Source organism: Microtus pennsylvanicus, chromosome 7, assembly GCF_037038515.1.
Source record: "Microtus pennsylvanicus isolate mMicPen1 chromosome 7, mMicPen1.hap1, whole genome shotgun sequence".
Classification (NCBI taxonomy): domain Eukaryota; kingdom Metazoa; phylum Chordata; class Mammalia; order Rodentia; family Cricetidae; genus Microtus; species Microtus pennsylvanicus.
The window spans coordinates 2701395-2770179 of NC_134585.1; the positions used below are offsets into that span (position 1 = coordinate 2701395).

At 49.1% G+C, this 68785-nt stretch overlaps 5 protein-coding genes across 8 annotated transcripts in view; 2 read left to right on the plus strand and 3 right to left on the minus strand.

Annotated features, from left to right (window-relative positions):
• Positions 1–1709: 1709 nt before the first annotated feature.
• Positions 1710–13795, plus strand: LOC142854244 (H-2 class II histocompatibility antigen, E-S beta chain-like). 2 transcript variants are annotated; one of them, XM_075979544.1, is made up of 6 exons: positions 1710–1861; positions 4460–4729; positions 11804–12085; positions 12647–12757; positions 13137–13160; positions 13470–13795. In XM_075979544.1, the coding sequence occupies exons 1-6, from the start codon at positions 1762–1764 to the stop codon at positions 13481–13483; spliced, it is 801 nt and encodes a 266-aa protein (XP_075835659.1). In that variant the 5' UTR covers positions 1710–1761; the 3' UTR covers positions 13484–13795. The 2 variants fall into 2 exon arrangements, 1 of the variants encoding a protein (XP_075835659.1); XR_012911308.1 differs by lacking the exon at positions 13470–13795 and having other exon boundaries at positions 11804–12042; positions 13137–13159.
• Positions 13796–21356: 7561 nt separating this feature from the next.
• Positions 21357–30111, minus strand: LOC142853612 (butyrophilin-like protein 1). Its single transcript, XM_075978776.1, has 10 exons — positions 29634–30111; positions 29041–29152; positions 26567–26920; positions 25284–25565; positions 24964–25164; positions 24518–24538; positions 24408–24434; positions 24200–24226; positions 22859–22885; positions 21357–22153 (listed from the first exon to the last, which is right to left on the minus strand). Exons 2-10 carry the CDS (start codon positions 29117–29119, stop codon positions 21630–21632), a joined length of 1542 nt encoding a protein of 513 aa, XP_075834891.1. The 5' UTR covers positions 29120–29152; positions 29634–30111; the 3' UTR covers positions 21357–21629.
• A 5110-nt stretch (positions 30112–35221) lies between these two features.
• Btnl2 (butyrophilin like 2) lies at positions 35222–53947 on the minus strand. 3 transcript variants are annotated; one of them, XM_075979545.1, is made up of 9 exons: positions 53651–53945; positions 52207–52290; positions 49422–49769; positions 46378–46659; positions 44542–44562; positions 43498–43845; positions 40978–41256; positions 40109–40204; positions 35222–37909 (listed from the first exon to the last, which is right to left on the minus strand). In XM_075979545.1, exons 2-9 carry the CDS (start codon positions 52283–52285, stop codon positions 37842–37844), a joined length of 1521 nt encoding a protein of 506 aa, XP_075835660.1. In that variant the 5' UTR covers positions 52286–52290; positions 53651–53945; the 3' UTR covers positions 35222–37841. The 3 variants fall into 3 exon arrangements, with proteins under 3 accessions (XP_075835660.1, XP_075835662.1, XP_075835663.1); XM_075979547.1 differs by lacking the exon at positions 53651–53945 and adding an exon at positions 53082–53232; XM_075979548.1 differs by lacking the exon at positions 44542–44562 and having other exon boundaries at positions 53651–53947.
• Positions 53948–60816: 6869 nt separating this feature from the next.
• On the plus strand, positions 60817–65675 carry LOC142853613 (H-2 class II histocompatibility antigen, E-U alpha chain-like). The gene is made up of 5 exons (XM_075978777.1): positions 60817–60951; positions 63153–63398; positions 63825–64106; positions 64597–64765; positions 65327–65675. The coding sequence occupies exons 1-4, from the start codon at positions 60870–60872 to the stop codon at positions 64752–64754; spliced, it is 768 nt and encodes a 255-aa protein (XP_075834892.1). The 5' UTR covers positions 60817–60869; the 3' UTR covers positions 64755–64765; positions 65327–65675.
• Positions 65676–66951: 1276 nt separating this feature from the next.
• LOC142854249 (H-2 class II histocompatibility antigen, I-A beta chain-like) overlaps positions 66952–68785 on the minus strand; it is a 16647-nt gene continuing 14813 nt past the window's right edge. Inside the window, exons 4-5 of the mRNA XM_075979553.1 lie at positions 68396–68506; positions 66952–67936 (exon numbers count right to left, since the gene is read on the minus strand). Of these exons, the coding sequence (XP_075835668.1) occupies positions 67923–67936; positions 68396–68506 (125 nt within the window). The 3' untranslated portion in view covers positions 66952–67922. The remainder of the gene's footprint in view (positions 67937–68395; positions 68507–68785) is intronic.

The window sequence follows — 68785 nt, forward strand, 5'->3', positions numbered from 1 at the left end:
AAAGAGAAGAGAAGAGAGAAAAGAACAAGGGACAAAGAGAGGGACATGCCTGGACCCAGAAGTCAGGCAGCTGACGGACAGACAGACAGACAGACAGACAGACACGAGAAGCACGAAAGTAGGACACACAGAAAGAAAGGAAGAAAGAAAGATGAAAGGTTAAAAAACCCAAGGCAAAATGTAGATAAGAGAAACAGATTAAAATAAGAGCTAAGTTAAGGCTGCGCATTCATAACTAATAGTAAGTTTCCATGTCGTGACATGGGAGCTGGTTGGTGACCCAAAAGAAAGCCTACTAAACTCTTCCCTGTATGATATTAATCTTCGCAGCTGTGAGAATCCCAGCTCCCTCCCTGAGCATCCACAGGAATTCTGGATCTGACCTCAGTGTGTTGTGCTAAAGAATATAAAACCAGGTAAGTTGAGTCAATGACATCAGGATGAGGAGCATCACCTCCAGCTTACACCCACAGAGATGAACACATCTCCCAGGGCTGATCCAGCTCTGCCGCACACCCCACACTCCCCAGACCCTTGCTCTCAGGACTTCAACTGAACCCTGACAGGACCCCACCCTCATCCCCCAGGACGCTCAGCTGTTATGGAAATGTCTTTTTGTGCACGGTGAAGAAGTGTTGCTCTCATTGGCTTAATAAAGAGCTAGTGGCCAATAGCTAGGCAGGAAGAGGTTGGGCGGGGCTTGTGGACAGGGAAAAAGAGAGCATGGGGATGAAGAAGGGCAGAGTCACCAGGAGACGCAGAGAGAAGCAAGATGGACTTGCCATGCTGAAAAAGGGTACCGCAACACTTGGTAGTTCACAGAGAAGAAATATGGCTTAATTTAAGTTGTAAGAGCTAGTTAATAACAAGCCTAAGCTATCGGCTGAGCATTTAGAATTTATTATAAGTCTCTGCTTTGATTATTGGGGAACTGGTGACCCCAACAAAAAACTCCACATACACTCAGGCTCTGCTTTGAATGTCTCCCTTGAGGACTGGACTGTGAATAACCATGGGGACCCTCACCTGCGCTTCTGGAGGCTCCACTGAAATCAGCAACAGTTCAGGAGCTGAGCTGGAGAAGCCCCTCATGTCAGGACTACACCATGACTCACCTTCAGTGTCCATTAGCTTCTCAGAGATTCCCCTAACTGAAGAAGCGCAGTCCAATCAGGAGCCTGAGTTCTGCCACATCATCGGTTACCAGGGAAGACTGGAAACTGCTCCTGGAGATGACCACAGCACCACAGCCTACTCCAGCTCTAGGAAATGTGAGAGACAGTGGTGACATCATCTGACATGGACATCGTCAAGCTGCGTGCAGTGAGCCCCAGGTTAAAGGTGACTGACTCATAGCCGTCTTCCTTCATCTCCTTGGCTCCCACAAGCTTCAAACACACAGTAGTCCCAGCAGCCCTGTGTAGGGGAGGTGACTGCTCGTCCAGTGCTCAGACTGGCGAATGAGTGACACCATCGCAGAGCCGGCCCAGCACTGTGGCTGGATGGAAGCATTTCAGCTGCGACTGGATCAAGCATTAAAAATACCAAATTAAAAGAGAAATTGCTGGTTTCATAGAGGGCCCTCATAGTGAATTTCTAACTAGTAACTGATGATGATGTTCACATCTGATGCTGATTGGCTCCTCAGCATCGACCTTACTCAGCACAGCACCAAAGCAGTGAATCCCCTGGGTCTTCTGACCTGGGTGTGGATGGAGAGAGGAGACAGTTTTCAGGGTGTGAGACCACCTCTCCTCCAGCATGGTGTGTCTGTGGCTCCCCAGAGGCCCCTGGGTGGCAGCTGTGGTCCTGACACTGATGGTGCTGAGCTCTTCCGTGGCTTTGGTCAGGGACCCCCGACGTAAGTGTGCACCTCAGGTGCTGAGCTGCTGGGGGCGGGGGAGGAAGGGGCCGATTTCTCACTGTCCAGGTCAAGCCCCTTGAATCTACTGATATTTTCTGTGACCACCCACAGTCCTCACATGAAATCCAAACTGTTTCCCCAAAGAGGAGTGTGGATGCCTGTGCTCTCAGATCTGTGTGAGAGGCCCCACGTATCAGCCATTGCTTTCCAGTCTCTTCCTGGAGCATCTCCAGCCTGTGTCACAGTCCTCAGGTCACAGTCCTCAGGGCCGGGAGAGGACTGATAGTCATGGTGTTAAATCAACCCCTGCACAGGGCTTGTCCTCATTGTGTTGAGCTATGCCAGACAAAGAGGTTTCTCTTTAAAAATAGGACTTCATATGTGTGTTTGTATTCTATGTTGTATATATGTTTCTGTTTTGAGTAAAAAGCTGAGCTTCCTGTGTGGAAGCTCAGCTGGGTGGTGGGTTAGTTCGCTTTCTCCTTGGGAGCTAAGGCAACCTTAGAGCCGTGGGCTCCGTGAGCGGTCCTTCTGAGAGCCTGGGGCGGATTGGAGCCCGGTTTGGTTTTGTTTTCACGTTTTTTTGTGGCCTGGAACCGTGAAAGAGGATTGAATCTCATCAGCTTCCTCCTCTGATCAGATTTGACAAGTAAATTTGGCATTGCATTGTAAAAAGATCTGGCTTGTGAATTCTCTGGATCTGTCATTCAGATCAGAGACTGTGAGTCAGTGTTGGGATGATGGTTTAAATTTCTGGAAACTTCTCCAGCAGTTTCCTATTACTTAGGAAAAGCCCAGAGGCCTGCGTCAACGCCCGGTTTTTAAGTGCTTAGCTCCCCACGATCCCTCCAGCTCCTCTCTCGCCTGCGCCCTTACATTCTGAGATTCATTGTCCTCTGCTTTCTTGGCTAAGTTCATGAACTCTCAAGTTTTTATGCATGGTTTCACCTCACCTCACGTGTGCACCCGTCCGTAAAAACTTGTAGCCACCACCCTTCCTGTCTGAGACCGATGTAACCATCCTTGACGCTAACCGTCGTTCGGTTCCCCAGAGCGCGTCGTCTCTGGTTCCGTTTCCCTGCCGTTTCCGTTTCCGTCTACAGAGCCGCACCCTTCTCTCCTGACTTGTCTCGTTCTGGGATCGCGTCTTGACCGTTTCCCTTTGGTTTCTCACTTCATAATTTTAAGCTGAAGAGTGAGAAGAGGTCGTTGCTTTCTCCTCTTTAGATTCCCAGAGGCAGCACAGGCCTGCGTCACGGTCAGACGCAGAATATTCTAGAAAGGGTGAAGAGGCTTGAGAGTGAAGGTGGGAGGCAGCTGTCAGGCTGAGGCTCAGCCCTGAGCAGTTACTGTGTGTGGTCTTCATTAGGACATTATGGGCTCGGGATCAGAAGGTGTCCCCTGCTCCAGGGCCCCCTCTGGGTGCTGATCTTTGAGGAGGTGACCTGACCGCAGCGGTCACTACCAGTCCCTTCTGGCTGGCCATAGCAGGGTTGTGCTGTTTTGTTTTAACCCATCTGGACTGTTCGTTTCTAGACTGTGGGTCAGTAGTAACACTTCCACCCTTTCTGAGCAGCGGAGATGTTTGTATGTGGGAGACATCCCTGCCATTCCTCCAGGGTTTTTGTTCTATTTGGGGACATGCTCTTTGACGGGTCTGGAGCTAGGCTAGGCTAGTGGCCCATGAGACTACTGGATCCCTCTGTCTCCCCTCACAGGGTTAATGGTGTGAGCTCTGGAAATCAAAAGGCAAGTGCTTTACCCTTGAACCATCTCGACAGCCTCGGCAGAGGATGTATTCTTGGCCAAGACTGGGAGAAGCGGGAGATGAAATGGCCCATCAACTTCTCCACCCGTTTGGGGTCTGGAGGTCATAGACAAGGACTAAAGAAATGAGGGGAGGCACGGGCTAGTGAAAGGGTGGGGTGTTTGTGCTTTCTCTGGCAGTCGAGGTAGGTTTTCCCAGAATCTGGGTCCTTCTCTTTTATGGATTTTGTTAAGATTGTAGTGGGATATTCATATTTTAATAAATAAACCTTGCCTGAAGACCAGAGGCGAAGTTAAAGCCACTAGAGGTCAGATAATACTAACACACACCTTTAACCCCAGAATTTGGGAGGCAGAGGCAGATGGATCTGTGAGCTCAAGGCTACCTTGGGCTACACAAGACCAATACAGAAACAAATTCAGGTGGTGGTGGCTCACACCTTTAATCTCAGTACTAGGAAGTCACATGCATTCAATGCCAGCACTAGAGGGGATATAAAATGGGAGGAGAGAGAGGTTTAGTTTGCTTAGTCTATAGTTGCCCAGCCTTGGTAGAGGTAAGACCTCTGTAGTGGCTTGGCTGCCTTGCTTTTCTGGTATTTAGGTTGAACCCCAATATCTGTCTCTGGGTTTTTATTATTTATGCTACAGAGAGAGAGAGAGAGAGAGAGAGAGAGAGAGAGAGAGAGAGAGAGCGCAGTGTAGGCAGAGGTGGTTCAAGGCATTCATGCCCACTTGGTTTGGGTATCTGAAGAGGGACATATGGCTTTGAGGTGTCGGGTCCCTGAGAGAGAGTCACTTGGGCAGGTGACACTTCTGTCTCCACAGCTCGTTTCTTGCAACAAGTTAAAAGCGAATGCCATTACTCCAATGGGATGGAGCGGGTGCGGTACTTGCAGCGACACATCTATAACCAGGAGGAACACTTGCGATTTGACAGCGAAGTGGGCAAGTACCAAGCAGTAACTAAGCTGGGACAGATCCAGGCAGAGTACTGGAACAGCCAGAAGGGTTTCCTGGAGCAGAAGCGGGCCAAGGTGCACACGTTCTGCAGATTCAACTACGCCATTGTGGAGATTCTAACAGTGCAGCAGAGAGGTGAGGAAATGGGGAGGGAAAGGCCAGAGAGAGAAGGGGAGGGGGAGAGAGAAGGAGAGGACACAGAGAGAAGAGGGGAGTGGGGGGAGAGAGGACACAGAGAGAAGAGGGGAGTGGGGGGAGGGGGAGGAGAGGACACAGAGAGAAGAGGGGAGTGGGAGAGAGGAGGAGAGGACACAGAGAGAAGAGGGGAGTGGGGGGAGAGAGGAGGAGAGGACACAGAGAGAAGAGGGGAGTGGGGGGAGGGGGAGGAGAGGACACAGAGAGAAGAGGGGAGGGGGAGAGAGGAGAGGACACAGAGAGAAGAGGGGAGTGGGGGGAGAGAGGACACAGAGAGAAGAGGGGAGTGGGGGGAGAGAGGAGGAGAGGACACAGAGAAAAGAGGGGAGTGGGGGAGAGAGGAGAGGACACAGAGAAAAGAGGGGAGTGAGGGGGAGAGAGGAGGGGAATACAGAGAGAAACGGGGGGGGGTGTCACACACATGTGAGGAGCACCCAGAAGGAGTGTGTGGCTGTTGATTGACAGGGGTGCTTACCTGGACCCGGTCTGATCTGTCACAGGTGGATCCAAGCTGTGACTCCCTGAAGTTTGCATTAAATCCTTAAGTTTACAAAAAGAGATAAAAGTTATAGACATATTAGCATTGCCACTGTTTTAAATTTGCACCTGTAGAAAAAGCAGCTAACAGGTGTCTGTAGACAGCTGGAGTAGACTCATGTCTGCGAGCCACGGCAGAAGCAGCTAACAGGTGTCTGTAGACAGCTGGAGTAGACTCATGTCTGCGAGCCACGGCAGAAGCAGCTAACAGGTATCTGTAGACAGCTGGAGTAGACTCATGTCTGCGAGCCATGGCAGAAGCTGTGGCTGTGGGTTAAAAGTGTGAGCATGCTCTCCTCTGTCCGGAGGACTGGACGTGTGCATGTGTGTGTGTGTGTGTGTGTGCATGTGTGTGTGCACGTGTGTGCATGTGTGTGTGTGTCTGTGTGTGTGTGCATGTGTGTGTGCACGTGTGTGCATGTGTGTGTGTGTCTGTGTGTGTGTGCATGTGTGTGTGTGCATGCGTGTGCATGTGCATGTGTGTGTGTGTGCATGTGTGTGTGCACATGTGTGCATGTGTGTGTCTGTGTGTGTGTGTGCATGTGTGTGTGTGCATGTGTGTGTGTCTGTGTGTGTGTGTGAGTGTGTGTGTGTGCACGCGTGTGCATGTGTGTGTGTGTCTGTGTGTGTGTGTGCACGCGTGTGCATGTGCATGTGTGTGTGTGCATGTGTGTGTGTGTGCACGCGTGTGCATGTGCATGTGTGTGTGTCTGTGTGTGTGTGCTTGTGTGTGTACATGTATAAGTATATGTTTATGTCTACATATAGACAGACATACAGATAGATAGATATGACAGAGATGTTTTCAGTATGATGAGAAGCACTTTTAAATCTATACTTAGAAAATAACCAAAGAAATGTAAAATCGTGAGCTTCTGACTATGATGACATTAGCAAAACTTAAGTAACTCTAGATTAATAGCTTATCAGAACTCCATTGGTTAATGTTAAAATTCTGAACTATTTTTGTTTTTGGTTTTTTGAGACATGGTTTCTCTACATAGCCTGGCTGTACTGGAACTCACTCTGTAGACCAGGCTGGCCTCAAACACAGAGAGATCCGCCTGCCTCTGTTTCCAGAGATTAAAGATGTGCACCACCATTGCCAAGACCTCTGAACTTGTGAAGTCTTAATAGCAATAGCATAGATGGAAGGAAATGTGCGAAATCTCTTGTTTTCACCTCAGATCCCTTCCTTAGACCATCACCACGCGCATTGGCACGCCTCAGATCCCTTTCTTAGACCGTCACCACGCAGTGGCATGCCTTAAGTTACTTTCTTAGATCCTCACAACTCACTTAACTTCAAATCTTTTATTTCCATACCATGAGAGACAGATGGTTGGTCCCTGAGATCAGTCATCACAAAGCAAACTCTTTAAAATAAAGGAATAGTAAAACACTGAAACCCATTCTGTGGTTTATCTTTCAGTGTGAAGTCAGTCAGCAAGGTAAAGCGTTCTGTGTCTGCCTTTCCTGTTGGGAGACCTAATGGCTCTGGAAAAGTGAGGCCTGATTTTACACACGAAATGAACTAACCGGGCAGCAGCAGCCTCGCGGGGAGGGGCTGGGTGCTTGCTGCTGCCAAACTGATAAAGCTACAGTTAGTTGTCAACACCATCAGCTCTCTTTGCTCAGTGGTTAGTGTTGCCACAACCCAGGAGGAGTTGCCTATGCCATGGAGTTCTTTGGAGAACTTAGGGTTGCCTCTAGGAGCTGTCGCTTCTGTCTGTCATGGGAAGCTGTGTGTGTGTATTAATTAATTAGTGAATTAATTAATTAAAAATATTTTCTCATTTTACATACCAATCCCAATTTCTACTCCCTCCCCTCCTCCCACTCCCTCTCCCTTACCCCCACTCCAGAGGGTAAGGCTTCCCACGGGGAGTCAAGCAAGTCTATCACCTCGCTTTGAGGCAGGACCAAGGCCCTCCCCACTATGAGCAAGGTATTCCTCCAGAGAGAATGAGTTCCAAAAAGTTCAATCACAGGATAAATCCTGGCCCCACTGCCAGTGGCCCCACAGATGCTCCAGCCACACAACTGTCACCCACACTCAGAGGGCCTAATTTGGTCCTATGTAGGTCCCCAGCTGTCAGTCCAGAGTCAGTGAGCTCCCCTTAGCTCAGGTAGACTGTTTCAGTGGGGGTCCCCATCATGGTCTTGACCTCTTTGCTCATATTCTCACCCCTCCTCTTCAACTGGATTTTGGGAGCTCAGCCCAGTGCTTGGTTGTGAATCTCTGCATCTGCTTCCATCGATTGCTGGATAAAGGTTCTCACGGGAAGCTAAAAATTAAACATTTAGCATGTCATATTTAGCAGATCTCTGAGGAGTTTGAACACCATATATCAAGTATACCTGATTTTAAACAGACTGATGTTTTTAGCTACTTGCTTTAGGGTTAACCTTGAAAACATCTACAGGAGGCTGATAAAGCTCGTCCCTGCAAGTGGATTGCATTTGCACTCGGCATGACTGACACAGTTCTGAGCTCATTAAAGAATCTGATCATTGGGGCTGGAGAGATGGCTCAGTGGTTAAGAGCACTGACTACTCTCCCAAAGGTCCTGAGTTCAATTCCCAGCAACCACATGGTGGCTCACAACCACCTGTAATGAGATCTGGCGCCCTCTTCTGGCCTGCAGGGGCACATGTAGGCAGAGCACTATATACATAATAAATAAATAAATCTTAAAAAAAAGGATCTGATCATTTATAAAGTTACTGACCGTTAATTCGCATGTCTTAATTACCTTCAGCAGTTGACAAGTTAATAGCTTTGGTAAGATTAGGTCTTTATAATTTTAGCCCTGTTAAGTCTGGGCCTTAAAAATTTGTCTTGAAGCTGGGCAGTGGTGGCACACACTCTTCTTCCCAGTACTCAGGAGGCAAAGGCAGATGAATCTCTGAGTTCGAGGCCAGCCTGGGTTACAGAGTGAATTCCAGGATGGCCAGGGCTACACAGAGAAACTCTGTCTTGAAAAACAAACAAATACCAAAAATTTAATTGAAGATCCTTTATTATCAAAATAAAACTTCAAATTATAATTAGAGAAACTGGGAGCTTTCCAAGACCATAAATACAGCTCTCATAGAGACCCGAAACCTTACTGTCCTGATCCTGTCGTAGCCCACCATGATAGAATGAAAGGAAAAATATCGGCTCTCGATGCCCAAGACCAAGTTCTCGGAGGGACAGAGGACCAGGAACAAGAGACAAACCCAGGAGATAGAGGACAAGGGAGAAGGAGAAGGGGACGGGGGAAGGGGGCAGGGCTATTTGTCCCAGATAAGGACAATGGCCTGCTCTGGGCAGAGAAGAAACTGATGTGGCCCATAGGAAAATGGCAGTTTATCAAGGCAAAAAAGGGAAACTCCATGTTAGGATGAGGTGTTTAATTTTAATTGGGCAGGTTCATTAGCCGAGCCAAAGGGGGCATTTGAGTTCTATACTTTGATACTTTGATAGCTGGACCTTGGTGGTCTCAGGAGGAGGAAGTGGTCACACAAGGAAATGGACCTTGGTGGCTGGCTAGCTTTAGGAAAATAATCAAATGGCTTTTGGCAAGGCAGAGGGAATGGGGGAGAAGAGCAAGGCCCGCCAGAGCCATGTGCACCACACTTGAGCTGGCCAGAGTCCTCTCCCAGAATACCAGTTTCTTGTGCGTCTTAGGCTTTCTGTCACTGTGAAGAGACACCATGACCACGGCAACTCTTATTAGGAAAACCTTTCATTGGGCAGACTCATAGTTTCAGAGGTTTAGCCCGTTATCTTCATGGTGGAATGTGGTGGCTGGGAATACGGCAGCGTGCTGGAGAAGTAGCAGAGAGTCCTATATCTTGCCTTGCAGGCAACAGGAAGTGGTCTATGACACTGGGTGGTATCTTGAGCATAGGAGACCTCAAAGCCCGCCTCCACAGTGACACTTTCTCCAACAAGACCACACCTCCTAATAGTACCACTCTCTTCAGGGGCCATTTTCCTTCAACCCCTCCATGGTATGTCTCACCTTCAACCCCTCCATGGTATGTCTCACCTTCAACCCCTCCATGGTATGTCTCACCTTCAACCCCTCCATGGTATGTCTCACCTTCAACCCCTCCATGGTATGTCTCACCTTCAACCCCTCCATGGTATGTCTCACCTTCAAACCCTCCATGGTATGTCTCACCTTCAACCCCTCCATGGTATGTCTCAGTTTATCCAAACAGCTAAAGGTTGACAAAATTAGCAAAGACAAACAGGCCAGACATATATCTCCAAGTCAGTTTCTGCTAACCCGAAGAGACCTTAGGAATTTATAAATCTTATTTATCAAACATATTTTGTTTCTTTAAAAAATTTTCCAGAAGCCTGGTGTTGAACACAATTAGCAAAGACATAATGGTTAGACACGCATTTCCAAGACAGTTTCTGTTAACCTGAATAGACCTGTATAATCTTAAGAATTTATCATCATATAAAAATACACTCTAGCCAGGCGGTGGTGGCACACGCCTTTAATCCCAGCACTCAGGCAGAGGCAGGCGGATCTCTGTGAGTCCGAGACCAGCCTGGTCTACAAGAGCTAGTTAGTTCCGGGACAGGCTCCAAAGCTACAGAGAAACCCTGTCTTAAAAAAACCAAAACAAAAATCCACTATAATCCAAAATATTTTAGAGACCCATTGTTGCCTCCTTGGTGTAAAAGGAAGATACGATGATAAGCAGAGGATTCGTTCAGTAGACTAAGAAGTTTTATGAATGTCGCCTTAGTTGGTTTATAGCACGTGGTCATCTTAATCAAGATGGTGGTGAGGTCCATGGCATGGACTCTTTTTTAGCCTTAGAACAGTTTGCCGCTAGCCACAATGTTGTTTCCATCCTGAAGAGGCCATCAGCCAAGATGGAGGTGAGTCTCAGGGCTGCGATTTCAAAACATCCACCTTCCTAAACAAGAGTTGAATCCCAGTCACACATAGCGAATTATGATTGCACATGTATAGATTTTTAAAAGCATCAACCCTTTGTTACAAGTTTTAAGCTTTTTGTTCCATATTTTGCAGAATTTTAACCACACCCCAAAACTCATAAATCCTAGAATTTACACAATAGGTTTTAGAGATTTTTCTTTTGTTTTGTTTTTGAGCAGAAGTTAATCATGACGATAAAAGATTTTCAGGAGTGGAAAGTGGAACAGTCTTAGGGTTAGACTTTTGGAAGTGAGAGCAGAGAAAGTTCAGACATAAGAGACTCTTTGGGATCATTTGTTGGTGCAGTGGCAATTGTTAGCATCTGCGGGAATTTAGAGGTCGAGTGTAGTAGCACCGGCCACTGAGCTACACCGAGTCGACAGTGGGAGGGTTGTGAATTGTCCGCCGGCTCAAGCAGGAGCCAAGGCAGAATTACCCTCAGAAGAGCATCATTAGGGGAGCGCCTGTGACCGCGGGTGTCAGGAAAAACAGTGGCCATGAGTGATGGGAGCCTGAAGGAGAAGCGTCCCTGCCCCTAAAGGGAATGTCTGACTTTTAAAGATTTCCAGGGAGAAGCAGTTTCCTAGTCTGGGTGACTATGGCTGTGATGGCTTATACATCATCCATGTTCTTCATGGAAGAGGGCAGGACAGGATCTCACACAGGGCAGGAGCCTGGAGGCAGGAGCTGACGCAGAGGCCAGGGAGGGGAGCTGCTTACTGGCTTGCTCCTCATGGCTTGCTCAGCCTGCTTTCTTACAGAACCCGGGACCAGCAGCCCAGAGGTGGTACCACCCACAGTGGGCTGCGTTCCCATACCCCATTGATCACTAATTAAGAAAATGCCCTACAGCCCTATCTTGTGGAGACATTTTCTCAACCGAGGCTCCCTCCTCTCAGATACCGCTTGTTGAGTTGATGTGAGCTAGCCAGCACAGGTGGCCAGTTCCACAGTGTGTGATACAGCCTGGCTTGGCTTCCATGACTCCTGCAGTGGGTGGTCTAGACAGAACTATAAACAGTGCCATGGAGCTGCAAGGGAGAAGGGCTGGGCTTGCTCCTGCCCACCAGCTCTGACATCACCAGCAGGGGCCTGCAGCTCTGGGGCCTGATCTCTGGAGAAACTGGAGTATAAACTGGAAGTGTGTTAATATTCTGCTGTTCTGAGGACTGTTTTCCAGACCAGGATGGCAGTGCAGAAATTTTTTTTCCTGGCCTGTTAGCTATGGCCTTCAGTCTACAGGAACCACACAACGGAGGAGGAATACTTTTCTTCCCTTTATTAATACAATGTATTGTAGAAATTGAAAATATTTTAACTCAATAATGAAAAGTTGTCTGAGGTATAAAATAAAACCTTAGGGTTCTTCAGATCTAATGGCCCTGTGATCAGGATTAATGTCACGGGAAGGTTTTGGAGGCCTGTCTGGACTTCAGCCTGGGTTGATGGAGGCAGACAGGTCCCCAGCCAGAGAGGACAGCTCTGCCCTCATGACCTATTCTCACCTCCCTTTCTCCTCTAGCTGAGCCTCAGGTGACTGTGTACCCAACAAAGACACAGCCCCTGGAGCACCACAACCTCCTGGTCTGCTCTGTGAGAGGCTTCTACCCAGGCCAGATTGAAGTCAGATGGTTCCGGAATGGCCAGGAGGAGAAGACTGTGGTCGTGACCACGGGCCTGATCTGGAATGGAGACTGGACCTTCCAGATCCTGGTGATGCTGGAGACGGTTCCTCAGAGTGGAGAGGTTTACACCTGCCAGGTGGAGCATCCCAGCCTGACCAGCCCTGTCACAGTGGAGTGGAGTGAGTGGGAAGGAAGCTCCTGACCCAGAGAATCCCCGCCCACCAGGGAGGGGCGTGGCTTACCCCTGCCTGTCAGTTTTCCTGACCTTGCTAATCCTCACCCACAGGGAAGGGAGCCTGGCTTACTGTTTGTCAGCTCTCTCTGACCACACACTATTTCCACTGGTTCTGCACTGTCCTCCCCTGGCTGCAGCCTCTGCCTCTGGCTGGGTTGTGTTTCTGCTGCTGCTCATGCAGATGATGGACAAGAAGCAGCGCAGGTCATGGCTGACCTCAGGGACGTCCAGTCTCAGCTCTGCCTTTGCTTAGCTCTGTCACCCTCAGGACTGTGCATCCTCAGAGCTCAGAGGCTTCCTGTCAGCTCCCCTCAGGGTGGCCATATTAAATCTCTTCATGCTGTGAACCTCTTGTTGTTTGACTGCTTCCAAACATCACCAGGAGTGTTCAAGTCCAGATCCCCTAGAACAGGCTTCTTTTTCGGTCTCAAAGCTCTGAATCTCAAAGGTCTCAAGTGGATGCAAGATTTGGGATGAAAACCTCTAAACCTGGCTTCCTTTTCAGGGGCTCAGTCCTCATCTGCACAGAACAAGATGCTGAGTGGAGTTGGGGGCTTCGTGCTGGGTCTGCTCTTCCTCGGGCTGGGGCTGTTCACCTACTTCAGGAACCAGGAAGGTAAGGAACCTGGTGGTGGTCAAGACTCCATAGCATTTCAGAGAAGAGACATGACTTTGTTCTTAGAATGTCATTGGTGCTGTGGTCTCAGGTGTCAATGGACCCTGAACCCAACAGTCTGAAGTTACTAGAGTGAACCCTCAGGGTTGATGAAAGATGGAGATGGGAAAGTTAAGATGGTTCTAACTTGAGAACTGGGAACAGAGGAAGAGTGAAGGAAGAGCCACTGGGCTGGTGTGCCTGAGGCTTCCTGAGCCCCTTCTCTCTGTCCACACTCCCCTCAGCCCTGCCCTGTGATGGCAGCTCTGCCTATGGGAACAGGTGTCTGGGGACAGATCTTCCTCCATGCACTTAGTGTCTGTTTTATTCTCTTCTCTAGGACAGTCTGGACTCCAGCCGACAGGTAACACCCTTCAGTCTTCCCTCAGAGAGAGATCTGCTTCCCTACAGTGTGGAGTGGGGTGTGAGGGACACCAGGCAGAAACACAGGGGAAGATAGATACCCCAGGGCCTGACCAGGGAGTTTGCTCTGAGCCTTGTTCCTGCACAGGCCTGTTCCCTGTTCAGGACTGTGCTGTGAAGCAGCGCAGACTTGGAACTTGAGACATTCTCTCTGCTCACCACCATGCTGTCCGGGAGGCCTGAGGGGGTGAGAGAAGACAGACACTGCAGAGTTCGGTCTGGAAACTCCACTGTCCCCTGTGTTCTGCAGGACTCCTGAGCTGAGCTGAGGTGACAAGGCTGAAGGAAGGAGCTCTTTTGTCTCCACATCATGAAATCTTTTCCTTCTGGGCTCAAGTTCCCCCACTGACAGTGCTTCCCCAGGACCTGCCTCCTCCTGGCTCTGGACCCTACAGACGTGTGCTCCCTGTCCAGCCCCTGGCCTCAGCCTGGCATCCTCTGGGACAGAAGTAACCCCATTTCCACCTGCCCCTTACGTGGTGCATCTGAGCCCATCTGTGATGTGGGATTCCCCTCTGTATGCTGTTAATATGTTTTACTGTCATTGGTTAATAAAGAAGCTGCTTTTGGCCTATGGCAATGCAGAATAGGGCAAGGTGGGAATTCTAAGCAGAGATAGAGGAGAAAGAAAGGCGGAGTCAGGGAGATGCCATGGAGCTGCTGAAGGAGAAAGATGCCCACCAGATACTGCTGAAACCTTGCTGGTAGGCCATGACTTCGTGTTGATGCACAGATTAATAGCAATCAGTTAATTCAAGATGTAAGCTAGCTAGAAATATGCTTAAACTATTGGCCAAACAGTATTGTAGCTAATACAGTTTCTGTGTGATTGTTTCGGGTCTAGGCAGCCAATTACTGCCGCAATGCCTGCTGTCTTGGATAGTTTCATGTCGACTTGACATCAGCTAAATCATCAGAGAGGACAGAACCTCTACTGAGAAAATGCTTACGTAAGACTGAGCAATAGGCAAGCCTGCAGGACATTTCCTTAATTAGTGGTTGATGGTTGAGGATGGGAGGTGCCGTTCCTGGGCTGGTGGTCCTGGGGCTGTAAGAAAGGAGGTGGAGAAAGCCACGAGGAGTGAGCCAGTAAGCAGCTCGGCTCCTCCTTCTGCCAGGTCCCTACCCTGCTCAAGTTCCTGTCCTGACTTCATGAATGGACTGCGTGGTGGTTTGGATGTAATTGGCCCCCACAAGCTCACAGGGAGTGGCACTATTAGGAGTGGGTGTGGCCTTGTTGGAGAAAGTACATTAATGTGGAGGCAGGCTTTGAAATCTTATCTATGCGTAAGCCACACCCAGTGACTCAGTTTACTTCTTGCTGCTGTAGGTCAAGATTTAGTATTGTCAGCTCCTTCTCTAGCACCATGTCTGTCTGTGCATCATTATGTCCCACCATGGTGATAATGGACTAAGCCTCTGAAAATGTAGGCCGCCCCAATTAAATGTTTCCCTTATAGGAGTTGCGGTAGTAGTGGTGTCTCCTCACAGCAATAGAAGCCCTGACTAAGACAGAAGTTGGTACCAGGAGTGGGGTATTGCTGTGATGGGCCTGACCAGCTTTGGTTTGAAGGAGTATGGACTTGGGGCTGTGGATGCTTTGAGTGCTACTTATGGGTCACACTAGCAGGAGCATGGAAGACAGCGGCGCTGAGTGTGGTTTGATGAACTCTGGGGGCCTGGCCCAAGAGGAGAATATTAATATGTGACCTAGAGAGTGTTGTGATATTTTGAAGAATGTGGCTGCTTTTTGCCCTTGGCCAAAAAGTCTGACTGAGGCTTAAGTGAAAAGAGTTTTGCATTAATTCCCTTGGCAGAGGAAATCTCAAAACAGCCTAGTATAGACTGTCATGTGGTTATTAGCGTTAGCTCTAATGAAGATTTACAATGAAAAGTACCAAGTTTAGGCAGTGAAGGAAACCATCAAAAACAAACGCTGGTGAAGATGTAATTGAAGAGGGGCCATGTTCCAGCTCCAGTAAGCAGCAGAACCTGGCAACTTCAGCCGTGTGGTTCTGGCTTTAGAGTTAAGGAAAGAAGAAAGGGGCTACGGACTATTTCTCCATTACTAGGAAAAGCAGCAGAGGCTAGGCATGTGTCAGGGTTTTCCCTGCATGGAAGCTTAGAGATGTCGTTGCATAAAACTGTGAAGGAGAAACCTGGATCACCTTGGAGACCCCAAAATATTGGAGATGTCAAAGCCATGGGGTACCTGCAGAGGAAAGGGGGTGGAACCAACCCAAGAGAGAGAAGTGTGCTGTAGTCAACAAAGCTGAAAGGAGTTGGAGATCTGAAGAGCGTTTTGACATCAGACACGGAGACACAGGGTTTGGAGTTTGCCCAGATGTTTTTCAGTCTTCCTTAGTATGCTCACTTCCCCCATGTTTTGGAACAATAATGTATATCATGTATTATTAAATGTTGAAAGTATGTGATCTTCTTTTCATTTTGATTTTACAGGGAATTACAGTTATGAGATTGCATGAATCTCAGAAGAGACTTTGAACTTTGAAACATTGTTGAGCCTGTGATAGACTATGGGGACTTTTGAAGTTGGACTAAATGCATTTCGCATTATGATACTGTTACGTGCTTATGGGGCCAGGGAGTGGAATGTGGTAATTGGCTCCCATAAACTCACAAGGAATGGTGCTATTAGGAGGTGTGGCCTTGTTGGAGACACCGTGTCACTATGGAGGCAGGCTTTGAGGTCTCATGTATACTCAAGACACACCCAGTACTCAGTTCACTTCTTATTGCCTGTGGGTCAAGATGTAGGACTCTCAGCTCCTTCTCCAACACCATGTCTGCCTGCAGGCCACCAAGTTTCCCCACCGTGATGATAATGAACTGAGCCTTTGAAAATGTAAGCTACCGCAGTTAAATGTCCTTTATAAGATTGCTGTGATCATGGTGTCTCCTCACAGCAGTGCAAACCCCAAGACAGACTGTAATAGTGAAGGGTGAGTGAAAGAAACCCTTATTCTTCATGTTGCTTTGGTCTTGGTGTTCCACCAGAGTAATAGTAACGCTAAGATATCTGCTCACTGTTTCCTCACGTAAACCAGGAATGGAAATCCTGTTTCATAGAGTTGGCGAGGGAATAGGAAAGAAAGGAACGACTCAGACATGGTTTATGCCTAAAGCAGATAATGTGTAGGGAATAAATTAAGCTTATGTTTTACATTTCCTTGTCTGTTAGAATAATTCTATACAACCCAAATAGTTCCGACTCTTTTTAAAAGGACATATTGAGTAGCTTGGATCTGGCTCAGTCGATGGAACCGTTGCCTCGCAAGCACGGTGACAAAGTCAGGTCCCAGAACTCTTGTTCTGATGCTGGGTGTGGCACAGGTTAAACCCCAGTGCTGGGGAGGTCGAGACGGATCTCTGGAGCACCCTGGGCTCTCTGTCAGGCTGAGTCAGTGAGATTAGGGCAGTGAGAGACCCTGTCTTAAACTGGCTGAACGGTGTTCCTCAGGAGGACACTGAGGTTCCCTTCTGGCCTCCACATTTATGCTGGATCTAATTTCTCTTTATTTCATGCAGATTATTTTATAAAGGTCACATGAAGCCCACAGATAGAAATATCCAAAATGAATCCTTCTTACTATATTGTCCAATATTTAAACATCTGACACTTTTTCAGGATACTTAGCTCCTTGTATCATTTTATGGTAACAACTGTGTTATGTGTGATTAGATTGTGTGTATGTATTACACATATGTAATTTGTCTGTGTGTTACAAATGTGTAATTACCATGAGAAGCACCCCCCCCTTTTTTTTAAAAAAAGAAAGCAGCTCATTATATTTTGGGGGAAAAACTGTATGAAGGATACGAGATCAGAAGAAAAATGATAGAATGAGATAGAGGAGGTGATTTGTTTAGGTAGGAATACTTTCTCCAGAGCAGCGGCTTCAGGCGTCCCTGGCCTGCAGGGCACACGATCCCCCATGACTGAGGTGTTTTTTTTTTTTTTTTTAGTTTAGTGGCTGTACCTGAATCTACTGATATTTTAACTCCCATCTCCAACCCCCACCCCAGACCCTGCCATTAGCACCCAACTGCTCAGACCACAGCCTGATAAATCAGGTCTCAGAGACCCATCAAAGGAGCCTGGGCAAAGCTGTGAATCTGAGTTTTGTCCGTCATGCTGAATGAGACACGCCCATCCTTGTGCTTCAAGAAGACACACTCGGGCAGACTCACTCAGTTACCTTGAACAGACTCTCTGGAGAGGTGTCTGCCCAGTACGTGCCCTCAGAGAGCCATCCTGTAGTTTTACGCTAGTCTTCCCATTCCTGGTCACACGCACACACTCCCAGGACCGAGGCTTCGCAGCTCCTGACCACCACCTCCCAGTACCACTACCCTGAGGTAAAGGCCTGCTGACCCAGCTCTCAGGGCTGGGAGTAGAATTTCAGCCAATCTGAGGTTAGATCTGAGGTTCCCTGTGGTCACGTGTCCCTCTTTAGATAAGATGAGTTTAGGGTGTGCCTGGGCCCCGAGTTACAGTCACTGTGAAGAAACCATCGCTCTGATCTCTGAGACACTCTGCCAGATGGAGCACACAGGAGTCCTCTGCAGACTGAGATGGCTGGGGCTGGAAGGGGAGGGGACACTCGGATATGCATCTGTCCCAGCCCTCTACCCACTGTCCAAGGCTGAGCCCAAACACGGGGAGCAGGCGCTTTCTGAGATGGACAGAGGGTGACTCGCCGGCGCGGAAACGTTCTTTCCTCCAACTCTGAAAAGAACATAGATGTGTGTTAGCAGACCTAATATTTGACTTTTCTACCAGAGGAAACCATTCCTTTGAATTCTAATGTCCCAGATGCACTTTGCACATTTTGTTTGACCTAAAATTTCCATTCCTCTTCTCTTCAAATATTGACCCTTGAATTAATTACTCTAAAAACACCTTCCATTGTGTGGACTAGAGGGGTTCACGGTACAGCTATCGTCTTCTCCAACAGAGAGGTGCCATTCCACGGCCTCCCTCAGGCACTCCTGAGCACACACGGGTGGGACGCAGCTGTGAGGAGTGGCACGGAGCTCGTGTGAATGTCCCACTTAACTCTCTTTATAGCATGTTCCCACCCTCCCCAGGACGGTGTGCGCGCGCTGGGCCTCAGGGTGGTCCCCAGGACGGTGTGCACGCTGGGCCTCAGGGTGGTCCCCAGGACGGTGTGCGCGCTGGGCCTCAGGGTGGTCCCCAGGACGGTGTGCACGCTGGGCTTCAGGGTGGTCCCCAGGACGGTGTGCGCGCGCGCTGGGCCTCAGGGTGGTCCCCAGGACGGTCTGCGCGCTGGGCCTCAGGGTGGTCCCCAGGACGGTCTGTGCGCTGGGCCTCAGGGTGGTCCCCAGACTGGTCTGCACGCTGGGCCCCAGGCTGGTCTTCAGGATGGTCCCCCGAACTGTCTTGTCAGCATGCTGGTCCCCAGGAAGGTCTGCACACTGGTGCCCAGGCTGATCTTCAGGCTGGTACCCAGGACAGTGTGCACTCTGGTCCCAAGTTGGTCCCCAGGACTGTCCAGTCAGCATGCTGGTCCCCAGGACGGGTTGCACACTGGTCTTCAGGCTGGATCCCTAGGACTGTCTGGTCAGCATGCTGGTCCCCAGGCTGGTCCTCAGGATGCTTTACACTCTGGTTCCCAGGACGGTCTGCACACTGATTCCCAGGCTGGTCCCCAGGACAGTGTGCAGCTAAGATACTTTATCCAAAGTCTTTGGACCCAGTGTCTAAGGAATGGTCAAGGGTTTCTGGTCTAGTCGACAGCAGCAGAGCCCATTTGAGCCGAGGCACTGTCCCTTCCAGGTGTTTCTTACCCTTGTCGTCCATAGCTCTGATTGGAGAGGAAGAAAACAAGCCGTCCTCTCCTCTGCTGGAGTGAAAGCTTGCATTTTCTCTATTAATTTTTTGTTAGTGTGTGTGTGTGTGTGTCTGTGTGTGTGTGTGAGTGTGTGTGTGTGAGTGTGTGTGTGAGTGTGTGTGTGTGTGAGTGTGTGTGTGACTGTGTGTGTGTGAGTGTGTGTGTGACTGTGTGTGTGTGAGTGTGTGTGTGTGTGTGAGTGTGTGTGTCTGTGTGTGTGTGAGTGTGTGTGTTTGTGTGTGTGAGTGTGTGTGTGTGAGTGTGTGTGTCTGTGTGTGTGTGAGTGTGTGTGAGTGTGTGTGTGAGTGTGTGTGTGAGTATGTGTGTGTGAGTGTGAGTGTGTGTGTGTGTCTGTGTGTGTGTGAGTGTGTGTGTGTGAGTGTGTGTGTGAGTGTGTGTGAGTGTGTTTGTGTGTGTGAGTGTGAGTGTGTGTTTGTGTGTGTGAGTGTGTGTGTGTGTGAGTGTGAGTGTGTGAGTGTGTGTGAGTGTGAGTGTGTGTCTGTGTGTGTGTGAGTGTGTGTGTGTGTGAGTGTGTGTGTTTGTGTGTGTGAGTGTGTGTGTGTGAGTGTGTGTGTGTGTGTGCGTGTGTATGTGAATGCACATGTGAGCACAGTTGATGTGGAGGTCAGGAAAGGGCACTGAATCTCCTGGAATTGAAGTCACAGGCAGTTGTGAGCCTCCTGGGGCTGGGGGCTGGGAATTATCTCAGGTCCTCTGCAGGGGTGCGTGCCCTTGACCTCCAAGCCATTTCTCCAGCTCCTATTTCCCCTATTAACAGCTTAGGCAACATGATAAATTTCTCTTTCCACCTCCAACAAGAGAAATACCTCAACATTTCTCACCCATTCGGATTCCCCTAATGCTCATGGCACTGATGTCACCATGGTTTCGGAACTGGATTTTGATTGACAGCTATTCTCTATTAAACCACCCCAGCATTTAAGATGTAGCTCAGATTGCTATCAAGTTAGAGCTGGTTCCTCTACCAACATTTGAAAGATCATTCTTAATATTTTAATACAGTGCTGCTGTTTTCATTTTGGGAATCATGGGGTTGTTTAATTTTTAATCCCTTTGAAGGCTGTCTTAGCGCTGTGCTCAATGGCACCCGTACAGAAGTTGCCCATTGTCAGTTCTTTATGAAACATGCACAGATATAGAGTGTTAAAAACGTGTGGAGTAAGCCCATGGAATAATTCTACTTACATTAAATCTAATATTATAGTTGTTATAATTTTACAACGACAAGGTTTACCTTTGTTGGGTTATTTCGTAGTAACTCAGTTAAGAAAACTGGTTGTCCTGGTTTAGTCCTCCGTGGCTGTGGTAAAGACCGTGACTTTGGTAGTTAGAATAAGAACGGCCCTGTAGGCTCACCTGTTTGAACGCTTAGACACCAGGGACTGGCTCTGTTGGAAAGGATTAGAAGGATTAAGAGGTGTGGCCTTGTTGGAGGAACTGTGTCACTGGGGTGGCCTTTGAAGCTTCAAAAGCCTAAGTTCTGCCTCTGGAGGCCTGCAGATCAGGGTGTAGCCCTCAGCTGTTGCCTCAGCTGTTGCCACACTCTCTGCCATGGTATAATGGACTAAGCCTCTGAAACTGTAAGCAAGCCCCCAAATAAATGCTTTCTTTCCTAAGAGTCCCCTGCCATTGTGTCTCTTCACAGCAGTGGAACATGACTAAGACAATGACCAAGAGCCACTTGGAGAGGAAAGGGTTTCCTCTCACGACTCCTGGATCACACTCCATCACTGAGGGAAGTCAGGCTGGGACTCAGGACCAAAACCTGGAGGCAGGAGCCGCTACAGCGGCCACAAAGGAACCCTGCTTACCAGCTTCCTCTCCCCAAGGCTTGCTCAGTTTGTTTTCTTATTTACCCCAGGGCCACCTGCCCAGGGGTGGAACCATCTACAGTTGGGTCTTCCCACATCAACCACCAATCAGGAAGATGTCTTACAGACTTTCCTACAGGTCAATCTGAAGGAGGCCGTTTCTCAACTGAGGCTTCCTCTTCTCAAGTGACTCCAGCTGGAGTCAAATTGACAAAAGCCTGACCAGCACATTGCTGGTGTATGGTATGTTAGATATGAACAGAGAATAACACTGGGGGAATGTGCCCAGAGGGCATTAGACACTTTCACGAGAATGACTAATAATAATAATAATAATGATAATAATAATAATGCCACCGGTGTATAAGCAGGGAGCTAATGTGCTATCAGATTCAGGAAGCCATGGATTCAATCATCTTAGGAATGATTAAACAGATTTATATCAAAAAGGAAGCAATCATAACACCATGCAAAGCACAGCTGTCTTTTCTGCTGATAGTCTGAGAATCTTGATGTCCAGAAACTGGCCACAGCGGCTCATGGAGTCTCAGGATGATGTCCAGAAACTGGCCACAGCGGCTCATGGAGTCTCAGGAAAGGCGCCTCCCAGCCAGAGTTGCCTGTGCCTGCCCAGGAGGACCAGAGTCCTGGAGTCTGCAAACCACATGCTGCTGCAGCCGCCCACTGAGTTCTCCGTGTGCCTCACTTGGGACTGTGTGACGGAGAGAGGTCCCTGGCGTGACGCGTGAAGTAAGGATAGAGCGATCCCAAGAAACTGGCCTGGGCGAAGGAGAAGATGTGGGTCTCATCAGTCATGTTGTAGAAAGAAAGGTCATTGTCCTCTTGATCCAAGAAGACTGCGATCTTCAGTGGCCGCGTCTCCAGCAGCAGACGCTCTTCCAGAGAAACGTTTTGGGAACAGAAGGTAAGAGCCCTGTATTCATCTCCCTTCTTCTCCAAGACTCTGAATTTCTTCAGTGATTCTTTGGATGGCACATCCTGAGTGTACAGTTCATAAACTCCCAGTGTCCAATCCTCAGTGTCCCCGACATCCACCTCCCAGTAGTATCTCCCCAACATGAAGCCTTCCTGGTACAGTGTGATGACGTTGTGGTCTCCTGGTGGGTTGCTGAGGGATGGCTCTGTGGTCTCCTCTCTGCTGCTCTCCTCTGTCTCTGGACCAGATTTGTCCTGGTCAGGCACTTCATGATTTATCTTCACAGGAGCTGGGGAGGAAAGGGAGGAGGTGTGAAGAGGAGACGAAGCCACAACTGCAAAGTATGTATACCAATAACGCTGTGTTCAAAGTTAGCGCTGTGTGTTGGAGGCTGTCGGACCGGCAAAGTCTTAAAGAAACCGGGTCTGGAGGCTGGTGCAGCAATGCTCCTGAGGTGTTGAGCCATGGGCCCTCACAGCGCATTCTGAGCTCTGCATCTCGTTCTGTTCTGTCTATACTACTGTAGGGTCTTGGGAGAGCATGGAGTGAGGTAGGAGAGAGCCTTGTTCATCTATTGTGGAAGGGCGGTCACAAGCTGACCTCACAAAAGGAAGCTGAGTGTTCTCGCCCCTCGGAGCAGTGTTTCCTTAGTTAGGCGTCTCCTCAGTAAGGGGCCATGGTTCTGTTGTTCAACCCAGTGGATCCCACAGACAAGAACGCTGGGCCAGTGTGTGGAGAAGGGGACAGAACCAGCGAGACCGAGCCTGGCAGTGGCTTGCAGCACAGGGTCACAAGGCAGGGCTCCTTCTTCCCCTCCCCACTCTCAACCCGAACAACATGTCTGTCTGTTAGGAAGATCACACGAGACGCCAGAGGGCAAACCGGAGGCCGGAGTGCTCAGCGGTTTGTCTGGCACGTGCACGGCTTGATACCCATCTCCAAAACGAGAAATGAAATCACAGAGGTCGAGGCGAGCCAGCGCAAACCGACTCACCCAGCTGGAACAGTTCCTTCCTCCAGTCTGAAAGAGAGCAGAGAGGCGGGTGGATGGTAGAGCTACCCTCAAGGAACGGAAAGGAGACCCAGGGCTTTCTCCTCCCACGGCTGCCTCACTAAGTCCCTCGGACTTTCTAGTGTCCAGAAACTCCCGCAGGCAGGTGGCTCTCTGTGCTGTCTCAGGGACTCAATGCTGGGGGTGGAGTGAGGGTGGGGATGCAGGTAAGGGTGTTGGGGTGGGGTGGGGATGGTGGTGGTGGTGGGGAATGAGGATTGTTGCGAACCGCCATATATAAACCATGGGAACTGAACTTGAGTTGTTTGCAAGGGTAACCATTGCTACTGAGGTGTCTCCTCAGCCCCTGAGGCTTCTCCTCAGCCCCTGAAGCATCTCCTCGGCCCCTGAAGCATCTCCCCATCCTCTGAAGCTTCTCCTTATACCTGAAGCATCTCCCCAGCCCCTGAGGCTTCTCCCCAGCCCCTGAGGTGTCTCTGCAGCACTGCTGGAACATCTTAGAACAAATCTTTAAAGTCTCAGCAGAAGCTGCTTATAAACTGTCTGTCACCCTGGAGGGCCCACCTGTCTGTCACCTCCTCCAAGCACTCAGGCTGCCTGTAACTGCCTGATTCCTAACTTATGTTTCCTGGGGACTTTCAACTTCCACAGGGTCAGAGATGACAGCTGTGCCCCCTGCGTGTGTCACAATGTCTGATGTATGGAAATTGCACAGATGAGATCAAGGATTAACCTAGTGTGTTTGTGAACCCCACACTGCACACACACACACACTCACTCACACACTCACACATACTCAGATACATGACATATATACTCACATCATACATACACTCAGTCACACACACATCATACACATTCAGGCACACATCACACACATATATGCACACACACATCACATGCACATACATATGCACACACATCATGTGTACACATACACACTTATGCACACATCACATAAACATACGTACACAATAAGTAAATCGTTATCTCTTCTTTTTTCTTAGCTACAGACAATAACTGATTGTTTGAATCCCCGACATAAATGATCACAACTTGCTGGGCATGGTGATGCACACCTGCAATCCTAGCATTTGGGAGGTGGAGGCAGGAGGCCTAGGCGCTCACACCCAGCCTTAACCACACAGCATGTAATCCAGGCTTGGTTGTGCGAGGCTCTGTCTCAAAAGGGTTGTTGTTGTTTTTCAGTCTGCAAGTCGGCAGCCATGAAAGTGTGCATGTGTGAGGTGTGTGTTTCTTTCCAGATAGGATGCCCATTGTTTTAGAGCTGCTGGCAAGACTCAATTCCCACGGGGCACTTACCAGGGTACAGAAGGGCTTTCTTCCAATCTGCAACAGAACAGATCCGAGACAGCTGAGTGCTGACCTGTGGTCTCACACTTCCCCCTTCCCCCTCAGCTTTCCACACCAGTCATCCTTAAACCCTTCAGTTCCCTCCTCCCCACCTCACGAGGGTACCGAGGGGGAGTTGACATCAGGGCATCTGGGTGCAGGACGCCTGGTCTCTTACCTTCTCTGTACAGAGCCTTCCGCCGATCTGAAAGAAATAACATTCGGTGAACGTCCCGAGTGGCGCGAGAGAAGCAAATGCTACAGAGAGGGAGGAGAAGTCACACTCACCCAAGTCAGCCTTGAGGTCATCTGAAAGAAAGGGAAGGTTTGTGAGAAATCCCCCGAATCTGAAGAGTGGCTAAATGAGGTACGGTTGACTTCCCTTAGGGGCCGCACAGTTAGGGAGATGAGCGTGGCCATATGGCCACTGTAAACCCATAAGGTGCCCTGGGAGTTTAAGGTGTCTTAGGGCTCTTTCTGAAGCAGGTTCTTGACCAATTCATAGGAAGAGAAGCAGGTGCCAGAGAAGCAGCCGCACCCTCTGGAAGAAGGGTGTGGAGAAGCATGGGATCGTGATGAGCAGGGTGGGAAGGCGTGGGCTGTGGTTTGAGGCTGCCCTTCAGAGCCTGAGGTCCGCTCTGTGCAGCCCCCGCACCCCATACCTCCCTAGCTGCCTCGACCCCCTCCCAGCCTCTCTATGAACCCCTGACTTATTCTATTGTCCCCGTTTATACCTCTGATTTTCACTGCAATTTTCATTTCCTTCCTCATCTGTTGCGTTTCCTGAAATTCTTCTGACTTTTTCTTTATCTCTTGCTTTTTGGCTTGGTGCACTTTCCAGGTAGCAAGGCTGATGGCACTGAACAGGATAAATAGCACGGGGAGGCAGGCAGCCAGAGCGCTTCTCCATGGAGAAGTCCTGGGGAAGAAGGGCTCTGACAGGGCATGAGCAGAGTCAGAAACCTGCCTGAAGCAGCTCCTGCCTGAAGCAGCTCCTTTCAGCCCCGCCCCTCCCCCTCCCATTCCCCTGCCTGGGAGTTTGGCCCTCACTGACCTGGGAGGAAGATGGCCTTTGCTTTCTCCTGGTCATGGAGGGGATTTTGGATGGAGCAGATCACGTTGCCTACAGCTCTATCTGTGACCAAAAGAGATGCTTCCACGCGGAAGAGCCCGTCTCCGTCTTGGGTCTGTGACTCCGAGGAGGACAGTAGAGTGTTCCCCACGGTGTCTCTCCACTGCACTGTGGGTTTGGGGAACCAGCCACTTGAGGAACATGACACCCGGATCCCATTGTTCTCGGGCCCTGTCATGCGAACAAGAGGGGCAGAGCCTAACCCTGAGGAGAGAAGACACCTGTTGAGGCCTGCTGTTTTGGGGGCCAGAGTGCTTGAGGGAAGGAAGAGCAGCCCGGAGCTGAGGTCAGCTGAGGCTACCCCGAGACTCAGTTTCATCTTGGACTCAGAGAGGTTAAAGTAGATCTAGGAAATGCTAAATTTGAAAATGGGTCTAGTTGTATTTTCTGTCCTGATGTACTGGAAGTTGATCTCAGAGGGGGTCAGTGTTACTACCGGATATACTTCCTGGGATCTTTTAGGATACAAAACAGGCTCAGAGGCCTGGACAAGTACGTCGGTCAGCAGAGTGCTTGTGCAACCATGAGGACCCAAGTTCACTTCCCCAAACCCACGTGGAACCTGAGTGAGGTGGTACAAGCTTGGGGACCAGAGGCAGGTGGGTCTCTGGGGCTCACTTACCACCCTGCCTAGCTGGGTTGATGGTCCTGTCTCAGAAAACATGGTGGACAGTGACCTGAGGTTGAACTCTGCCTTCACACATAAACAAATATACACATGTGTATGTGTGCATGCTTGTACACACACACACAGACACACACACACACACACACACACACACACACCTTAGGTTCAGAAATATGAAGTCTGTGTTGTTAACATCTGAGGCAGACAGTACTCCCACTGGACACTGCAAGCAATGAATATCACACAGATACATCAGCACATCCAGGGAACGGATGTCCCACAGATACATCAACACACCCAGGGAATGGGTGTCCCACAGATACATCAGCACATCCAGGGAACGGATGTCCCACCCATACATCAGCACATCCAGGGAACAGATGTCCCACAGATACATCAGCACATCCAGGGAACGGATGTCCCACAGATACATCAGCACATCCAGGGAACGGATGTCCCACCCATACATCAGCACATCCAGGATCACAGGCAGCTCCAGGTTGGGGGTAAGGAGGGTTACAGACAGTTTGCTGTTTGTCTTACATCACAACTGACATCCTGTGCCAGGCTCACATACCTATGACACGCAGCTCCACGGCGGCCTCTTGGGAGGTGAAGCCATATGTAACTTGGCAGTGATACAGGCCATCGTCAGAAGCCTGGACCTGCTGTATTTGCAGAGCCACATTTCCCATGGCGATGGCCTCTGTCCCCATCTGGGTTCTGCCTCGGTACTCCGGCATCTGTGCATCCCCTTGTTCCTGTCCTTCGTGGAACACCAGCACAGCAGGGGTGAGCTGGGCACGGTACCAACGGATGTGCATGTGGGATGCACTCTGTCCAGGAAACAGCTGGCAGGGCAGGGTGGCGTCAGTCCCAAGCAGGACCATGATGGGCTCAGTTGGTCCCTTCACAAAAAACTGAGACACTTCTGGGAAACAGACATGGATTGTGGAAGTGAGTTAGAGACATGAGACTTCCAACAAACAATCCTGTATTTTCATATTTAGGGGACTAAACATATTTCTCGTTGTATTACTTTTATGAAGTATTAAGCCGAGTAGTGGTGGTGCACCCTTTAATCCCAGCACTTAGGAGGCAGAGAGAGGTGGATCTCTGTGAGTTTGAGGCCAGCCTGGTCTACAGAATGAGTTCTAGGATAGCCAGGGCTACACAGAGAAACCCTGTCTTGAAAAAAAAATTAAGATTGAATAGATAAAATTTTAATAGTTATAGAAATGTGTATAAATATCTCAGTCTCTGTGTATGTATGTGTTCTTGGGACTTTCACAATATCAACACTTATTCAGAAATGTCAGATTCTTTATTATTTAGAATCTACTGAAATACATGGACTTATCTCATTGAACAGTTTAGGAAATGGACATTCTCCAGGTTTGTCAACATAGCCAAGATCACAAAAACAGCAGGAGAGAGAGGGAGGGAGGGAGGGAGAGAGAGAGAGAGAGAGAGAGAGAGAGAGAGAGAGAGAGAGAGAGAGAGTCCTATAAGCCTAAAATGAGGTGACTTTGGGTTGAACAGAGTTCTGGCAGGGACAGCTGTGCTAGGGAACTCTGTGTGAACTTGGAGTTGAGAGCCCTGGCCATGAGCCCAGAGAGAGTGATGCTCCAGGACAGGAGCATCACAGTGGCCATTCCTAGACTGGGGCAAGGCTCTTTTCAGTTCTTCATTGCTTCCGGATGAGGGGGCCCCTGTGACTCTGAGGTGCGTAACACTGGTGTCAGTGTACATACATGCCATATGCATACAATTTAGAAAGACTATTTCAGTTCAGGTGAAGCCACGGTGCAGTGAGGAATCATGGTTTCACATGAATGCAACATTATCATCAGGTTTGGCAATGGCGGACTCCCAACTGTTTTAGTACATATGGTCAGCGATACCCTACTCATTTATCTTTAACAGTCTATACCATTACGGTCAAGCTTCTCCTAATTGGTAACATTTATAGCACTTCCACCTTATTACTATAAACAATGTTGTGATAACTTTACACATATGCATATACATATACACACATGCATACACACGTGAATACATACATCTATACACACACATACCTTCCCAACAAGTGTTTTTACACAAAGACTTACAGAATTTTGAATCAGTATTTATGGACATTAGTGGGGTTTTTTTTTTGGATTTTTCAAGACAGGGTTTCTCCGTAGCTTTTGGTTCCTGTCCTGGAACTAGCTCTTGTAGACCAGGGTGGCCTCGAACTCACAGAGATCCGCCTGCCTCTGCCTCCCGAGTGCTGGGATTAAAGGCGTGCGCCACCACCGCCTGGCTGGACATTAGTGTTTGATGGTAGATGAGTTGTCTAGCATGTGTTTGATAGTTAAACAAAATAGGGAGGTGCTGTGGGAACTCCCTCAGCCAATAGCTTTTAAGACACCAGCCCACTTTGGGGGTAATCTCAAAGGCTATTGGCTGAAGGAGTTCCCACAGTAGTAGACCAGTTGTCTGGTTTGTGCAGCTTTGGGTTTCATTTTGATTTTTCTATTTACCACCTGACATCAGATTTGGGAGATAATACCCGACTATGCCATTCACATGATCTCCTTTCTAAGTTCTCTCCAGAGTCTGGGGACTTCATCTAAGAGGGTGTTTCTTCTTTATGAAGGAAAGGCTAGTGTCCCAGAGAGAATAAGAGATTTCTTCAAGGTCACAACCAAGAATTCGGAATCCAAACGCCTTCCTTGTCACAGTGGTCCAAACCCTCAAACCATAAGCTAAACTAACCACCTCCCCTTTAAGCAGCTTCTTGTCTGGCAGCTGGCCACAGTCAGGAGAAAATGATGCATGCTGTGAACCTCACGAAGGATATCTCAACAGACAGACACCAGAGGTGTTAACAGCCTCAAGTCACCCACATTCAGCGAAGGTTCAGGTAGATGTCACAGTTCTGAGCTTTATAAAAACTACCCAAAGGTTCGGGGAGGACATTTTCTTGGCCGAGTGATTGCATTTACTTGAGAGAAGCCATTAAAAAAGAGATAGTAAGCACAGGACAGAAGGCAGAACGCTGACCTCCCGAGACTCCGGTGGACACCAGGAGGAGCAGAGGGAGGAGACAGGCAGCTTGAGGGATGGCCGGAGAGCCCTTCATCTCCAGAGGGGAAGAAAGCCAAGGCCGGTTCACCTGTAGGAAGGCAATGGTGGGGGAAGTTCAGGAAAATCCCCGTTCAAAGACTTAACGTTATTCTCAGGTTTCTATCTCTGTCTCCTACAAACCCCTTAAGACAAAACCCACCAATCTCCCCCCTCCCCCCAAGGCCTTTCAGATCCTTTACTCTAAAGGCCAACAGTTTCCTCACAGGCATGTGAAACGGCCAAGCATTTTCTGTGCTGGGGGAGGAGGACTCTCTTGCCTTTCTGTGGGTCCACGGTCTCACAGAGGAGCTTGGAGTTGGAGTCCCTGAGTTCAGTGTGGTGGGGTGGAGTCACACAAAGAAGCAGACCATTCCCACATCAGGTCTATCCTCACTCTTCTGTTTGTTCATTTACTTATTTCCCAATAAAGGTACTATTTCTCACTACGTCCTCATGACTTCCACCCCCCTTTCTTCAGGCCCACACCTCCCTTGGACAGATGTGCTCACAGGCACAAACTCCTTGCTCACCGTCTGGACAGAGCTGTGGGTTCCTGGAAGCTCCTGGGATCCTCAGTGACCCGAAGCCTGGCCCTGGAGACCATCTGCACCTGTGTTACTGTGGCCACTACTCAAGGGTGTGGCTGCTGGGGCCAGGGTGTCGGATTTTCAGAGATGTTCTCCTTAAGGAGGACACACAGGCTTTCCCCCGGGCTCTGGCTTTAGAGGAGTCTAGCAGAAGTCATAGCCATCTCCAGCTCTTCAGTTACTTCAGGAGTGGAATTAAATCGTCCAGAGGACTTTGCACTGGGCTGAGCGTAGAGTAAGCAGCTGTAGATTGCTCTGGAGACTTCTCACCGTAAGCTGCCTCCTACACTACCAGGGAGAGGCAAGCAGGTCCGATGTTCAGATCTGAGGGTCACTCACATGGTTAACTGATTTAGAGACGAAGCCAAGCATGCTTCTCCCCTACTCCATGACTGACTTCTGACAGTGTTGAGCCTCAGTACATGAACTACAGAAGACCATGCCTCAAACAAAAACAAAATGACAGAAGGCTCTGGCAACTCTCAATAGACTTGCATTTAAAAAAAGAAGTATTTCATGTGTGTGGGTATTTTGTCCGCATGCGTGTGTGCACTGCATGTGTGCAGAGTCCATGGAGGACAGAAGGGGATGCCAGATGCCCAGACCCAGCGTTACAGGCAGTTGTGAGCTGTCACGTGGGTGCTGGTAACTAAACCCGGGTCCTCTGCATGAGCAGCCCGTGCTCCTAACCACCTAGCCGTCTCTCCAGCCCCCAATTTTGCATTTTCCTACTCCACTGTATATTGTCATCTCTTGGCAACCGCTGAAAGTCACATGATCTTAGTGAATATCTCCATCTACAAGGGAGCCATTTTCTCCAAACGATTTCTTCTGAAAGCTCATTTTTCACTTTTAACTTAGCTTCGTGATATACAGTTTTGTTGGAGAATTCTGTCTGTACTTGTTTCATTCTTCTCTCTTAGGACCTGCTTGAACAACCTTCGGTCTAGAATGTCAAGGATATAAATTAGTGTTTTTGTTCTTCCCTTTAAAATAATTGTTTTATTTTTAATTATCTGTGAGTTTCATCTCTTTCTCTTTTTCTCTCTGTGTATGTTGTGTTTGTGTGTTAGTGCACATGCGCATAAGTGTCCCCGGAGTCCAGAGGGGCCATCAGTGTTACTGAACATGTTAAAAGTGGGGGGGGGCACAAGTCAAATAATCTCAAGCTAACTCCGAGAGAGAGAGAGAGAGAGAGAGAGAGAGAGAGAGAGAGAGAGAGAGAGAGAGAGAGAGAGAGAGAGAGAACGAGCTGGGCAGGTCTGTGGTTTTCTCTGGGTACCCAAAAGGTCATGCCTCTTAAAGGTCATTGGCTGACGGAGGTTCCCAGCACATCAGATCCCATGGAACTGTAGTTATAGGCAGTTGTGAGCTTCCTGAGGTGGGTGCTTGGAATTGAACTCTGGTCCCCTGGAGGAGTATGTGCCTTTAGCCCTTCCTGAGGTGGGTGTCGGGAATTGAATTCTGGTCCCCTGGAGGAGTATGTGCCTTTAGCCCTTCCTGAGGTGGGTGTCGGGAATTGAATTCTGGTCCCCTGGAGGAGTATGTGCCTTTAGCCCCTGAGCCCTCCCGCCAGCCTAATTATGGCTCGCTTGAGTTTTTCTGTCATTGTGAGCAGGAATATGGTTGTTCACAGGCTTGAAGGACAGCAAGCTTTTCTCTCCTTGCTCACGACACGGGAGTGTGATGGGAGGGCCCAGCTGTCCATGATGTGTAACTCCAGCTGGATGAGGTGGATTTAATCAATGTCCACAGAGAAAATTTGGGTGAATGAGAATCAGAAAGTTGAAACATATTCACATCTCTTCAATTCTTTCTTTTTTATGAATGGGAGAACTGACCAGGAGATGACAATGTATCAAAGCATCAGATAAATTCATGTGTGTCCAGCAGACATGATAGAACTTGCTAGCAACATGGCTAAATGGGTGTGTTACAGACACCCTTGCTTCCCATAGGTTAGTTTAGATAATTTCAAAAAATTGATGCTAAGGATTACCATCCAACCCACTGTCAGACGAGGAAACAGAGGCATCCAAGCAGTTCTATAGATCACCCCAAAGTCCTAAGCATCAGCAATAATATCAGATTAACTCAACCATCAGGTTCTAGGATTCCGAGATACACCACTAACTGGAACTCATATGGTTTAGAAAGAATTCGTTTGCTCCAGCTCTTGGCTGCACCTCATAGCCATGTGATTATTACTGTTCTATGTCTGTGTTGAAGTTCTCTTTTCTAATCTTATTTTACCTTTGGTTTTGAAACTCCCGAAGTTTCCTGAGAGGAACCGTCTTGCCTCCAGTTTTCTGAACCCCTCAAATGTCCACCTAAGGCTCCCTCCCAGGCCCTCAAACTCCCGAAGCATCTCAAGCAAGGCTTACAGAGAGCCCTGCATACATCCAGGAAAAGGTGAGCTGGGAGGCAGGGTAGAATTAGCCTGTCTGGCTCCCTCTCTGAGATAGTGAGCTTCACAGGAGCCTCTCCTAGATAATGGGCAGGAGGTGAGAGAGGAACACAGCATGGATTCTGGGGATGGATAGAGGACAATCAGAATCCTTTGCCAAACTGGAAAGTGTGGGAGAAAATGCAAGGAAATTGAGCCAAGCTTAAAATCACCATTTCTCTCTGCCTCTTGTCTTCCCTCCCTTAGTCTACGGATAACATGTTCTCCCCATGGAGGGATGAGCGAGACCATGGGCCTGTTCAGGGCTGTCTCTGGAAAAAGGCTTTGTGTGAATGACAAAGGTGTCCCTGGCATTTCTTTGGGAAAGATACCCCAGTTGTCTGAGAGCCCAGGAGACCGTTTCTTAGCACCACCATGAACCCCTTAGCCACGCCCCTTACCTTGACAGTCTCCATGTCATGGCTCCCCAGTGTTTGCAGGACCTCCCTCTGGACCATACTGTTCCCCAGCCCAGGAACGATGGTGAATTCCCTGCACTTCTTTCTGCTGAGGGACCTCTTCTCCACCCTGCTTCTGCTTCCACGTGGGGATCCAGTGAAAACCTACCGCGTTTCTAGACCTAGTTCCTCTATTTTTTGCTCAGAAGGATTAAGACACAAGGCGAGTTTGCAAAGACGCTTTGGTTAATTCTAAATCCTCACCTAGTGTAATGATTGCACATCAGGGTAAATAGAACTTCATAAGGAAAGTGTTTTCCCGATTTCTCAGCCTTCTTCTCACACCCCCTCCCAAGAGTACATCACCATTGCAATCAAGAAATCGTTTGCTTTATGTGAGACTAGCCTGACTGTGGTAGAACCCCACGGAGTACCAGCCTGTCCTAGGACTCTGGGCACTGATGATGCTGTACTCTGAAGGCTCCAGGTTTGTTGCCCTGACACATTTTCCACTCTGGTTTTATCCCATAGATTCCTTAGCCATGATGGTCCTCTCGGGTCATATGTCATGGTGGGTGCACACAAGCATGCTCTCCTGCTGTGTGCTCTGTCATGGGTGTTAAGGATGGACCTGGGATGATATCAATCCCGTTTTTTCGGAGGCTGTGTGGGTGCATCTGGATGGGATGGACAGCCCGTAAACTTCAAAGGGAGGAGAGCGATACCGAAAGGTTACACTTCTGGAGGACCGCAAGCAGCCGTGCAAGTGTTTCTTCAGAAAAGGCGATGGTGTTGAGAATGCCACCATCAGCTAACGGTGATCGTGGGTAGCTGAGGGTGAAGAAAGTTTTAGAGGTCAGCGTCCTGCTGCGTTTTGCAGGTTATTTAACCCTGCAGATCACAGATCACAGAAAGTCAGAATAGAAACTCAAGACAGGAACTTGGAGGTAGGAACTGAAGCTGGGGCCACAAAGGAATGGGAGAAATAGCTGCTTCCTGGCTCTCTTCCCACGGCTCAGCAGACTGAGCAAGCCATGGGGAGAGGCATAACTCAGGACCACCTGCCCAGGGATGGCGCCACCCACATGGGCTGGGCTCTCCCACGTCAATCATTAACCAAGAAAATGCCCCACAGACGGACTGCTGTTCGGTCTGAAGGCAGAAAATGGGAGACAGACCACCGAAGTCTGTGAAACCAGAAGCAAACTTTATTGGGGGGGGTTGGGAAAATTACCACGGGGCACAAAAGGTTTATCAGCTAGCTGGGACCACAGCCAGAGTTCAGGCTTCTGAAACTGTGGCACTGGGGGTGTGTTTGGGCCCCTTTTTAACATTAGGTACGGACTATGGAATTTTTACATTTTTTAGGTTAGTTTAGAGACATATTGCATTTTACAATGTTCACTTACAAGGTTTTGGCTTAATGGTGTTTACAAAAATCCTGCAGCTTTATACCTCGTGGTGTTTACAAGTAACTTCACAGCTCTTTCTAGCACAACCTGGAGCACAGGTTTGGAAACAATGTGAAACCGAAAGTCACGCTGGAGCAACTTATTAAAGGTTAACCTCTGCCCAGGCAATTGTGGGCTATAGGGGCAGGAGGGCTGTCGGTAAAAGTTAACCCTTGGCTGCTGACAAAGCTGCTGCCAGCCCTCATTCTCTAAGTTTATAATTTTATAGTTCTATGTCCCCGCACCCTTCAACTGCACGACAATCTGATGGAGGTGTTTTTTCTCAGCTGAGGTTCCCTCTTCCCAGATGACCTTAACTTTTGTCAAGACAGAAAAACAAAACAAAACACAAAAAAAAACCCAAACAAAAACCAACCAGCATGTGTTAGTGAAAGAGACGGATGCGTTTGGAGATGGCCAAGCTCTTGATGCTGGATTTGACTAAATGGTCTTGATAAACGATGCTTTCATTATGCTGCACTTTGAAACTGAACCAGGGTTTAGGTGTACGTTTTTTTGTTTTTGTTTACTTGTTTTGTTTTGTTTTTGTGTACTTGTTTTTGTTTTATTTTGAGTCAGGATTTCTCTGTGTAGTCCTGGCTGTCCTGGAACTCTCTCTGTAGACCAGGCTGGCCTTGAACTCAGAGACCCCCCCCCCCCCAGCCTCAGCCTCCCAAGGGCTGGGATTAAAGGCATGGGTCATCACTGCCTGGTCCATACCAGTTTTTACAAGTCTATTTTAAAATGAGGTACTTTATTTCAATTCATCGTTCCAAAGACAGACAGACTGTCCCTCTCACTTGAGGTCAGCCTCATCTTCAGCTGATGCTGCCCGACATGGTTCATTTTGTCCATCTTTTTTTCTCCATTAATCTTCACTGAACAATTTTATTTTTATGAGACAGGGCCTCCTAAGTCCTGGAACATGCTGGTCTTGAGCTCACAGAGATTTGCCTGATTGAAGGTCTGCACCACCACACCCAGTCCTTGACTGAATTTCTTAAATGAAAAGGGGCTGGGAGAACCATTTTGATGTACAAGAATACGGATGGCATAGGTTAGCTAAATATTTCTTTTGCAAATATTTTAAGTATGGAAAAGAGCAGAAGATTGTTTTAAAGGAAAAATACGTAATAGTCAAATGTATTTGCAGTGCCTTCAAGGTCTAAATATGCCTGGAACATATATAAATCAAAGAGAAATATACAATTTATAAGGTAAAGTCATCTTCCTTTTAAAAACAATGTTTTTATTAATCTATGAGAATTTCATATGATGCATCTTGATCATATCCATTCCTCTTCCCCAACTCCTCCTAGATCTACCCCAATCTCCTTACTCCTCGTGTTCTCTCTCTTTTTCCCAGACCCAACTACACAGGGGTGGGGCCTGCCCAGTAGTGTGGTCAATGAACCAAGGATCACACTGTTAAAGAGCACTGATTCGCCTTCTCCGGGCAGCTATCAAATGCTGTAGATGTAGATCCTCGGCTAGGGGTGGGACTTGGTGCTCCTTACCTTTCTTCTTTAGTGCGTGTTTAATAGGAGTGCACATCTCAGGAAGAGTTCAGAGGTCCCCGACAATCTCAGGAAGAGTTCAGAGGTCCCCGACAATCTCAGGAAGAGTTCAGAGGTCCCTGACAATCTCAGAGCTCCTCTTGTATCACAGCACTTGTCATGATCTTTCTCAGGTGACCGAGTGCAGAGCACATGGCCAAGTCTGACCTTTAGAAGCAGTTGGTGGGTTGTATAATGGCTTATCTTCAGATCACTTAGCCTGGTTGGTCAGTTATATATTCACGCTTATCTTCATCTGCTCTCTGGGCCTCCTTTCCTGTTCTCTTCTATGGCCATGCATGCGTTCTTGCTTCTACTTTGGACTCCCATGGCCGTGTCCTTCCAGGAGGCTGAAGTCTACTTAGAGTTGGTTTTTGCTTCTTCGGCTTGGACCCGTTCCACTTCACCTAGGACCAACTTCAAGCACATATTCATTTCCATATTCCTCAGCGTGTGTGGCAGCGCTCCTCAGGCAACTCTGGGAAGATTGTGCCACGGAGGGTTTGCTGTTGTCCAGAACTTTGTCCTCCTTAACTGGCCATAGCATGGTGGCAAATATTACTAGAGGTATTGTAATTTTTAGCTAAAAAATGAGGCAGCAAAGTTTCATGATGGTTCCTCCATCCAAGAAATGGGGGAGTGACCCTAGGAGAGCTTATATGAGATTTAAAGACAAACTCATAGGCTCTTAAAATCAGCATGTCTGTTATTTGGGGGATGCTGGGTCCTTCTTGCATCCTGGCATTGCTGTTTTTATGTGGGTGCTTGTTGATGGAAGTTTCTGTCTCACCTGGTCCTGCAGACAGCCGTTCAGTCCCAGATAAACACACAGAGGCCTATATTAATTATAAACTGTCCGGCCTGTTGCTCAGACTTCTAATTAGCTCTTACAACCTAAATGAACCCATAATTCTTATCTATGATTAGCCACGTGACTTGGTGCCCTTCCTCAGTAAGGTATTCTCATCTTTCTCTGTGGCTGACTTGCGACTGCGTCTCTGCCTTTCCTCTTCATATGCTTGAGAGCTTAGTCCCCAGTGGGTGGAACTGTTTAGGAGGATTAGGAGGCGTGGCCTTGTGGGAGCAAGTGTGTCCCTGGCGTGGCTGGGCCTTGAGGAGTCAAAAGTGTAAGCCGCTCCTAGTTAGCCTTCTCGGCATCATCCTTGTGGATCAGATGTAAGCTCTGAGCTGCTGCCCCAGCGCCAAGCCTGCCTGTCTGTCTGTCTGCTCCCTCCAGTCATGATGGTCATGGACTCACCCCCTGGAACCATGAGCCCCAGACGAAACACTTTCTTTTATAAGTTACCTCGGTCATGGTGTCTCTTCACAGCAATATAACAGTGACGAAGACAGATTGTTTAAGAAGTTGCTATAGGAAACCCTGTTTTAGGCAGGGAAACATATTCTTTGGTATACCAATACATGGCATAGATAAGTATAAAATACTTTATGAGTGATTAAGTATTAGCATTTTGACTCCTTTCTGTTGCCCTTCCATGACCCAGCTGCAGACACACTTGGATAGAGACCACATGGCAGGCTTTAGTCTAATGTTTTATTTTTTTAATTATTTTTTATTTTATTTGTACAGATGTTTTGCCTGCATGTGTGTGTGCCCGCTGCCCTCAGAGGCTAGAAAAGGACATCAGGTCCCCTGGAACTGGAGTTATAGACGGTTGTGAGCTGCCATATGGGTGCTGGGAATCAAACTCAGGTCCTCTGCAAGAACAGTTAGTGCTCTTAACCGCTGAGCTACTTCCCCAGCCCCTGCTCTGATCTGTAGTGTGGGTGCCAGGTCTTCTGTGACTGTGACTCACAGTCAGGTCCTTCATCTCATGGAAAAAGAAAAGAAACCCTCTCCTCCCACCTGCAGGTGAAGGGCTTTGTCCCTCTGGAGCTTCTGGATCGGACATTTCTAGAAAAACCACCCAGGTCTCAGACAAGTGGCATTTTTCTCCAGATCTAGGTTCCCCTTCTTATATCCTCATGATGGATCCAGAAGGTGATGGCATGAAACGGCTGTGGCAGGTGAGGGATGGTCCCCAGCCTGAGGGACAGCAGAAGGAAGCAAAGGGAGGGAAGAGGCCATCACTGTGCCAAGATGATGATGGGCGGACTCGGGTAGAGGGGTCCCTCACTGTGACCAACAGGAGTGGGTCCTGCTCCATGGAGAACCCTTTGGACAACAGCAGGTGAGGCTCACTGAAGGGAAAGATGGGGTATTCAGAAAGTGGGGTGCACCTGGCTTGCGTGGTACTCCCCGACTCTGTGGTGCATTTTTTTTTAATCAGAGCCTCTTGTCAGAGGGAAGTCCTTGTGTGGTTTCCGTCATTCCTGAGATGTTGCTGATTGCTGTGGTGTTTCTGGTCTGGAAGGAAACACAGGAGAGGAGGAGATTACAGAACGCCACGGGCGAAGATAGAGAAAGCAGAGGTAACACTGGAGCAGACAGAGTGGTGTCCGTGGGCTTCCAGCTGTGTGTAGGATTGAGATGAATACTGACAAACCATGGAGCCCAGAAGCCTTACAGAAAACTACACAGTAGGTGGGGGCCTTGGGAAAGGGTTGGAGGGGAGAGGAGAGGTAGGGAGGGGAGCAGAGAAAAATGTAGAGCTCAATAAAAATAAATAAAAAAGAAATAAAGAAAATTGCACAGTAGGATTCAGCATAGAGAAAAATGACGGGGTGTGGGAAAACAACGACATCATTTTAATTAAGATGTTTGTGGATCAGGTAACAGAAGAGGCACGTCGATGAGTAATGATGTAAACTAGAGATAAATGTGAGCCTTCTGCCCTGAAAAATGGTTTTGGCTTTGCTGCTATAGAAACAGTAGGAAGAGCTTGCAGAGCTCCCCTCTCTCTCCTTATGGTGGAAGAGGCCATCCAGTCCATGCCGTGCACTTGGGGAGCTCTCCTCTCTCTGTCTTATAGTGGAAGAGGCCATCCAGCCCATGCTGTGCACTTGGGGAGCTCCCCTCTCTCTCCTTATGGTGGAAGGGGCCATCCAGCCCATGCCGTGCACTTGGGGAGCTCCCCTCTCTCTCCTTATGGTGGAAGGGGCCATCCAGCCCATGCCGTGCACTTGGGGAGCCCTCCTCTCTCTGTCTTATAGTGGAAGGGGCCATCCAGTCCATGCTATGCACTTGGGGAGCTCCCCTCCCTCTCCTTATAGTGGAAGGGGCCATCCAGCCCATGCCGTGCACTTGAGGTCTTACAGGTGTTCTTCCTTTTCAGGAAGTCATTGTATCTGCAAGGTGTCCCCCTCCTCCCAGTCTAACACTATGGCTGGGCTCCTGCCGTTATTGTCAATGCTCTGCCTTAATCTCTTCATGTTCATTTTTTTGGTGAGAGGGGTCCTCCATCAAGCATAGCTAAGTAAGACCAAATGCTTGACACCAGCAGTGGACACATTGTTAGTCACGCGCACTCATGGTCTGGGGTGCGAGGACATGGTCTAAGGCCTGGGCGTGCAGGAACACAGGATGGGAGGGACCAACAAGAGCCTCAGGAGGCAGCTCTGTGGGGCTGGAAGGTGAGATGCCCCTGGTTTACAAGAAAGTTATGTGACTGATTTGAGTAATTTGTCGGCTAACAGAGAGACAGAGTCCCAGACGTTGAGGACCAGATAGGGTTTAGTTCACCTGACTGAAGGAATTAGCAGATCAGAGCTTTCCTGCTTGGCAGTGGGGCTGGGATAAAGGGTGAGAGCAGGGGATCCTGGATGGGTATTGGCAAGGCAGTGCAAGAAGCCTGAGGCTGAACAACTCTACTAGAGCTGGAGTTACAGACACTTGTGAGCTGCCGTGTAGCTGCTGGGTCCTCTGCAAGAGCAGCTAGTGCTGTAACCCCCGCGAGGCATCTCTCTGGCCCCGAGTAGTTAGCACACAGTGAAGGGCTCATTGTGGCATTTTCTTACACAGATCAAACTATACTTTCCCCACTGCCCGTCTTTGTCTCCTCTTCCAAATTCTTTTTAAAATTTATTTTATTATTTTATGTCTATGAATGTTTTGCCTGCATGTATGTCTGTGAACCACGGCATGTCTGGTGCCCGCAGAGGCCAGAAGGCATCATTGCCTTGGAACTGGAGTTACAGATGGTTGTGAGCTACCACGTGGGTGCTGGGAACTGATCTCAGGTCCTCTGCAAGAGTAGCAAGTGCTCTTTCTTAACTTCCAAGCCATCTCTCTAGCTCTTTCCTAACCTCTTTCTGGTTCCTTCCTCCCCCTCCCCCCGTGCTGAGGATGACATCATTGTCACTATGAGGTCAGATATGACTGAGAGAGTGAAGTCACCAAGATCCCAACTACCAGAGCAGGTATGCAAATCCAGATCCAACTACCAGAGCAGGGATGCAAATCCAGATCCAACTACCAGAGCAGGTATGCAAATCCAGATCCAACTACCAGAGCAGGTATGCAAATCCTTGTGTTTTAACCCATTGCTGTTGTACCTGTGAGCTCCAAGCTCACTCATCGCTGAGCCTTGATGACATGAACGTAAGCCAGGGACTCTTGCTACTCATCTGTTAGTATGTAATTGTCCAGCCCTAGTGACCCACCTACCTTTCCGAGGTCGCTTCACCTTCAGCAGGTCGACAGCCATGGCAAGAGGCAGCAGCAGAACGGGCAGGGCCATCCACAGCAGAGCTATCCTGGAGTCTGAAATGCAAACCCCGGTAAGTCACGAGACTAGGAAAACATGAAGATGGCTCTTTCAGAGGTGCAGCCTGAGGACGGGTCTCCCCTGTCTCACAGAAGCCAAGAGAAGCAGGCAAATTTAGCTTTGGTGCTCCCTCCACCCCATTTTCCTTCTTCTTTTTCCAGTTACATCTCTACATCGCAGGATCCGTGGCGGAACTATCGCGATACAACATAAAGTCTCCCAGGCTGTAACTACAAGGATTTTGAGGAGAATCAATTTTTAGTGCAGAAAATACCCGCGCGCACGCGCGCGCGCGAGAGAGGTTGTTCTTGGGTGACTTGAGGACAAACTTTGCAAATGACATACATTTATTTTTAAAAGATTTGTTAACAATCTACCCTATGAGAGAGAAGAAAAAATAGGAGGAAGAAAAGAAGACAAAAGGAGGAAAATTAGGGGAGGAAGAGGAGAAGGAAGAGGAGGAGGGAGAGGAGGAGGAAGAGGAGGAGGAAGAGGAGGAGGAAGAGGAGGAGGAAGAGGAGGAGGAGGAAGAGAAGGAGGAAGAGGAGGAGGAAGAGGAGGAGGAAGAGGAGGAGAGGCAGCAGCAGGCTGAGAGCGGGGTGCGCACTTGTAAACCCAGCACTTGTGGTGTGGAGGCAGACGGCAGAAGTCCCAGGCCAGCCTGCGCACACCAATCCTTCCCTCAAACAAAACACACAGAGCCCTAGGAGCCAGTCTCAATCATCTGACCCTTAGTTCCCACACCAGAGGATGGCATGCAGACACCAACCTGAGAGGGAAAACCATGCAGCCTTCTCCTCGCCCCAAGGGAGGCTGATGGAGCAGGTCATATTCACCACCGAGCCGTTTGTGACCTGCAGAAGCGTCTCCACCTGGAACAGCCCCTGGCTCCCTTGATGAAAGGCCTCGGAAAACGATGGCACAGCCCTTCCGCCTCTGTCCCTCCACTGCACCTGGGGCCGTGGGAACCACCCATCAGATGTGCATCTCAGCTGCAAGCCTCCATCCTTCAGGACCTCCTGGGTGATCCGCGGGGTGGAGCCCACCGCTGGGGACAGAGACCAAGGAGGCAGAGATCAGCAACTTCCCCGAGGGAGGGAGGGGAGGGGAGAGCGGCTTGGGGAGGATAGCAGAGCTCAGGGCCAGTGGCCCCCTCTGGGAGCTGGGACTGACTACAGGTTTCTTGTTCTGTTTTCCTATTTTCGATTCCAAAATCTTCTGGGAGGAATGATTTAGGAAGTAAGAAGATAAAATTTCCAATATATATATCTGTAACCTGGACTCCCATCTCTTTCCTCCTTGCGCTGACAACAAAGTGACTTTGATCAGACAGGAGACTCAGGGACAACATGGAAGAAACTTAGAGTTAGGAGATGTTTCTCAAAGCAGAGACAGAAAGTGATGTAGAAGTCCTCCAGGCATTTCACGCCCCTGCTCATTCATTTAGACTGGGATTCCGAGAGAGAAATATGAAGGGTAGCCAGGATTTGAGCCTATGTCCTCGACGGCATTTGCTGGCCTTGGAGAGCTGGTTCTGGGGTGATTTTGTCACCGTCCTAGGAGCACACCAAGACTATCAGTCTTTACAAAGTCTGTGGAGGTGGTAGATCCAGCTGAGTCCTCAAATTACTACACCTGAAAATTACATAGTTCCCAGAATCTCAGTAGCACTAAAATAACAAGTCTTGCATGAAATTATGGGGAATATTCCCAGATTTCCTGGAACCCATGGCTGCTTTATGGAGGTGCTTGAGAGCCCTGCTTTCCTTATTGTTCTATACTTAAAATTTTAAACCACAGGGAACGCCTGGTACCGCCAGTCCAGCCGAGAACTCATGGTGGTGAAGCTTGTTATTTTGCTAAATGAATGCAGTATCAGATGTTCTCCAAATTCTTTATCTCTGTACCCTTAGATTATTAGCACTGCTCTCAGACCTCATCAGAGAAGTTTCTTTGGGCAACGGATGGTCATTAAGACAGAAGCTCACAACTGTCAAAGTGAAGAAGCAGTGTCAGTGGGGGGTGCTCAGGCACAAATGGGACCTCTGTATCCCGGGACCTCTGTATCTGGGGACTTTTATATCCCGGGACCTCTGTATCTGGGGACCTCTGTATCCCGGGACCTCTGTGTCCTGTCCTTGCTACCCTGCCCCCCATGGCTAGGTGACCATCATGGAAGGGTGAGAGAGAAGAGTCGAACGAGTCAGAGGTTCGGGGTGGGCGCTGTACTGAAACTGTCTGAACGTGACAGGAACTCTGTGCTCAGACAGGGACTCTTGGCAGCTGCTGTTACCAACACAAGATCTGCACAAGACCAAGCCTTCCAGCAGGGAAGAGGGAGGGGATCACAAGCCCCACCCCTAGCTGAGGAGCTGTGGACAGTGGATGGCTTCAGGGGAGGGGTGAGTCAGTTCTCTTTGTGTGGGGGACCCTCACCCCTTATTCTCAAAGGGGCAAGAAGAAATTTCCTAGCAAAATGTTTTCCCAGGAAGATAGTGGCCTTCCCCTCTCCCACCCAGGAGATTTTGAGCACAAGGTCACTTAGCTCAGCCCAGCCAGCCACCTGGTACAGGCTGATAAAGATGGCCTAATTCAAGAACAGTGGCCTTGCTCTAAGAACAAGGAAAAGAATGGGAGGGAGCAAAAGTCCTTGTACCCGTGCCAAAGCATCTTCAAAGATTCTCTCTGTAGTTATGCCTTTAGAAGCTTACCCCACAGAGGAGATACAACTCATCTCTACCTTGTTGTAACGGGGATGGAGATGAGTTCCAAACATGTTTGTATTATGCTGATTAAACCTTGCTTATTACAGTCTGGGCCTCTCTGGTGGTCTCTCTCTGGGGGTTGTAAGCTGGGCACAACAGTGGCTGTGACTCCTGGTAGGCTGACCACGCCCCAGGGGATGGCTCCACGCCCATGAGTATAGACAGGATAAACTGGAGTTGGTGGATTATTAAATTTAAAAAAAAAAGAGGATAGGAAGTTGGGGGGTAAAGAAGGGAGGGTGGATCTTGGAGGAGTTAGGTGGAAGGAGTTGGGGGTGAATATGACCAAAATTCGTGGTTTGAAATTCTGAGAAATAGTAAAAAATATTGATTAAAAAACTTCAAACCAGCGTGCCTGAAGTTGTGATCTTGCAGTATCTATGGTGGTGACTACATTGAAAGTTCAATATAAACTTGAAAATGAATGAGCATGGTGAATATTTGGGGGGCAGAAATATCTCTCAGTAACTAGCCTATGTCACAGTGTTAAGCTGGAGAAGCCCAAGAGCTGCCTGAATCCTTACCCATCACCTGCACATCCACGCGGGCCTCCTGGTAGACACCGTCTTTCCCGAAAAGGCACCGGTACCTCCCATCATCTGAAGTTCGGGCATCGTGTATCCGCAGGGTCAGCTTTCCCTCGTGCACGGCATCTCTCATCACCACAGTCCTCCCTCTGTATTCCGCCAGCTGCTCTCCCGCCGAGTGGGCCCCGCCCACATGCACGTGGACTGCGGGGTAGTAGTGGGACCGGACCCACCTCACCTCCATGCTCTGAGCGTCAGCTTCAGGTGACAGGTGACACGTTATTTCTATGTTCTCTCCGACTCGGACAAGGATGGGCTGGGAAGGTCCAATCACCCTTGAGGAAGCTGTTAAATTAACCAACACGGAGAAGTAACTCCACCAATACGGACACCTCCTGCCAGGTTCAGAACTGCAAGCGCCCCACGGGAGGTCCGAGGCTCAGGGTCACCCTTGGAGGAGGGTGGGACTCGAGGTCTCAGGGCGCCGGAGGTCCTTGCTTAAGGAAGAGCCTGGCTAGCCTGAAGACAAGGCTAGTTAAAGCTTAGACTGCGCGCCAACAAGGGGACGATTTTATCGCTAAAGCGCTCAGCAGAAAAGGGATACTCCATCACACCCCATCACTGCCGATCTGGCTGACTTTATGCACCGAGTCAGTCCATGCCTCAGAGTTTTAAACTATGAAATATATCTACTGCTACTCAAATCTTAAGGCTGTTATGCGATTAAACAAAGGTTTTTTTGTTTTGTTTGGTTTGCAGTGTGAGCAGAGATTCGGAGAGGTGAGGGTGCTGGAGCCCACACCACCAGGGCTAAAAGTGAGCGCCAGGTGGGTGTGGTAACAGAAATCAAAGAAGCCCTTTCCTAAGCCAGTGTCTGAAGGAGGCTGCGGAGGTCTAGGCCTGCCATTCCCTTTCCGTGTCAACTTAACCAGCACTGGGAGAGCCTGGATTCTCTTTCTTGTGGGGGGTCAGGAGGTTTCCTGGTTGCTTTCCACGCCCTGCCCTCCTCCAGGGAGGGGTGTGCACGAGGGTCTCACTCACCCAGCTCTGTCTGGAGTTTCTCTGGAGAAGGAAGAAGAAAAAAATTTAAGGAATTTTGTCTAAAGGAAAGGAAAGAAACTGTCTTCAGAAATAAAGGTAAGCTTTACGGTTTATTTAAGAACTCAATTTTCCCCACGAATCATCTGGTGACACTGATTTTTACTTTTTTCACAACAAAAAGCTGTCAGTTCTATCACCATCAATTCAGTTTGCTTTGGCTGATATTAAGTGCTGGTAAAAAAATACATACTGTTTTTATAAATGAATACTAAGTATGAAATAGATGACCACAAACAAGTATCACTTACTTATCCAAACTGGGACTGTATGGCACTAATCTAGCATCAACACAACATTTACTTTTGACTTTTTAATGCATCTTCTTACATTACAATACATCCAGAGTGTCCTAAGAGTCTCTGTTCAATTAAAGGCATTTAAAGACAACACTTGTCACATGATAGCAATGTCACATCCGCTCACTCTATAGTAACATAGTAACACCTTGGGATGCTCGGCCAAGAGGATTGCTGTGGGGTTGAGGCCAGCCTGGACTAGAGAGTGAGACTGTCTCAAAAGAAAAACAGAAGCCTGTTTCCGATAGCAGACAGGCAGGCAGGCAGGCAGATAGACAGGGGGATACACAGACGAAAGACAGGTGGATGGTGGATAACCAGGAAGATGGGTGGATGATAGATGATGATTGACGCACAATTAATAAAAACTCAGAGACTGAAATTGGGGTTCAGCCTGAAGATCTAAGAAGCAAATCAGCCAATCACTGACTCTTTCTTATCTTGACCTCAGTCTGAAAATGGTGATCCTGTCTCCAGGAACATCAGAATGGGACTGAGACTGAGAGCTGTCTCCTCCCATTTCATAATCCTCTCTAGGGCTTGGATCAGAGATGTGCACCACGGGGATTAAAGTCACACCACCCGGTTTCTATGGCAACTAGAGTGGCTACTGGGATTAAAGGAGCATGTCGTTGTTGGCTGGTCTACAAGGCTGGCCAGTGGGGCTGTTTTTCTTTCCTGATCCCCAGGCAAGCTTTATTTAATAAAATACAAGTGAAATGCCGCGCCAGATGAATTATGGATGGATGATAGGTCAACGATAGACTGATAGATGACGGCGATTGGCAGATAGACATGTGCTAGCTAGGGGGTGGAGTAGATTTATGAATGATAGATAAACGGTGGATAACTGATAAGTGGTTGATAGGTAGATAGATGATTGACTGATTAGATAGGTAGATAAGATAGGCTGGCAATAGATGATACTGGATGCTAAATAGATCTTTATCCTTGAGCATGAGGATTTTTCTGGGCTCCCAAAGTCATCCAGTGTCCTTCTCTTTGTCCCTGCTCTAACTTCTAACAGCTTAGGCAACAAACCTCACCACTACCGTATTGTGTTTTGATTGTTCTTGTTACTGCTTATTGTCAAGACTATAATTAAGAAGCTGTTAGAGAAACCATCTCATGCTGACTAAGCACGTGATTGGTTCCCGGGGGTGGGGGGTAACTGGTATAGCATAGGAAAGCGTGTCAGTTGGAGGAATATTTTTATTATATTTCCAGTTGGAGAACTATTCTTGTTATATTTCCAACATATTGAACACCTGGGAGGAAAAATCAGCACTGAAGTAAAACACAGAACTTGAAAATGCCTGAAATCCTATGAACTGCCACCTAATCAAAATGCACAGTATGCCTTTTATGAAAATGTTTATGGATTTTAACATATTATTTAAATATCATTAAAGAAAATATGTGTTACTGCCGAGAAGCCCCCCTCCCCCAACCCTTCATGGTGCCCAAGCAGAGCACTGACCTGGCAGGGCAATGGCGGCCTCCTTAGCCTCTTCGAGGCCACGGTTGTAGATGAAGCAGGAATACGTCTCTGAAGTATCGTTCCTGACCACTAGTGTGTCTTCCACATGGAACAGCCCATCTTCACCCAGCACGTGATTCTGAGAGAAACTCAACAACTCTTCTCCCCACGTGGCCTCCCAATAGACCTCGGGCTCAGGGAACCAGCCCTGGGACGTGCATATGAGCTGGATCCCTCCTTCTCCAGGTCCTTCCATGTGGATGTTTGGAGAAGATCCTAGGGCTGGAGAGAGAGAGAGAAGGAGAGAGAGAGAGAGAGAGAGAGAGAGAGAGAGAGAGAGAGAGAGAGAGAGAGAACATCGTTTAAGTCTAGGGCCCAAAGAAGGCATCAAGATCCTGAGTCCTTCACAGGGAGGAGGTGGGAGCCCAGGACCCAGAAGCAGACAGACAGCGTTACCAGGGTTTCTTCACACTCAGCTGAGTTCTGTTTTTTTTTTTTAATTTGTTCCCCAGACTGTGTCTTTAACCTGACCACACTTTTCTTGAGAATCAGATGGTGAAAACGGAGTGGAGACAAACATGACAGATTCGTGGTGCTGCAGAGACGTGGTGTGATTTATTTACGCCAACTTCTGTGCCCCCCGCTTTTCTATTTCCTCTCTCACTGGTCTCTGTACTAGGTGCCTTGTCTGCCATTTTTGGATGATATCTGGACTCTAATTTAAATGAGATATTTATTATTAAACTCAGACACCATGTTCATGGGCTATTTTCATTTCTTCTGTGGGCAGCTGCAATTTTGGCATTTAGTAAAATACATGAGAAATTACTGTACCTAAACATATTTTTTCAATGAGGAAATCAACTGATTTGTATAAATCATGAAGTGTTTTCTTTAACATCAGAACCATTCACATCTCTGGCTGAGCGAATAGATGAATAAGCCTTTCCCTTCACCCAGAGAAAACTCCTGACTTAACTCTAAATGTCCCTGAGTGTGACATGAATCAGTGTCCAGCTCCAATCACATCTCAGAAATACACGGATTCTCACGTCCATTTTGAATCAGCTGAACACAGTAATGGGAACAATTGCAGCCATGAGCGTCAAGGAAAAAAAGGTTAAGTGTGGCATTTTCTCAAAAAGGCAGACCTGATGTGTAGCCTCATTGTCCCTCTTCTGGGAAAACACCCAAGGGAATTTAAGGCTGTCCTCACTCACTGCAGAACCCTTCCCAAAGCCCCAGCTGTAAGACCAGCCTGGATGTCCATCCACAGAGGAGTGGGCAGAGAAAATGGGGGGGGGGGGTGAGTGCACAATGGTGTTTTGTTAAATTTTATTTTATGTGTGTGGGTGTTTTGTCTGCAGGTACATCTGTGCATCACGTGTGTGCCTGGTGCGTGTGGGGTCTAGAGAAGGCCTTGGATGCCCTGGAACTGGAGTTACAGGAGGTTCTGAACTGCTGTGTGTGTGCCAGGAATCAAACCTGGGTCCTCTGGAGGAGCAACAAATGCTCCTAACTGCCGAGCCATCGCTCCAGCTCCCACAGTGCTGTTTACTCACCCCAGGAGGATTGAACTAAGTTAGCCATGGGAAGTGGATGGACCTGGAGACCATCATATTAAGTAGAAGGAGATTATGGGATGGGAGAGGGAGACAGGAGAGGGCAATGGGCAAATATGTTCAAAGTCCATGATAAACTTGAATGAAAGTGTCATGAGACCCATCACTTTGCACAAGGAATACATGCTAATGGATTTTTTTTCAAGACAGGTTTCTCTGTAGCTTTGGAGTCTATCCTGGAACTAGCTCTTCTAGAGCAGCCTGGCCTCGAACTCACAGAGATCCGCCTGCCTCTGCCTCCCGAGTGCTGGGATTAAAGGCGTGCGCCACCACTGCCTGACTGCTAATGGATTTTTAAAGGTGGTAGTAGCAAGGAAAAAAGCTGCCTGGCCAGAGAGGCCAGTGTCCCCAGAGAATCCTTCCCCTGGCGAAGCCACCGGGTTTGCCTGACTTCCCCCTCAGCATGTGAAATGGTTATGATGGTGTGGACAAATCCCAGCATAGAGGGGGAGTGGGCATGAATCCCACCACTAGTGAGAAGTTCGTGGCCACTGATAGCTACTGGGAGGAGGACCAGTTTTCCTTAGGGCACAGCTACTGGGAGGAGGACCAGTTTTCCTTAGGGCACAGCTCCTGGGAGGAGGACCAGTTTTCCTTAGGGCACACCTCCTGGGAGGAGGACCAGTTTTCCTTAGGGCACAGCTCCTGGGAGGAGGACCAGTTTTCCTTAGGGCACACCTCCTGGGAGGAGGACCAGTTTTCCTTAGGGCACAGCTCCTGGGAGGAGGACCAGTTTTCCTTAGGGGCACAGCTCCTGGGAAGAGGACCAGTTTTCCTTAGGGCACAGCTTCTGGGAGGAGGACCAGTTTTCCTTAGGGCACAGCTCCTGGGAGGAGGACCAGTTTTCCTTAGGGCACAGCTCCTGGGAGGCTGACCAAGCTCAGTAGATGGCCGCACACCCGAGTATATGGACGGACAGCACACACTGTCCTGGATGAGGGGAGGGAGAGGAGGAGACATAGGTGTACAGGGAAGAAAGAGGGTGGAGTCTGGGAGGAGCTGGGGAGGGGAAGAAGATGATCAAAATACGCTGTATGAAGTTCTCGACGAATTAATAAAAATGCAGAAGAGGTCTGGGGAGATGGTCCAGTGGTTTAGAGCACTGACTGCTCTTCTGGAGGACCTGGGTTTGATTCCCAGCACCCACATGGGGCCTCACAATCATCTCTAACTCCAGTTCTGGGATATCTGAGCCTCCTCTGGCCTCCATGGTCACTGAGCACACACAGAGTGCACATACACACACAGGCAAAACACACAAACACATGAAGTAAAAACAAATAATTCTTTTTAAAAAGTGAGTATGGAAAGATTGTGTGTGTGTGTGTGTGTGTGTGTGTGTGTGTGTGGTCGAAAGGAGATTTTTCAGTAAGGTGAGTGGTTACCCTCATTGTGCCCGGGGACCCCTGTGCAGATCCTCACCCGCCACTCGGAGCAGCACGCTTGCCTCCTTCCAGTTGTCCCCTTCCTGGAAGCGGCACCAGTACTGCCCATCGTCACCTGGCTGGGTCCGGTGGATCTTCAGGGCCACACTTCCCTCGTGAGTGCTGTCCTCTGTCCACTCCACCCTGCCTCTGTATTCCTCCATCTGTAGCCCGGCCACCTCGGCTCCGTCCCGGTGCACAATCACAGGCGTGTCGGGGTCAGAGCGGTACCACCGCACCTCCATATGCGCCGCTGTCCTCTTGGGGAGGAGCTGACATGTTAGCAGGGCATCTTCCCCGACTTTGGCCAGGATGGGAAGGGCAGGCCCCACCACTCTGAAGTCATCTACGGGACAGTGGAAAGGAAAAGAGCTAGAGGATGGGGATGCTTGAGGAGCCAGGGTGCTGGGATTCGGTACCAGGAGGCTGGAGGGATTTAATGCCAATGTTTCAGTGAATCTGAGCATGGACATTTGTACATTTTCTGGTTAAAAAAAACCTGTATGTATCCTAAAGCTTAAAAATTTGATCCTATGCTGTTCCTTCCCAGTCCAGCTGGAGTTGGTGAGCTCCTATTAGCTCAGGTAAGCTGTTTCAGTGGGGGTCCCCATCGTGGTCTTGACCTCTTTGCTCATATTCTCACTCCTCCCACTCTTCACCTAGACTTTGGGAGCTCAGTCCAGTGCTCTGATGCGGGACCCTGCCTCTGTTTCCCTCAGTTGTTGGATGAAGGGTCTATGGTGATATTTAAGATATTCATCAGTCTGGCTACAGGGCAAGGCAAGTTCAGGCCCTATTCTCATTGGGTGGGTACTGTGTTCAGCCTAGATATAGTAGGGAGGGCCTTGGACCTTCTCCAAAGCAATGTTCTTTACCCTCTCGGAGAAATGGATGGGAGAGGGGTGGAGGGAGATAAGTAGAGGGAATGGGAGGAGGGGAGAGAGTGAGAACTTGAATTGGTATGTATAATGAAAAGATATAGTTTGTTTTCTTTTTTAAAAACAAGTAAAAAATAATAAAATAAAAATCTGAGCATGAATGCATCACCAGCCTTGTGATTTGGAAGCAATTCCATGGCCAAGGAACCTTTGAGACCTGGGACTTTTTTTAAGTATTTTATTTTTAATTATGCACCTTTGTGTGGGTACACACACGTGTGTGCAGACGAGATGGGAGCATCAGACCCCTGGGAGCCGGGGTTCCCAGTGGCGGTGAGCCGCGTGCCTTGGGACTGGGAACTGAACTCAGGCCTCTGGCAGAGCGTTTAGCACTCTCAACAGCAGAGCCACCTCTTCTCTCCTGAGACTTTCACTCTGAAGCCACGAACAGTGACGACACCTCTGGGTTTCACTCCCAAATAAATTAATTTGTGAGATGATGTTTCTACGGGAAATTTTATCTTGATTCTATAGCCATTTTGAGTTTAGGTAAATCAACGATGCCACCAGGTCCTGCAGCCTTGCAGGGCCACTCATCCCACGGAGGGAACAGACTTGCTTGTTTCCTTCCTTCTAGAGAAGGCAAAAGTCCAGGATGTGGCAAAAGTGGGTTTCACAGAGGTGGGTTAGAGGCATGGTTTGTCTAGAAAGTTCAAGTCTTCTGGTCAAATTTTAAGTCATCTTCCTTGACATCTGAGTATCATAGAGATGTTTGATAATTCTCTATGTTGCTGGCCTAGGGTCTCTATTGCTGTGATAAACACCATGACTAAAAAGCAAGTTGGGGAGAAAAGGGTTTACTAGGCTCACACTTCAGCCTTGCTGTTCAGCACTGAAGGAAGTCAGGACAGGAACTCAAACAGGGCAGGAACCAGGAGGCAGGAGCCGAGGCAGAGGCCATGAGGGTGCTGCTCACTGGCTTGTTCCCCATGTTGCTCAACCCACCTTCTTCTAGAACCCAGGGCCAGCATACCAGGGGCAGCACCACCCACCATGGACTCACTAAATGAGAAAATGCCTTACAGATGGATCTCATCCAACTGTTTCCTCTACTGAGGCTCCTTCCTTTGATGACTCTAGCTTGTGTCAAGTTAACATACAAAACCGGCCAGTACAGTTGCTATGTTTAAGAATTTCAAGCGTCATTTGAACACCATGTTCTTCCTCTGCAGTCCCAGTAAGACAGACCAGGAGTTCAAGGTCATCTTGGCTACTGGCGAGCGTTAGAGACCTTCCTGGGCCTTGTGAGGCCCTGTCTAGGCAGAGGGAGAAGCTGGGAAGCTTGGCAGAGAAAGATGTTTGCAGCCTAGCCTGAAGAACCGAGTTCAAGTCCCGGGGTCCACAGGGTGGAAGAAGAGAACCAGCAACTTGTCTTCTGACTCCTGCACACAAGCAGCACCATGACCATGAGCTCCGCCCCCACATAAATGTTAACATTAAAAGCTAAATAAAAGTAGTTATAAGAATAAATTTATTTAATTCAGACTTAAGATGAAATAAAATAAGTACGGCTCAAAAATGCTCCCCAGAACTTAAATGGAGATCTTGTGTCATCCGCTGGTGGGGTTTACATGTGACATCCTTACCCACAGAGTTAAAAGCACGAGATGAAAACTGCGCATGCTCCAACTACCGAGTCAAGCGCTCTTCCAGGTGACTCTCATTGCTATCTAAAGTTGTTACCGGCGCCCAAGAGATGAGCAACTAAGTAAGAGCTTTCCGGAGCCGGGGTTGGAAAGCCCAGCGCAAGCCCTGGACCTCTACACCCCGAGTTACTGCTCCGTCCGGTTGGGTTGTGTATTTTAGCTCCGCAGGGCGTGCCAGCAAGGGAGGAAGGGACCCTACCTGGGTGCTTCACAGTCAGCAGAAGGAAGAGCAAGGAGGCAGCCAGGCCGGGCAGACTGTAGCCTGGGTAATCCACCATCCTCCCTGGAGCAAACACAGGAGAGAGTGTGGCTGTGAAACCCAGCATGTCCTGCAGGTTCCACACTGCTTGCTGTGGCTTGTTTGCTTGTCCTGCCAACTCCAAGCTAGTGCAGCCATCCTCAGCCTTTCTAATGCTGTGACCCTTCAATTCAGCTCCCCACGTGGTGACCCCCAACCGTAGCATTGTTCTCTAGTGGCTGCTTCATAACTGTAATTTTGGTAGTTATGAATCATACTGTAAATATCTGTGTTTTCTGATGGTCTTAGGCCACCCCTGGGAAAGGTCCATTTGACCCTCAAAGGAGTCGCCACCCACAGGTTGAGAAATGTTGAGCTAGAAGAGGGACCCTCAGTGGAGGAGCTGCCTCCGTCGGATTAGCCCGTGTACAAGTCTTTAAGGTGTTGTCTTGGCTAATGATTGATGAGGGTGGCCCAGCCCACTGTGGGCGGTGCCGCCCCTGGACAGCCAAACTGAGCAAGCCACAGGGGGCCAGCCAGTAAGCACTGCTGCCTCAGGGTCTCAGTTTCAGCGCCTGCCTCCAGGTTCTTGCTGAGTTCCTGTCTTGACTCCCCCTTCATAGTCGATGGTAAACTGTAAGAGTAACCCTTTCCTCCCCAGGTTGCTTTTGGTCTTTATGCTTATCACAGCAACAGAAAGCAAGGGAGGACAGTGTCCGATGCTGATTAAGAAAGCTTAATAAACAACCAACACCAAACCCGTCACTGTCAAACCATTGTCTATCTCTAGTCTGTGTGCTTATTGATCGCAGCTGACCCCCTGCCTCACGTCTGACCTCTCCTGTGAGGCACATCTGTAGGTACTCCTGAGGCTCCACCCCCTGACGTCTCACGTAGTCCAGGATGGCTGGCTTCTAACTTGCTGTGTAGCCAGGGATGGCCTTGAACTCCTCCCTCTACGTCTTGTGAGTACTGAGATCAAAATTCCATGCACCCGGAGGCAATACTGAAGAGGATGAGGCAGGAGGATGTCCACTTTGAGGCCAACCTGAGCTGGAGGAAGTTTCCTGGTTGAAATGAAAAGCAGTACCCAGATAGAGACGAAAACATTAAAAAGAGACTCAGCCCGGTGTGGTGGCTCACTATTATTCCAGCACTCAGAAGGCTGAGGCAGGAGGATTGCCCTGAGTTGGAAGTCAGTAAGGGCTCTAGAGTGAGAGCCTGCCTCAGAACACTGCTCTCTGAAAAACGCACAGTGGAGATCAACAGGAAGTGAGAACCATCGTGACTGGTGGCTGTTTCCTGACAGGTCACCAGCTGTTACACAGACCTTACTTCCTCATTTTAGTAGGCTTCTCCCAAATCCCAAGTCCATCCTTCACTAGAGACTCTGCACGCCACTCACCTGTCTCTCTCTCCTTTGGGGGGAAACCGAGGCTCTTGCGTGGTGTTGTGTCTCTCGCCCACAGTGTCCCTCATCCACACAGCAGGTGTCTAAAGACGGGTGAGGTCAGGACTCGCTGGCTGGAGAGGCAACCGTGGAGCAGCCCCAGGAAGTGGAGGCATCTTTGGGTTGGGTGAAGGGAGATGTGAATGCTGCCAGCCTGAAGGCAGAGCCCAATCCTCAAGATTCACTCTGAAAGGAGACTCCTGTCAGACAGCACACTCACCTCCGCCCACCGCAATACACTCAAAAGCGAAACTCAGAGGCCGGGTGGACTTTGACTGGGCTCTCTCTGATTTCGCTAGACTTCTAGGCATAGATGTAGCATTGGCACTAACCTTGTCAGAATGCCAGCGCTCAGGCTGGACCCTGCTCCACACCCTGTCCAGCAGGTAGGACCTGGCGCCTGGTAGTGCCCCATATCACGGCTACCTTTGTCCTGCCCACGAGACTACTGAATTTCTATGGTTCTCCACATAGGGCAGGCTCCCCTCGGAACACAGTCTGTGGTCCTGCAGGGTTGGGAGCATGACCATCTATTTATACTCAATATTAACCCTACTGAAGAGAAAACTAGATCTTATCCCCACTAAAGAGAAAACTGAGGTGGTGACATTCCTTCCCTGAGACCAGAGCATCAGGCCGAGGTGCCCTGTGTGTCTTGGTTGCTTTTGCTTTTTTTATCTCTTTTTTTGGAAAACAAAAAGCTTTTAAACAAGAAGTCTGATAAGGTTTCTGACACAGTGTGTAGGAGGCTGCTGGGCACCCCATTGGGTGCTCTTCTTCCCACAGCCCTTCCTTGGGGCTCCCCTGAATTCTTCCATGCTGGGGGGGGGTCTCTAGATCCACTCTCAAGAGCAGGGAGAGCAGTGTTTAGCTTCTTTTGAGGAATTCTCCTCATTGTAACAGTGTAGCAGCAGAAGTATACAAAACACTATGGTTTGGTTCTAGCTGAGTGTCTTCATTCCTCTCTCTCAGGATGCTTGGCCAATCCTGCTCCATCTGGCACACAGCTGCTGAATTTTGTGTACAGATAGTGGGTCTAGATGAGGCCCCGCAGGGCAGTATGGGAGGAGCTAGTAAGAAGGACACATGGCCATTTCTCCACCAGAGCAGAAGAGTTGTGCCTTGTTAGTTTTATTTTGTCTTATTTATTTATTTATTTATTTATTTTTAATACAGCATTTCTCTGTGTAGTCCTGGGTGTCCCAGAACTCACTCTGTAGTCCAGGCTGGCCCCAAACCCACAGAAATCCACCTGCCTCTGCTTCTTGAGTTTTGGGATTAAAGGTACATGCCACCACCACCTGACTTTGTAATGGTCAGTTTTAATTGTCAGCTTGACCCGTGTAGAAGCCCCTGTGAAGGGACTCTCTATGAAGGATTGCATAGATGGGGTTGGTCTGTGGGCAAGTCTGTGAGGGAGTAGAGGGTTAGTAGAGGCGGGAAGACCCAGTCCTGAGTGCTGGAGGCACCATTTCATGGACTGGGTCCTGAGCTGCATAGGAGTGAAGAGGCAAGGGGAGCTGAGCAGGCATTTTACAAGAGCAGAGCAGCCGTGACATCACAAGGGCAGGGCAGCTGTGACATCACAAGAGCAGAGCAGCCGTGACATCACAAGGGCAGGGCAGCTGTGACATCACAGGAGCAGAGCAGCCGTGACATCACAAGGGCAGAGCAGCCGTGACATCACAGGAGCAGAGCAGCCGTGACATCACAGGAGCAGAGCAGCCGTGACATCACAGGAGCAGAGCAGCCGTGACATCACAGGAGCAGAGCAGCCGTGACATCACAGGAGCAGAGCAGCCGTGACATCACAGGAGCAGAGCAGCCGTGACATCACGAGGGCAGAGCAGCCGTGACATCACAAGGGCAGAGCAGACGTGACATCACAAGGGCAGAGCAGCCATGACATCACAAGGGCAGGGCAGACGTGACATCACAAGGGCAGAGCAGCCATGACATCACAAGGGCAGAGCAGCCGTGACATCACAAGGGCAGGGCAGCCGTGACATCACAGGAGCAGAGCAGCCGTGACATCACAGGAGCAGAGCAGCCGTGACATCACAAGGGCAGGGCAGCCGTGACATCACGAGGGCAGAGCAGCCGTGACATCACAGGAGCAGAGCAGCCGTGACATCACAAGGGCAGGGCAGCCGTGACATCACAGGAGCAGAGCAGCCGTGACATCACAAGGCAGGGCAGCTGTGACATCACAGGAGCAGAACATCCATGACATCACAGGAGCAGAACAGCCATGACATCACAGGAGCAGAGCAGCCGTGACATCACAGGAGCAGAGCAGCCGTGACATCACAAGGGCAGAGCAGCCGTGACATCACAGGAGCAGAGCAGCCGTGACATCACAGGAGCAGAGCAGCCGTGACATCACAAGGGCAGGGCAGACGTGACATCACAAGGGCAGAGCAGCCATGACATCACAAGGGCAGAGCAGCCGTGACATCACAAGGGCAGGGCAGCCGTGACATCACAGGAGCAGAGCAGCCGTGACATCACAGGAGCAGAGCAGCCGTGACATCACAAGGGCAGGGCAGCCGTGACATCACGAGGGCAGAGCAGCCGTGACATCACAGGAGCAGAGCAGCCGTGACATCACAAGGGCAGGGCAGCCGTGACATCACAGGAGCAGAGCAGCCGTGACATCACGAGGGCAGAGCAGCCGTGACATCACAGGAGCAGAGCAACCGTGACATCACAGGAGCAGAGCAGCCGTGACATCACGAGGGCAGAGCAGCCGTGACATCAAGGAGCAGAGCAGCCGTGACATCACAGGAGCAGAGCAGCCGTGACATCACGAGGGCAGAGCAGCCGTGACATCACAGGAGCAGAGCAGCTGTGACATCACAAGGGCAGAGCAGCCGTGACATCACAGGAGCAGAGCAGCCGTGACATCACGAGGGCAGAGCAGCCGTGACATCACAGGAGCAGAGCAACCGTGAAAGCCCAGGAATTTGCAGTCAACCCGATTTTCTGAGATTTGCCACTTGAAGAAACTAAAGAAAGCAGGGGCTGGGGGCGGGGTAAGAGCAATGGAGAGGGAAAGAGAGAAGAAGGGAAGGAAGAGGTGGGGGTCCGAGGTCCATTAGTCAGTGGTACGTGAGACTTGCAGGCATTTAAGTTTCAGACTGGGCAGTTCTGAGCTCTGGCGTCCATCTGTCTGCTACTGACTCTGGACTGTTGGGTCCGTCTCAGTACTAAAATCCTAAAAAGTTCTGACAAACATTCCTCTGAATGTTGAATTTCTCACTTAAAACTTTAATTGACTTTCAAATTTACTAAGAGATTTTACAAGTAAAAATTATTGTTTTCAAATCACCAATTACTGTTTTCTGAAAATGACAAAATTGACTTTGCTGCAGATATAAGCAAAGTGCCCCCAGAGGAGCTGGGAGGACCATGGGGTGCTCCCCAATCCTTCAAACTCCCCAGGATCACAGAGAATCAGATTCCAACCAATACTTAATTCCTGTTTCCATAACTATGAACGTGCCCGGCCTCTTGTCACTTTGGCGCGCACCACCCGCGCACCACCCTGCGAGGGGAGAACCTCCAGGCACTCAGAACTCGTCACTTGCCCCGTCAGGGCCGGTCAGGCTGTTTGTCCTCTTGGGCCCTTAGATTCCCCCACCGATCCTGGAAGGTTCAGCTTGAACCCAGAGCTTCAGATTGGAATACTGTCTAACGGGAATCAGCGGCTCCTTCTAGCTCCCTCTCTCAAAGCCGGCTCATGGCTGCCCTCTCCAGAGAAGATGCTTTCCCAGAGGACCAAACCGGAGAAGTGCGGCCCACTTCGGACATTCAGGCTCATGTCGCACTGGGAATAAGAGGAGATATCCTGTTTGAGAAAATAAAATTAGAAGTAAAGCTTACTGGATACTAGCATTTGCACCCCTGAAACCTATCCCATTTTTTTTTTTTTTTGTCCTTTCCCTTGGCCGCTGTTTTGATCACGTGGCCCCATGGCGCCATCTCTGTGAAATGTACCCCAAGGACGACAGCTCCACGTGTGACCAGTAGGTGGCAGATTTTTCCGAGACAAGGTGCTAGTGTTTCAAGGTGGCCGAAGAGACAAGTCACCTTTTGGCTAAGGTCTGAAGAGCTGTGCCCCCAAACCTCCCAAATATTAACTTTCAACTCATCATTGTATCTAATTGTGGTTTTGTATTTCATAGCAAACTCAATTCAGGGCCTGGAGAAATGGGGCAGGAGTAAAAATAACGAGTCTTGTCACCAACTACGTTCAAGGACCCCAGAGGAATTCCAGGACCAAAGCTTTGTTAGGGAGGGTGTGGGGAAGACAGAGTGATGAAGAGAGGCTGCTTCCTCAGCTTCAAAGCTGCTGCCATGTTTCCTTGCCCGGGATTCTTAAAACACACCTCAGAAAGGATCAGCTCTTCTCTCAGAGTCAGCCCAGACTCCAAGAGTAGATCACAGAGATGTGAGTCCTCCAACACTCAAAGGCTTTGGAGGAGTCAAGAGCATCCGAGGACGGTGGGTGGCCTGGAAGGTTCACGTAGGGCTGCAGGGGCAGGAGGCTGAAGTATGAGGGACGCTGTATTCTCAATATTAGGGTGAAAGTTCCTTGCAAATGCATACAAAGTGCAGTAGTTAACAGGGAGGAAGGAAAATGACATTTCCGAGGCTATACTCCCCCTATTTAACTCATATCACCGGAAGCAGTTGGCAGCTGTTTAGTTTCATGAATCCATGTGGATTTAACACACTGTGTCTGGGTCTAATTTCATTCTAAATAGGAAAACCTGACTCTGCCTACAGACCCCCCCATAACTGATAAGCCCACTAATGTCCAGGACACAAAATCAACAGACAAAACCAATAGCTACTCCTGCACACTGGCAACAGGTTTTCTAAGAAAGAAATCGTGAAAGGAATTCAATCCTTGATTGTCACAATTTGAAGCAAACTTAAAAAAAAATACTGATGAAAAAAATTGAAGAAGTCAGACTTGCTGGGGCCCTGTATCCCTGCCTCAGTGCGGTGAACCACAAGTTCAAAGCGGGCCAGGGGGCCAGAGCTGCAGCGTAAGTCCTAGGCCAGCCTAGCTGAGACCCTGTCTCAGGATTATACTACAGTTTTATGCTGGGGTTAATTTAGTGGAGGAGCACATCCCTGGCATGAGATGAGCCCCAAATTTAATCTGTAGTACTCAAAAAAATAATGAAAAGAAAAATAAACCGAAGAAGATACAGAAATGAAAACCCTTGCCGTGTTCGTTGTCTCGAAGAATTAATATTGTCAAAATGTTATTCTACTGAAGACAATTTAATGATTCATGCCGTCTCCACCGAAACAACCACGCCACTGTCACAGAGCTGTAGAAATCAGTCCTAAAATTACACAGAATCACGCGAGACCCCAATAGCCACGACAATCTAAAGCAATAGAAAAGCAGGCCTGGGTGTGATCCTGAGCAGCTCAGGGTGCAGAGGGCAACCGGGAAGGGGGTGCTAGAATGGAAGAACTCTGCAGAACCCCAAAATGTACCGAAGCCACAGAACTGACCAGGGTCCAGTGTGCAAGGACTCCGATGCTGGGAACTGTGGGGCAATCCGAGTAGGAGAGTGAAGACAGACAGACAGACAGACAGACCTGTAGCTGGAATATAGATACAACCCACACACATTCGGCAATCTTCATCTGAGTCCCCTTTGCCTCTGAGGCCCTGCTCGCGCCATGGGAACGTGTGGCAATGTGAGTTCGTCTACTCTCTGTTTTCTCAACACACATTTTTGTGTGGCCCAAACTTTGTGGTCTGGGTGGTAGAGAGTACGATGGAGCTGTGTCATGCGGTGGGCAAGCTGTCACAGGCTTGGACATGGGCATCAGATGGGTGACATCCTCAGTACTTGTTCCTTTGTGTCCCGTGGGGTCTGTTGGAACTGACCTTAGTGGGACTCCCCAGAGGCCTCTGACCTCTCTAAGCTAGAATAGAAGTCCAATGCTCTGACCAATGCTCCCCCAGCCTTAGGGTACGCTTCTTGTAATATATTCCATTCTGTGTCCTGAAGGAGCTATGCCTGGTGGCTCACCACAGTTTAATGTCACCAAGGAAAGTCATTCAGGTGACTCCAGAAATCCCCTCAGACATATGAGAATCTAGAGTTGGGAGAACAGGAAACCACAGACAATGTTCAAATCTATTTCTAAATTCTGTTTCTAAACTTCCTCCCATCACAGAGAATGGGAACTCAAAGTCATTCTCTGAAGTCTGAGTTTAATGATCTCCTGAGCAGAACCAATCAGCAGCCGGGAACTAGGCAGCATCATAGGTTGCTGAGTGGCATTGTGTATTTGGAAATTCTTTAAACTTACCACACACTTGCCAAGAGGATGGCATTGCAGAAGCTAGCAAAAGATAGATGCAAAAACTGTGTTTGGATTTGGCTCTGAAAAGGGGCCAACCTATATCATAGCATTGTAGCATCAGCCTCTCAGTCTGGAATGATCCCATGGGATGCTCCTGCCTCCAGGAGATGGGAACCTGACACTCAGTGGACAGAACTGCACTGTGGGTCTCCTCATAGTGACCTGGGAGTTAAAACCACATGCCCAAAGTGTCTGTCATGATCAGACCATCCGCAGTCAGAGGGTGGCTGCCCTCCTGGTCTGTGGGGGTCTTTGTATGGCTAGATAGGACCTCACACCACAGTGTGGAAGTGTGGAAGACCTTCCCTAAGCAGTCTGCGTCCAACTGACATTAAACAACCAATCCAGCCCAGCTGCCACACTCAAAGATACACTCTATATCTTCACGTTAGTGATTTTTAAATTTATTCTGTCTTCACTAATGTATTTTAGACGGAACTTAACTTGGGATAGAAAAGTAAGTTTGACCAACATTCCCAAACTCTTGAAATTTTTTTGTTCAGTTTGTCTAAAGACTCCCTTTCTGAATAAATTAAGAAGTTTCTTCTTGAAGAGACTCATTTCTTGAAATCATACGTAGAGAATGTGTTATTAAATAGTGGATTGCGTAGGACCTATTGGTTAGAATACTTTGCCTAGCAACAGATGTGCAACCTGAACAACTTTTCTGATTGGCTGAAAATGAAACGATTGGATTTTACTCCCTTTCCCTTCTTGTTAATTCTGCCTCGGTCTGTGACCTCTTCTGACCCCACCAAACAGCAAAAAGAAAATGGCCACAAGTGGAGCCCTGGTGTTTAGACTTTTCTTCATGGCTGTCCTGATGAGCCCCCAGAAGTCTTGGGCTATCAAAGGTAAGTGCTAAGCAAAGCAGAACCAGGGACGGTAGACGATGAGCATTTGCAAGACAGCGTTTGGGCTGAAGAGCAAGAGGGACAAGCGTCCTGTGGGTCTGAATCTGAAGGTTATAACACAGCTATAGTTCAGGGCAAATCCTTCCTTCCAACGTGGAGTAGGGCACACTTCGTCCAGCAAGACAAGCCGAGGCATGCATTGCTGAGGACCGCCATCGCAACAGAGGCCAGACTTTGGGGTGATGGAGAAGTCATTTTTAAAAGGCACCAACAAGGGCATATATCTGGGCTTTAATTTTTTAGAGAAAACTAATAGTTAGAAGTCCTACACAATGTTGTGAAGATTAAGTGGAAAAGCATCCCTGAGCAGCCCTTAATGCTGCTCTTGGCTGAGCATCCAGAAGCTTGTTTTCCCCATGTCGGTCCTGCCAACCACAGGCACTGCCAAGTCGACCCCAGAGGACAGGCAGGAAAGCGTGTTTAACTGATTGACCCTTGGGGCAGTGGTGGCGACGCCCACCCCTTGGTGTGACACAGCAGAGGCTGCAAGATCAGAGGTCACCACTAGTGAGTTATACCTGCCAGAGAGTAGCAGCTTGAGCCAGCGGAGACAACACAGCGGACTCTGACATCGTCTCAGAGGGAATACTGTGTGCTGGTGCAGACACCTGCTCTGAGCAGGGCTCTGCATCCAGGGGACCCGGTGGATGGCTTTAGGCCAGAAAGAAATAAGTAAGGTCGAGTCTCAGCTCCAACCTTGCAGCAGCCGCTTGGGCTTCTATTGCCCAAGGACTTAGGAAGGAAGATGCTCTTCCTGTGCGGGTGTGGCTGGAGGGAAGGGGCATCTAGAATATATGTTTGCGCAGAGAGGCAACTGTAAAATAAGTCCCTGGGTCAAACATTAAAATCGGTCCCCTTCCCCCTAAGACAACAGAGAAGCAGTGGTCTCCTCATCTCTCTCACGGTTGGTTATTCTCCTTGTCAATCATAATAGACTGCGTCCCACAAAAGCTTAGTCACTCTCTAAGTGGTGTTTAGATAAAGGTCAAGTTTCAAGGTCAACCCAGGGATGCCCCTTCTCGCAGAGGAAGCTTTGGAGTGACCTCACAACGTTGCAAGTTCTCTGCCTCAACCTCCTGGGCACCTCAGGCTCCACTTATATCTTTAAGGGTCTAGTCTGTAGGGCTTAGAGCAGTTTCTGTCCAAAAACTGTCAGCAGTGTTTGTTAGAGGCCTGAGGAGGTGCTAGGAAAGTTTTTATCTCAAACCAATCCTGGTGGAGCGGGACTCCAGCAGAGCTCAAATATTGAGTAGATAGTGATCTGCTCCTATCACAGGGTAGGGGAAGGGATCAGGTGTTCCAGAGTTCCTAATTAATCATTTCAAATATCTTCTCCCTTTGGAGAGCACAGCACCAGGAGAAAAGACGCTGGTGGCTGGTGTGCCACCGGAGTGATTGACATCCACACAGCAGGGAGCCAGGAACTTTCTTTCTTATGCAATGCTGCTAGATTTCTAAAGTCTTGAGGTCATTAGAGTCCACTCAAAACTACTTCTTCTGAATCAACCTGCCTCTCCCTCAAGGCTCAGGAACACGCAGAAGAGAGGGCAGAAAGAACCTAAGAGCCAGAGGATGGGGAGGCCCCGTGAGATGCTGCCTTTCAGGTGTGAGGAGTCTGTTGCTTACAGGAATGAATTTGCAGTGGCTGTGATTACCTGCCCAAACCAGTTACACAATCCAGCACCAATCTGGAGGCCCCGCCCTCGCCAAGGAGTTGTTTACAGCTGATAGCTGCTGAGGAAGAGTTTTCTTTTGGGGTGTGTGTGTGTGTGTGTGTTGGGGGTGGTGGCTCATGCTTCCATGGGTGACCTCATACACAGGCACACAAGGACGACACTAACTTGCCTGGTGGGCTGATGAAGACGGCTGTGCCTTGCCTCCCTCATCCGTTCGTCCTCTTTGAGGCAGCTCCTTTCTTTCTCACCTCCCTGCTTTGCTCAGCATGGACGTCCATCACGAGGACCTTGTCTCCTAAACCCAACCTTTCCTCTGCTATTGTACGTGTGCCAACCCCCATCCATCCCCCTCCTACCCACACACATGGGTTCTCTGGCTCCCTCTTCCCCCCTCCTACGCACACACGTGGGCCCTCCGTCTCCCTTTCCCATCTCCCTCCCTAACTTCCTTTCCTTTCTTTTCAGAGGAGCACAGAATCATCCAGGCGGAGTTCTTTCTTTCCCCAGACGACAAAGGAGAGTTTATGTTTGACTTTGACGGTGACGAGATTTTCCACGTGGATATTGGAAAGTCGGAGACCATCTGGAGACTTAAAGAATTTGGACAGTTTGCCAGTTTCGAAGCTCAGGGTGCATTGGCCAACCTAGCTGTGGACAAAGCTAACCTGGAAATCATGATAAAGCGTTCCAACCACACTCCAGCCGCCAATGGTACCCTCTTCTCCTCTGCACCCCTCCTCCTCAGAGCTTTAAGACAGATGCTCTGGATATCTCTTTCCCTAAGCTCGCTGAGACCTAAGCTTGCTCAGCTCAGCAAACCCAATCCTCAGGCCACAGGCTCAGAGATGTTCGACCCTCAGGGCTTTTCTGTTCTGGTCTTGGCTTATTCACCCACTGTCTCTCATGAAGTCATTGCCTCGAGTCTACACAGGGGAAGTTGGGAACAGGTTGGGGGTGGGTGTGGGTGGGTGTCACACCACAATGCTGACTCCTAAATGATGGAGCTGGGTATAGGATGGCAGGACTCCTCAGGGCACAGCTTCAGAGTCCTGAGGTAGAATTGTACCATGCGCCAGAGTGGAAAGGAGGGGAACACGCTGAGGGACGGAAAACTGACTTGTGTCGTGTCCCCCACAGTGTCCCCAGACGTGACTGTGCTCACCAACAGTCCAGCGAGCCTGGGGGAGCCCAACATCCTCATCTGCTTCGTCGACAAGTTCTCCCCGCCGGTGGTCAACGTCACCTGGCTTCGGAACGGACAGCCTGTCACCACAGGCGTGTCAGAAACCGTCTTCCTACCCAGGGATGATCACCTCTTCCGCAAGTTCTACTATCTGACCTTCCTGCCCTCCACGGAAGATTACTATGACTGCAGGGTGGAGCACTGGGGTTTGGAGGAGCCTCTGCTCAAGCACTGGGGTACGGCACATCGGTTGGTTCACGTTAGGACATCCTGCGGTGATGCTGGATTCTGGACCCCTAGCACTCTCAGGGTAGGGATGGGAACAGCTCAGTGGAACAGCGCTCGCTTCTCATGTGTGGGCCTCAAGTTCAATTCCCAGCATCACAAACTAAGAGTTCAGTGTTTCATAACATTGATTTATACCCTTCTCCTCTCTCATTAACCGGACTCCTCCACTTAAAAAAATTACATGTGTGGGCGTTTGCCTGTGTGTATGTCTGTGTATCATGTTTGTGTCCGGTGCCCTCGGAGGTCAGATCCCCTCCAACTCAAGCTATGGACAGTTGTTAGCTGCCCTATGGAAGCTGGGACTGAAACGCAGCCAGTTCTCTTACCTGCGGAGCCACCCCTCCACCCTCAGAACGCATTCTCTCTATTACACTGGTCACCACTGCTATTCCCTACCGCAGCAATTGACAGCTACTTTGCTTTATTTTTTTTCCCCAGAATTTGAAGAGCAAACCCTCCTCCCAGAAACTAAAGAGAACGTGGTGTGTGCTCTCGGACTGTTTTTGGGTCTAGTGGGCATCATTGTCGGGGTTGTCTTCACCATCAAGGGTATGCAAAGACGGAACGCTGCAGACCGCCGCCAAGGAGCCCTGTGAGACGGCTGGAGGTGGGTTATGTGCAGTCGGAGGCGCAGGGATGTGAGGGTATCCGAGGGAAGAAAGTATATGGAGCCTTTTGTTGGAAGGGATCAAGCCTTAGCATTAGCTGATATCACAAACCTCCAGGATCCACAATCCCTTTTGTGGGTGTTCCTGGATCACATTTTGAGTCTTAGAAATTTTCTTCAGCTCCCAAGACCATTGACTCACTGAGAACTCAGTGTCCTGGTGACTTGGGGAAGTTAGTCCCCAGACTCAGGCACTTCTGAACTCGGTGTTCCAAGGCAGCAGCCGTGCCGCCGGAGTCAGAAGTCTTTGGAGTTAGCCTCTTGGATCCGTGGCAGGAATTGGAAATCTCTTGAGTCAATGACTGGTATTGATCCTTTAGTATGAAAGATGCTTCTAGGGGGATCTAGGAAGAGGCAAGGCATGATGACCTTTGTGCAAAATAGGGCTAGCAGTTCATGTTGGGAACCCAAATCGACACTTAAGGACTTTCGCAGCGTCAAATGATCAAGGGGGCAAGGAAGGAAGCTGACTCCCTGGTAACCATGTGTGTCCCACCACAGGCGATGCCTTCAATAGAAGCGGAACGAGGAAACTTGCTGTGACATCGGCTGAGCCTCAGTTGTTCACCTCAGCGGAGACCCGCACCTTCTGCAGTCTCGGCCTTAAGCCTCGACAATGGCGGCAGGTTCTCTGGTCTGATGTGTAGCTGGGGTTCTCCGCCTCCTTCCTGTGTTTTCTATTTTCCATCCTTTGCAGTCACCACCTAATTCCCCTGACAAATATCACGACGTTCTTCCTCTGCTGTGGAACTCTCAGAGCACTGCATGGAAGTATCTTCTGCTCTCTTAAGGCTTGCTGTTTCTCCAAACTGTGTTTTTTTTTTTCCCCTACAAATAATAAACATCTTGGATGGGTTGCGAGGTGTTTTTCATGTCTGATCAAGTTCTTGGTGGAGAGGAGGGGCCCGATTAATCCGTGTGCTCCCTCCAAGTCTGAACGTCCAGTGCCTTCACGAGTGCTGGGTTCTACAGATGCTATTGTTTGAAGATGAGTCCTCGCCTAACAAACCCCAGAGTAGGGCTGCTGTGCTACAAACTCAGGATCAATGTGGGGAGATCTGTAGGGAGCTTCCCTGTCCCCACCCATTTTATACACGTATGACATTCTCAAAGAAAGTTTAAAGAGATTCAGTATGCAAATAAGGTCAGCACTAACTGGACTCAGTATGTATCTATATGCACATGCATGCATTTATATATGCCTGCGTGTGTATGTGCCTGCGTGTGTACGTGCATGCATGCGTATGTGCCTGTGTGTGTACATGCATGCATGCGTATGTGCCTGTGTGTGTACGTGCATGCGTGTATATGTGCCTGTGTGTGTATGTGCCTGCGTGTGTACGTGCCTGTGTGTGTATGTGCATGCGTGTATGTGCCTGCGTGTGTATGTGCATGCATGTATATGTGCCTGTGTGTGTATGTGCCTGCGTGTGTACGTGCATGCGTGTGTACGTGCCTGCATGTGTACGTGCCTGTGTGTGTATGTGCCTGCGTGTGTACGTGCATGCGTGTATATGTGCCTGTGTGTGTATGTGCCTGCATGTGTACGTGCCTGTGTGTCTATGAAGAAAGTCATGGATTCTAGAAGTGAGAGGAAGTGTTTGAGGGATCATGGAAGGAGCTGGAGGAGAGAGGGATGGGTGGAAATGATGTAAATATATAAATATGACATACTTATGTCTAAGCACCCCAAGTAATTTTTTTAAAGAAGAGATTCAGAATTGATACTTGGATCATGTTAACAGAATCAGTGAACGCAGTCCACAGTAACTGAATCAGTAAACACAGTCCACGCTAACTGAAAAATGGGGAAAGGCACTTGATGGCCTGGATAGACTCAGAAAATGAATTGTGCGAGAGCTTAGCATTTGGATTTAAAGGTTTTTCTTTTTCTTGAAATAACTGCTATCTTATGAAATATGTAATAAAAAGAAATTTATTTGATCTGGGAAAAGCCAGCTGTCCTGCTTTTCCCATTAGACACTGGCACAGATCACTCGATGCTTCCCCACTTGGCACGTAGGGCACACTGTGGCATTATGGTGTTGGGCAGTGAAAAAAATGGCAAAACAAATAAACAAAAGGTATTAGGATTTCAAAGAATACAAAATTTAATTGGTTCCTTTTTGATATAACCAGATACTTAAGAAGTAAAAAAAAAAAAACAGACAAAAGTATGGTGATATTTCGTTTGTGTTGTAACAAAGTTTGCCTGACGAGCACCTGAACGCAGAGCTAGCCACACTAGTCAGCCATGCAGGCCAGGCAGGGGTGGCTCACACCTTTAATCCCAGGACTCGGAGGGCAGATGGATCTCTGTGAGTTCAAGGCCACCCTGGGCTACTTGAGATTGAATCTGTCTAAAAGAGAAACAGATCTCACACAAAGGTGATCCCAGCATTTGGGATTCCATGCCTTAAATCCCAGCGCTAGGGAGGTGGAGACAGGAGCGATATGGTTGGGTCGAGAGAGGAATGTAAGGCGGAGGAGACAGGAGCTCAGATGCAGACTGAGGGTTCAGTCTGAGGATTCAGTCTGAGGTTTCGTAGAGACAGGATCGCCCTTTGGTCTGAACATTGGTAGAGGTAAGAACTCTCTAGTGGCTGGCTGCTCTGCTTCTCTGATCTTCCAGCATTAACCCTTATATCTGACTCTAGGTTTTTTATTATTATTATTTTTTTTTTTCGAGACAGGGTTTCTCTGTACCTTTGGAGCCTGTCCTGGAACTCCCTTTGTAGACCAGGCTGGCCTCGAACTCACAGAGATCCGCCTGCCTCTGCCTCCCGAGTGCTGGGATTAAAGGCGTGCGCCACCACCGCCCGGCTAGGTTTTTTATTATTAAGACCAATTAGATTTCATGTTACAGCACCAGACAAAGGACAGGGTAATTTAAGGGGACAGGACAGGGGAGAGGAGGGAACTTCTGCAGGCCCAGACACGGGCTGAGCAGGCCATCAGGCAGCACAGTCTGCAGGGTCCAGAGCCAGGACAAGGCAGGTCCTGGTGGAGAACTGCCAATGGAGGAATTCGAGCAGGCAGGACATGATTTCAGACATGGAGACAGGAGAGCTCCTTCCTTCAGCCTTGTCAGCTCACCTCAGCTCCGGAGTCCTGCAGAGCACAGGGGACAGTGGCATAATCAGACCCAACTCTGCAGTGGCTTCTCTCCCCCCTCAGGCCTCCCTGACAGCATGGCTGTGAGCAGAGAGAACTTCTCACACCCCAGCCAAAGCTGCTTCAGAGCCCAGGCCTTCAGTAAGTGCAGGGAACAAGGCTCAGTGCAAATCGCCTGGCCGGACCCTGGCAGGGCCCAGCGGCTCTTCCTTCCCCTGTGCGTTTCTCAGCCTGTTCCCTGCCTGTCAGTCTTTCTCTTATCTGCAAGCCACTGCTCCTCGGGTTTCTCTCCAGCACCCACAGAGAGGTGCGTTCGGAAGCTGCTTAGACTTTGAGCTCACCTGGGGGACGGCCATCTTCACAGAGGCTCTACCGACTCCCTGGTAACTAACCTTAGCGAAGCCATGTCTCTCCCCTGAAATGCTGTGGAGAATGTTGGCCCCACCAGCTCCTCACCTCTCAGGTTCCTTGAGTAGACGAACAGCCCCCCTGGGAGGGACAGCAGACCCAGCACCAAGACCACAGCTCCACTCAGCATCTTCTTCCGTGCCGACGTGGACTGAGCCCCTGAGGAGGAAGCCAGGTGTGGGCTTTTAATCTCAAATTCAACACCCCTCATTGAGGTCCTGATATTCGGAGCACTAGGGGAGCTAGAACCGGCTGCTTCTGGGAAGATATTTCAGAATCACACAAAACAGTGAAAGACTAGCTGCAGCTATGGATGGGAATGCAATATCTGGTGTTGCTTTATAAATCTACACTATCCCTTATAACGAAACTCATGACGTCATTTCTCCTAGCACGGTGACTGGGTAGTGTTGCCTGGGTTCCACTTTACTCTTGGTA

Bases quoted from the DNA above. Each gene is read 5' to 3' on its own strand.
- LOC142854244 (XM_075979544.1), top strand. From the start codon at position 1,762: ATGGTGTGTCTGTGGCTCCCCAGAGGCCCCTGGGTGGCAGCTGTGGTC. The intron at 4,730-11,803 runs GTGAGGAAATGG...TTTCTCCTCTAG, and splicing joins TCTAACAGTGCAGCAGAGAG to CTGAGCCTCAGGTGACTGTG. The intron at 12,086-12,646 runs GTGAGTGGGAAG...CTTCCTTTTCAG, and splicing joins CCCTGTCACAGTGGAGTGGA to GGGCTCAGTCCTCATCTGCA.
- LOC142853612 (XM_075978776.1), bottom strand. From the start codon at position 29,119: ATGAAGGGCTCTCCGGCCATCCCTCAAGCTGCCTGTCTCCTCCCTCTG. The intron at 25,566-26,566 runs GTATGTGAGCCT...TTCTCTCCTCAG, and splicing joins CGTGGAGCTGCGTGTCATAG to GGTTAGGCTCTGCCCCTCTT. The intron at 24,435-24,517 runs GTGAGTGTGACT...TATTTCTTTCAG, and splicing joins TGACCTCAAGGCTGACTTGG to ATCGGCGGAAGGCTCTGTAC.
- Btnl2 (XM_075979545.1), bottom strand. From the start codon at position 52,285: ATGGTGGATTACCCAGGCTACAGTCTGCCCGGCCTGGCTGCCTCCTTG. The intron at 44,563-46,377 runs GTCAGTGCTCTG...TTCCTTCTCCAG, and splicing joins GGCCGCCATTGCCCTGCCAG to AGAAACTCCAGACAGAGCTG. The intron at 41,257-43,497 runs GTAAGGATTCAG...CTCTGTCCCCAG, and splicing joins CGTGGATGTGCAGGTGATGG to CGGTGGGCTCCACCCCGCGG.
- LOC142853613 (XM_075978777.1), top strand. From the start codon at position 60,870: ATGGCCACAAGTGGAGCCCTGGTGTTTAGACTTTTCTTCATGGCTGTC. The intron at 63,399-63,824 runs GTACCCTCTTCT...TGTCCCCCACAG, and splicing joins CCACACTCCAGCCGCCAATG to TGTCCCCAGACGTGACTGTG. The intron at 64,107-64,596 runs GTACGGCACATC...TTTTTTCCCCAG, and splicing joins GCCTCTGCTCAAGCACTGGG to AATTTGAAGAGCAAACCCTC.